At 34.7% G+C, this 72089-nt stretch overlaps 8 protein-coding genes and 1 pseudogene across 8 annotated transcripts; 8 read left to right on the plus strand and 1 right to left on the minus strand.

Moving 5' to 3' along the window:
* The first annotated feature begins 2900 nt into the window (after positions 1 to 2900).
* LOC130862895 (olfactory receptor 1052-like) lies at positions 2901 to 3947 on the plus strand. Its single transcript, XM_057752734.1, has one exon. It carries the CDS (start codon positions 2901 to 2903, stop codon positions 3945 to 3947), a length of 1047 nt encoding a protein of 348 aa, XP_057608717.1.
* Positions 3948 to 12646: 8699 nt separating this feature from the next.
* Positions 12647 to 13618, plus strand: LOC130870069 (olfactory receptor 1052-like). The gene has a single exon (XM_057762639.1). The coding sequence runs from the start codon at positions 12680 to 12682 to the stop codon at positions 13616 to 13618; it is 939 nt and encodes a 312-aa protein (XP_057618622.1). The 5' UTR covers positions 12647 to 12679.
* Positions 13619 to 18698: 5080 nt separating this feature from the next.
* LOC130862303 (olfactory receptor 1052-like) lies at positions 18699 to 19636 on the plus strand (annotated as a pseudogene).
* A 5871-nt stretch (positions 19637 to 25507) lies between these two features.
* On the plus strand, positions 25508 to 26440 carry LOC130870309 (olfactory receptor 8I2). The gene has a single exon (XM_057762977.1). It carries the CDS (start codon positions 25508 to 25510, stop codon positions 26438 to 26440), a length of 933 nt encoding a protein of 310 aa, XP_057618960.1.
* A 6330-nt stretch (positions 26441 to 32770) lies between these two features.
* LOC130870235 (olfactory receptor 8H1-like) lies at positions 32771 to 33718 on the plus strand. The gene has a single exon (XM_057762853.1). It carries the CDS (start codon positions 32771 to 32773, stop codon positions 33716 to 33718), a length of 948 nt encoding a protein of 315 aa, XP_057618836.1.
* Positions 33719 to 40523: 6805 nt separating this feature from the next.
* On the minus strand, positions 40524 to 41516 carry LOC130862905 (olfactory receptor 1102-like). Its single transcript, XM_057752746.1, has one exon. The coding sequence runs from the start codon at positions 41514 to 41516 to the stop codon at positions 40524 to 40526; it is 993 nt and encodes a 330-aa protein (XP_057608729.1).
* Positions 41517 to 52820: 11304 nt separating this feature from the next.
* LOC130862914 (olfactory receptor 141-like) lies at positions 52821 to 53753 on the plus strand. Its single transcript, XM_057752757.1, has one exon. It carries the CDS (start codon positions 52821 to 52823, stop codon positions 53751 to 53753), a length of 933 nt encoding a protein of 310 aa, XP_057608740.1.
* Positions 53754 to 64348: 10595 nt separating this feature from the next.
* Positions 64349 to 65299, plus strand: LOC130862922 (olfactory receptor 8H1-like). The gene has a single exon (XM_057752768.1). The coding sequence runs from the start codon at positions 64349 to 64351 to the stop codon at positions 65297 to 65299; it is 951 nt and encodes a 316-aa protein (XP_057608751.1).
* Positions 65300 to 70967: 5668 nt separating this feature from the next.
* Positions 70968 to 71912, plus strand: LOC130862929 (olfactory receptor 8H1-like). The gene has a single exon (XM_057752776.1). The coding sequence runs from the start codon at positions 70968 to 70970 to the stop codon at positions 71910 to 71912; it is 945 nt and encodes a 314-aa protein (XP_057608759.1).
* The last annotated feature ends 177 nt before the right edge of the window (positions 71913 to 72089 follow it).

Raw genomic sequence — 72089 nt, forward strand, 5'->3', positions numbered from 1 at the left:
TGGGTGTCTTTAGGAAGTTTTTGAGGGCAGAATACTAACAATAGTTAGGATTGTAACTCCATTCTTTATATACACCTGGAGGGCAATAGTAACTACAGAAAAAAAAAACTAAATTTAAACCCTAGATAAACTTATATTCCAGTTAAAACTCTAACATCATAGATGTGAATCATATACTGACAGAAGGTGATACTTTTTTACATTATCTCTTTTTCCTGTGTGCTTGGTGGATAAAGTCATTAATGTTACTGAAACTTACTTCTACCACACTTGCCTCCCTCCTTCCTTCTCATTCATGTGATGATCAGTGAAATCACTTTTTAAAGCACACTTTGAAAACTCAGAGGCAATCAAACTAGCCACAAATTTCATATATGTATAATGTATAATATATATATCCTTGGTTGGTATTAAATGAGAATATTATAAAAACTATGATATCTTAGATCTTTATTTTAAGGTAATATTTCAATGAAAATGTGTAGCTTTTCAAAAGAGGGAGTATACATTTATATAGATTGAATATATGCTTTTAGGAAAATATGTATTTGTGCACACTTATACCTGTGTAAATATAATGAAAACTAATGACAAAAGAGGCCATGGATTTGAAAGAATGCAAGCATGAAGCTATAGGAGGACTTGAAAGGATAAAAGTTAAGGGGAAACAATCAAATTACATTATAATATCAAAAATTAAACAAAGAAACATTTTTAAAAGTAATTGATCCTTTCAAATGACATGGTCTTTGAATGCTAAACAGACTATAAAATGAGATACAAATGTGACTCGTACAAACCAGGGGAATTTATATTACCATAAAGTTCAATAGAGGAGCTGATTCGAGCAGTGATACAAAAAACATCAAGATTCATTTTTTACAGAATTTCTTTTGTACAAGCAATGCAAACGTAAAAAGCTAAAATGAAAGTGTGAGGAAGGTAGGTTCTTTGGCAGACTGAAATATGAAACTCACACACTGTGATGTCTTACACAAATATTTTGCACAACTTACTGAGAGTTTTCAAGCACATTTCAGTGGCCACAGAAACAGTATTTTTTCTCCCTCAGAATTCATTCTTGCCTTTCTTTTCACTTGGGAACACTTAGAAGCCCTCCTAACAAGCACAAATCAATGTTAGGTTTTAAATATGCTGCGTTCTTTTCTTGGAACACTCTTTTTTATTGTTTTTACATACCCACATATCTCTTTGAATCACTTGATAATTTTATACTCAAGAATTTTTATATAGAGTCTTTCATAGAATACAACTGACTGAATCACAATCCTTGGTGTTATCTGAACTTAACTCTCTAGGATCCATACATACTACCTCATATGGGAAAGCAGATTGTTGAAATGTAAGTCTGAGAAATACCTTAAAAGAAAAATATTATCGTGGATTATGAAAATTGAAACTATATGTAATTCACTTGTTCTTTCAACAGAGAAAGGGGGAAGTCCATAGTGATGGAAGACAAAAGCACTCTATTGCTGTCCTAAGAAAAAAGGGTAAGGTACTAAGGAGAGAAGTTTTATAGATCCAACATGGGGCATTGGGTGACAAATTGCATCTTCTCTTAGAGCCTCTAGTGAGAGTGTGACCTCACATCTGTGTTAATTCCACCCAGAAATTCAAATAGTGTCATGCTTCTGATTTCCCAACTGTAAGTGAACGAATGCTATTTATTTTACACCACCAAGTTTTCAGTAAATTGCTGTAGTAATCGCAATAAAAACAAGAAATTAATGCCATTTATAGTATAATAATGATCATTCCTTCTATTATCTGTCCTACTTTAATTTTTAGATGCTAATTATTATAGCTGCTTATATCAAGATGCATTTGCTTTTCTAACAGGACATCATTTACTTGAAAACATCAGGCTGTAGATTAAATAATCTTTCATTTCAATAGAAACATACAGGCTCATGATAGTAATATTAATAATAGTAATATTTGACACCCATGAAAAAAACATATGTATAATTTAATGCTTTGATCTTTAAATTAACTATTTATTAAATTAAACATGTATCACTTCAAAAGAAATTGTGTGAAGTTGTACCTCATCTTTTTGTAAAGAAAGTATATAGACAATTGAAGGTTTTAGTGTTTCTTACGTTTTTTTTCCTGTTTTCAATGAATGTTGTAAATTACTTTATAATTTTTAATAATGAGAACAATGCTAAGAGAATGCAAAAAGAAAATGAACAAAAATGTGAAGGCAATAATTGTTATGTAAAATGACACACATGATACTTAATCATTCTTTAAAAAGAACAGATGAAAACAATTATCCATCTTTACGCACTTACTCAGATTCCCTGTATAAAATGGCATTGATTCCATGTATCGGAGATTCAGGCAAAGGTAAGAACATATCTGAAAAGAGGTATTTAGAAAGGAGGGTGGGGGTATGGTATTGAATGAAGTAGGTGTTTTTAGGGTCACTGGAAGTAAAGTACTTTCAAATGCCTGTCCATAGAATATTGAAGTTTTCCTTGTCACAAGATTTTAGCAAGCTTATATTTCCCCTGAGCAGAAGGATGATGGATATTAGAGAAGAAACCAGAGTTTTTGTACCACTCTCTAAATTCAAATCTCAGTTCTACCTTCTGAGAGATTTTTAACATCAGAGATATTTCTTATCCTTTCCTGATAGCAGGGAATACCCTAATGTAAGTTGCAGTTTTTAAGTCTCCGTGGATAGACTTTATTGAACACATATGGACTACCATTGATATCTCTTTCATTGCTTCATCTACCACAGGGTAACCTCTCAGTGTCTTAAACCATAATAGATATCAGATTCTCAGGAAATCCTACTATTTATCTATTATTCATTTAAGTCTCATATTATTATTTTGTAACAAGAAAATATAGACTACTGAACAATGGCAATTTGGAATCATACACATGTGAAGGAATTCATACTGGTCGGCTTAACAGAAAATTCTAATTGGGAGGTTTCCCTCTTCTTGTTTTTCAGCCTAGTTTATATCATCATTCTTGTGGGTAACTGGGGGATGATTATGTTGATCTGTTTCAATGTTAGACTTCACACTCCAATGTACTTCATTCTTTTTGGTAATTGGGGTATGATTATCTTGATCTGGCTGAATGCTCAACTTCATACACCGATGTACTTTTTCCTTAGTAACCTTTCTTTCTGTGACATCTGCTACCCTACTATCTTTGCTCCTAAGATGTTGGTCAATTTCTTATCAGAACACAAGTCTAGTACATTCTTTGCCTGTGTTCTGCAGAGCTTCTTTTTTGCAGTTTATGTAACCACAGAAGGCATCCTCCTGTCTATGATGGCTTATGATCGCTATGTGGTAATCACCAAGCCCTTAATGTATACAGTTATTATGACCCACCGCGTCTGCATGCAGATGGTTTTGGCATGTTACTTGGGTGGCCTCATTAATTCTCTGACTCACACAATAGGTCTACTCAGACTGGACTTCTGTGGTCCAAACATTGTGAATCACTTCTTCTGTGGTGTCCCTCCTTTTCTGAAGCTTTCTTGCTCTGATGCACACATCAATGAGATGCTGCTTTTGATCTTCTCTGGAGTGATTGCTATTTTCACCTTTATTTTTATCATTGTGTCCTATAGCCACATTCTCATTGCCATTCTGAGAATTCGCTCCATAGAGGGGAGGCGCAAAGCCTTCTCTACTTGTGCCTCACACCTAACAGCTGTTACATTACTTTATGGTTCTGTGGCTTTTAGTTATACTCAGCCAAGCTCTCAGCACTCCATGGAACAGGAAAAAGTGTCTGCTGTGTTTTACACCTTGATCATTCCCATGCTGAACCCTCTGATTTACAGCCTGAGGAACAAGGATGTGAAGAAAGCAACCAAGAGGTCCATTTGTAGGTGGAGGAGCAACTCTTCACTCAGTCTTTTCTCTAATTCTGCAAACTTGAAGTGAATCTTCAAACTGACTTCATGGAAAATTATTAGTCTTTTATAAGAGTCACATAAAATTTTACACCAAAATATTTTAGTGATTTCAATTGTGAATTATTATATTGCCTCAGAAAAATCTAAAATGTGCCTAATGACTAGACGTCCATGAATTTTTTATATGGGTCTTTATACTCTTCCCTAAAAGCAGAAATAATTATCTTCCAATTTTTATACAATTTTTATAGTACGCTAAATGGCTGAATAACAATGTTTTGAGTTACACCAAAACAGCTCTATGGTGAGAAATGTCAGCTCATCTTTTAACCAAGACCAAGGGCCTGTACCTGGTTTCTGCAAAAGATTTACTGACATTCCCACATCCACAGTGGAGATATATAGACTTCACTTGATGGTATTCAATCTTTGCTGAGTACCATAATCTGTGGCAAAGCCTGCAATTCATTGCATAAGAATTGTTCCAGGATGTTTTAATACTGAGATATATCTGTTTTTCATAAAAATTAAAAAGTCTAACTTTGTATATAAAGAATTGTTTTTAAGAGACAAAGGATCAGGATGTATCTCCGTGGAGAAAGTCTCTTCTAAAACAACAACAGTAGAAACTGCAGAGAAGATACAAAGTGGGGGTTTTTGGGAGACAGTAGGAAGGGGAATTCGAAATGAATATGGCCATGATTCATTGTAGAAAACTGAATTGCACCTAGTTAAAAGTTATACAATTAAAATAAATCTTTTAATAAAAATCAAGCCTGATTAACTTGTCCTTTTCAACAATTTTGAGAAAAATTTTCTCTGACATTTTGCTTTAAACACCTGTTACTTTACTTGTACTCTAAATATGTATTCACAGAATTTATGTCCACTCTAACAGTATTTCATTGAGTCATTTTGTTGGAGAGCTAGCACCAAATATATGGTCTATATACTACTGAAAGTGTTCTTCTTGTATTCAATAGCTTTTCTTAACTTTTTGGAATTAAAAGTTAATTATTCTGTAATATGAAGATTTTGTAAGTACTCATAAATGTTCTCATCTCTCAACTTAGTCTTTCATGATGTAAAATTGCCACAACCATTTCTGTTTATTATGCTGCATCATAATATATGCTCTATGCTCCAATGGTTCATGAGCTTATGCAATGGTAATGAAAGGCAGTGAGAGGCTTAGAAGGTGTGCCAGCAGAAGATGAGAAGATGATGACAATCCTTTTATGGTACCAGGACAAATGGAAGGAGATATGTCTGTGCACAGGATTTCATATCATCTGAAAGCAGGTTTTGCTAAAACAAGGCTCTTATCCCACCCTCCTTTTTCTTTCTCTCTCATATGACTCACTCCCCATCTTATGATATCGCTGAAGGTGAGCACCCAATAAAGAGGATGGATTCTTGTTAGCATATAGGTTTAGATGCCTAAGGAGACAGTGACCAGGCCATCCAAATCTAACTGTAAAATTATACATTTGAAAAGGGAAAATAGTGAGTTTTTACAGCTCAATTATGTCAGAATACAAGAAATGTTAATGTAGTAAATATAGTTAATCAGAGTTTAAAATTAAATGAATCCCTTTTCTCAAATTGTAAATAACTGAAGATTACTTGAATCATCCGTGTAAAAAATGAGTTTCAATGTATGTGAGAAGTTAATACCTATGTTTTATTCATGCAAAGATCTTGACTTTTCTGTATTTATAAATGGATTCATACAGTGAAGAAAGGAATTCCAAGGCAGAATCATACATCTATGTTATCTATTAGACTTTAGAAGAAATATGTATATTCACAAAAATTAAATAGAAGATCATAAATTACATTTGTTTACCTATTTATTTTTTCCTGAGTTATTTTATCCTAAAATCTCTATGGAGTAAGTCAATACTAAAATTTTTTCATTATGACAATAAACACCACTTATACTGGGTTCATAATGGATATATCAGGAAGGTATCATGTGCATGCTGGCTTTTTGGTAGGTGTTTTGGAGGGAGAGTTTCTCTGTGTCACAGCCCTAGAAATGTACAGGAACTAGTTATTATAGACCAGGCTGGCCTCAAACTCACAGAGATCCACCTGCCTCTGCCTCCTGAGTGCTGGAATTAAAGGTGTACACCACCACTGGCTGACTACATTTAGTTTTAAATTGTTAGAAAATTTGAACATATTCTGGGGTAGTGTAGAATTCTTCAGAAAGCATGACTGACAGTGTCTTATCAAGAAGAGGTAGGTACAGAGAGGGAGGAAGGATGTAGGAGGTAGAGGGGTCAAGGACATCTGGAGAGCACAGCTAGGAGAATCAGCAAAGCATGGCTCTTGGGGGATCACATAAACTCAAGTGACAATCACAGAGCCTGTATGGGTCTCTGCTTGTAGACCTCTGTAGATACATTATGGTTTTAGAGCTTGTTGATCTTGTGGAATTTCTGACAGTGGGAGTGGGAGTGTCTCTGACTCCTTTACCTTCCTGTGGGACCCCTTTCTTCCTACTGGATTACCTCATCCAGTGTTGAAATGAGTATATGTGCCTAGTATTCCTGTAACTCATTATGCCATGCTTGCTTAATATCACTGGGAGGCCTGCTCTCTTCTGAAGAGAAGCTAAGAAAAATTAATCTGGGGAAGAAGGGAGGTATGTGTTGGTGGATGAGTGAGAGAAGTGGAGGGAGAGGAAACTGCAATCAGGATGTGACACATGAAAGAATAACAATAACAATAAAAATAGTATATAATAAAGAATAGGTAAGTCAAACATTAAAGTTTAAAGACATGGATTTTCTAGTATGTTCTCTACCTGCTTTCCTGGAACTCACTTACTAAGAAGTTATTTAGGAACTGGCACTAAGGTTGACGTAAACTTATATTTCTCTTTTACATCTCACTGTTTTCTACTGTAGAATATCAGTATCATTTCCAAACAGAAAACAATGTTTTATTCTTTATAAAACTTATTGTTCAAGTGTCTTCTCATGCTGAAGAGTAGGTCAATATTTATATAATACCTATATATTTGCATAAACCAATTTAAAGCAATTTATTAGACAGTAGTGAGCATGTGTATGTTTATATTATTATATATTTAATCTTTATAATATCTAAAACATATTCAAATATTTCTGAAAATTACTTACAATGTAGTATCTTTATCTAAGTACCATTATTTATTACACCTAGTGTATAATGAAAATCTTTTTTACAATGTAATTCTAATTGTGGAGGAATTATTCAGAATTACATTTTTTATAATTAACATGAAATATTTTAGGAATTGATTTCTAATTTTTTAAGTTCCTTTTCTATGTCCTTTCTGTAACAAAATTGGAGCTTATTCTCAATTCTCTGGTTTTGAGTTTTAAAGAGCTCTAAGTACATGTTTTCATTCTGCCTCCCCCATCCTCCTAGTCTCTCCCCTTGCTGGTTTTCTCCTACCATTATTTTTACATGCTGGAGATGAAACCCAGGACCTGGCAACTATAACACAAATGTAACATTAGCTATATCCTCAGTTTAATGGTAAACATCACTCTATCTGCATATGCTTCTAATAAATTATTGTAGTAATATGCATAAGTATCAACCATGTTTCTGTATGTTAATTACAAACTATGATAATCTGAAGTTAAGAATATATATATATATATATATATACATACATATATATAGACAAATGTTTTAATTTAAAAAGAATTTATGGATGAGTAGGATAACGGTAGCCAAGTGTTTAAAGAGCTGACTATTATAAATTATGGCTGACTGATATTGGTGTTGCTTCCTAGTGGAGAAGTGTATGATGTTAGTAGGTTAGAGAACTCCCTTTCTAAATATTCCTTCAAAACAACTAGCTCCTTAATGCATTAAAACTTATGGTGGTTTTACTGTGAATTGTTGACTCTTGCAAAAATTTCAGATTGGTCACCGTGTGTAAAATTCATAAAGTAAATTATCTGTCAGTAGGAATAGAACAATTAGTTACTGACTTGTACAACTGTCAACAATGGATAACTCTAAACACAAGAATAGGATTGAAAGCATCCAGGTATAAAGGAATATAATGCTTTGTCCTCTATCTTTTGCCATGATGTGTATATTAAGAGGTTTGACCAAATATGGATTAAAATTATTTTTAAATATCCAGACTTTCTGTTATTACATCTTTAACATGGCAGTTCTGTAGTACTGTCACACATTTTCCATGTATTAGGCTTTCTTAATAATCCAGAAATGTCTGGCAAGAGGAGAGAATAAATGTACGTTAAGTACACTGTTTTGCATAACATCTGAGCCTCTGAGGATTGAGTTTTCCGTGTAAACTCTGTGAAGCAATTCTCAGGAGATGAGACAAGTTTATATTGCCACAAACAAAAGCAGTGACATCACACAAGGACTTGTAAACACATCATTGATTCTTTGAGATTGGAGACAGAAAATGATATTTCTTGAAAAAAAAAAGACAGAATTGAGTATCTATAGATTTTCTTTTATTTTGATAATGGTCATAATTCCTCTGAAGCAAAAATGCCAGTCTGTACAAAGCACTCCATATCTAATAGTAAATGGGACCTTGTTACGCTAAAAAGCTTTTTTTATTATTAAAATTATTTTTTAATAAAAATTTCTGCCTCCTCCCCGCCTCCCTTTTCCCTCCCCCTCCCCCCACACCTCACGCCCCACTGCCCTCCCCCTTCCTCTCCAGTCCAAAGAGCAGTCAGGGTTCCCTGCCCTGTGGGCAGTCCAAGGTCCCCCCCAACCTCCATCCAGGTCTAGTAAGGTGAGCACCCAAACAGACTAGGCTTCCACAAAGTCAGTACATGCAGTAGGATCAAAACTCAGTGCCATTGTCCTTGGCTTCTCAGCAGCCCTCATTGTCCACCATGTTCAGAGAATCCAAGGCCTGCTGGACTGGGACTGAAAATGCATGGGATAAAAAGCTTTTTCTAGTAGGAGACATGATCAACCAACTAAAGAGGCAGAAAATTCATGTGCAGCTATACATTTTACAAAGGAGTTCTATGTAGAAAGTACTGAGAGCTCAAAATAATAAGCACCAAGAAAATAAACAACTCAATTTAAAAATGGGCAATTGGATTAACAAAAGTCTTCACACGAAAATAAAGACCAATAATTAGGAAATACCTCCTTCCTCTTAACCCAGTTAGGAAGGGTAAGTTGTTAAAAGGCAACAAATGGAGGAAAGGGTATGGGAAAGTAAATCTGTCACATACTGTTTGTGGGAGTGCAACCTTGTGTAGCCATTATGGAGTCATTGTCAGTTTTATGGGGATGTTTGCTTTCTTTTATTTGTTATTTTCAAGATGTTACTCTGTTGAAACTAATTGAGTCCGGGCTTTCAGCTGTTCTACCCTGCTAGAACCTTCTAATTGAAGTTACTAGAAGCTGTGCCTAGCTTAGAGGATCAGAGGATGGGATTTTCACCTGTTTGCCATTGAATGCAGTGTATTTAAGCCTCCATGGTGCCATTAAAGAGGGGCTTTTGGAACCAGTGATTGAAGGTCTGCATGTCGGTCTGTCTCTGTGTTAGTGTTCTCAACCTCCAGCCTCCTTTCCCGAAGTTCTCTAACTGGGGTCTAGCGCTTAGAGCTCAGACCAAGGCCATGGTGTGCGTCAATACCCTACAGGTCAGGTGATCTTGAAACTAAGTAGTAGCCTAAAGTGTTCCAGAACAGTGGGGATCTCTCTGTCTCAACATCCCTACTGCCTGTTTTGGGGATTATAGGCATGAGAAACCTCACAGGACTAGTTTTTATTTTAGAAAATCAAGGCATACGCTTTAGAGGAAATTATCTGTAGCTTTGAAAATTGAGAATAATTCTTACTTAAACATATGTGTAGAGAGCAGAGCAGCTTAAAACACTACTACAAATTTCCATACAGACATGTTCTAAGGTAAAGTAAATGACTGGAAATTTCTGCACAAGCTGATATACAATAGATGAAGAAAGAATTGAGCAACTAAAGGTGTGGCATTGATTTTACTTGATGTGATTTCTGTTATCCGATGTCATTAAGACAAAAATGGATTTTGTTATTTCTCATTCTGTTCTTCACAACATAGGATCCACTGGTATTTCTCTTCATTTGTTTGCTTTCTGTTTGTGACTTAAATCAAAGTCACTTGTTCTGGAAAGCATGATAAAGTAGTAAGAAAAGATATGTGTTGTTTTTGTTGCTCTGTTTTTCTAAATTATATGGTCTACTTTTTGACTATACTTTTTTCATTAAAATATTCAGGAAATGGAATGCCTTTGGGGAGCTATTAAGTTCCTATGAGTCTCTTAAATCCCTGGAGAAACACAGAGAAACTGTTAGTTAAATGTGTATTACAGCCTTCAGAGTTTAACTCCAGGGAAGGTTTTATTTGAACCAAAGCATATATATATAACAGACCATCTTATCTCAACTTGTCTTCCGTCATGATTTTAACAATCTCACTCATATTCTCTTTTCAAGGTTTCTGTGAATTTGAGTCTCCTAAATGTAAGGATAGATTTCAGTTTCTCCAGTGCTACCTGCAACTTTTGTCATTTGCTGAATTTGCCCATCATTTTAAAAGTAAGAACTTTTAGGATTGTGTTTTAAATTCTGTTTGCAAGAATGTTAAAGAAAACATGGTACGAAGATGGTCACTAGGTTCTTAAAGGGGCTGTGATGTTGAATATTTTTTTTCTTTTACTTGTAAACTAAATTTATTTGTTTAATTATTAAATAAGCAATCATATAATTTAGCTACTGTCTTAATGATTAAACACAATGTTAAGATTTTATTCTGATTGAGTCGCCAAATTACAGAGGGATGACTAGTTGTAATTTACTTATTTACTTTTTTGTTTTGAGTACATTTCTTTTTCTACATGAACATCAAATAGTATTTACAACTCTTCAGTACTTATACACAGACAAACACACACTCAAAAATATATTAAGTCAAATATGTGTTAGGTCACTTTACATCATAAAACAAGAATTATAGTTTAAAATAGATACTTATGTACAAATAGATTATTTTGTCTATCCCTTAAATATAGATATTATTTTCTTCGTTAAATTATTTAATACCTATAAACTGCGGTTCTTTTTCTAAGTTTTAATTACAATATAAGTTAAAGGAATCTCAAATGAACACATGATGACATCAGTATTCAATATTACTCTTTAAACAATGCTGTCAGTTGTCTAGTTTTCAGAAAGACTAAGATTCAGGGAAGTTTACTGAGTCACTTATGAAACATGTCCTGTGCTCCAGAAGGTATTGATGACATCAGATGGATTGGCCTCCAGCTGTGATAATGATATCTTTGCACCCTTCACTTTTTTTAACCTTTTCATTTCCAAAATAAGCAAGAAAAGGAAGATATAAATAAATTGAACTGGTACTTTGTTTTGAAATAACTGGAATCAAGTGTTCTAAAAAGGGCACTTATGCCATGAATGCTGCAGAATAATTAATAATAAATAATTACAATAATAAGTTAAAATAATATGATAAAGCATAAATAATAATAAATAATAGTTAAAATCAGCATTGAGTAGAATTTTAAGACATTTAAAGAAGTTAGTTACACAATGTTCTTCTTAGGGATCAATAGTTTGAAATATGATTTAGAATAAGTCAAACAGGCATGTTCATTTAAACTCTAAATTGTACATGATTCTCCAGATAGGAAGCAGGACCACAACAGTATAAGTAAAACAAAACAAAAATATTTATCATAATAAGCAGTTAGTATGTGTTTTACACTTTTTTTATTTGTGACATTTATGTAAAGAAAAAATTGAGTTCAACTGAACTAACAGACATTGCCTACTTTAAAAATTGGGTTGCACCAAGAAAGTAAAATACAATTTACAAAGAGTTGTCTTAATGTTTTAAATATCTGTTATATTTTTAAGACACCTATTTTTATATAGACTATGGAAGCCAGTAAACCTCAGAGTCTTGAGTCACAGGGTAAGTGTAAGAGTTGAGTGCCTGGCCTCTGCTTATTGACACAGTTAAAAAGAAAACAGGCACAGACAATGTGCAGAAGACTTAAATATCAAGCACAAGTCCTTGCTTTCAATGCACATGCTAACACACAGACATACACACATACACAACTGCTAACATGTGCACACACATATACACACACTCACACAGACTTGGAGAGTAAGACTAAATTTGAAGGCACAAAGTAAATACAGTTATCAATATTACACTAGTGTATATGCAGATTCATAGTCACAGAAGGCAATGCTGTACCACTGAGGTTCATTCTGAATAAATTATCTCAGGTTTTTAACATGGAATATGTGTTGATATATTTTGGCATTGCTGCTATTAATGTTGATTAAAATGATAAAAGAGGAATATGAAAATGAAGACAAAGATTATATTTCCAGCATAAGTTCTTATGCTTTATAAATAAGATTTTTACTGTCGTTAACGAGACTTCTGTTTGGTTTTATGTGAAATGTAAGAATTGCAATTTAATATATATTTGCCTAAGAATCCAGCATTTTCTTTATCTAATCATGGGCAATAGTACGAAAAATCAACAAAACAGAGCAGCAAAAATGAACTTTTTATTAAACTTTTTCGTGTTTATAGAAGCAGGGGTACCAGAGGGGAGAATTCTGTATTACAGATAATGTGGCTAGTTTGAAATTCCTAAGATATTGATATTCTGCTATACGTCCATTTATCTGAGTCCATCATTAACAGGTACCAAGACACACAAGTTCATGGGTGATGTCAACTTTACTTTTGTCACTGAATTTATCCTTTTGGGATTGACAGATCGTGATGAACTCAAGGTGTTCCTCTTCATATTGTTCCTGTTGATCTATGCCATCTCTTTGTTAGGGAATGTAGGTATGTTCTTTCTGATCTACATAACGCCTAAACTCCACATGCCCATGTATTACTTTCTTAGCTGTTTGTCATTTGTGGATGCATGGTATTCTTCAGTATTTGCCCCAAAAATGCTGCTGAACTTCTTTGCTGAAAGAGAGACCATCTCATTCTCTGCATGCATCCTGCAATATTTTTTATTTGTATCACTGCTTACCACAGAGGGATTTTTGCTGGCTGCAATGGCTTATGACCGCTACGTAGCCATTGTGAACCCATTACTATATACCGTGTCCATGACTAAAATGGTTTGCGTTGGGCTGGTTTTGGGCTCATGCATAGGAGGTTTAATTAATTCAGTTACACATACAACTGGCTTAATGAAACTGTCTTTCTGTGGGCCAAATATCATCAGTCACTTCTTCTGTGACCTTCCTCCCCTGCTGAAGCTGTCTTGTTCCAACACCTCCATTAATGAATTCTTGCTTTTGATCTTCTCTGGAGTTATTGCAATGATAACCTTCTTAACTGTGATGATCTCCTACATCTTCATTGTTGCTGCTATCCTGAGGATCCGCTCCGCAGCAGGCAGACGAAAAGCCTTCTCCACTTGTGCTTCCCATCTGACGGCCGTGACTTTGTTCTATGGTTCCATCAGCTTCAGTTACATTCAGCCAAGCTCCCAGTACTCCTTAGAACAAGAGAAGGTGGTGTCTGTATTTTACACCCTGGTGATTCCCATGTTGAACCCACTGATTTACAGTTTAAGGAACAAGGAAGTGAAGGACGCTGTGAAAAGGGTAATGGAGATGAAACCTTTCTCTTGTTGATTTAAGACAAAGATACAGAAGATATTGATTTAAGTAATAGTGTTTATAAAAATTCAATAAAAGTTAAAATAACTGAATTATAGTATTGTTATAAGTTGAACATTGTTATACAGTGCTAAAAACTCATTAAATAATATACTGTAAATGCATAGGTCGTATTTTGTTTTTTAACATAAACCCTAGGCTCTGACCTAGGATATTTATATGATATAATTGACAATATTTTTATTCCTTCATATGAACTGAAATTCATATAAATATGTTATTTCTGAGATATAATATAATATAGATATTCAGAGATACCAGTAAGGGATACTGTAAAAGAAAAAAAAATAAAGTTTGCAAAATTTAAGATACATCTCAGCTTATTCATTTTTTGAGCAATATAAATAACAGTCCAAAATCAAAATGTTGTCTTACAAGAATTTAGACACTTTAAATTTTTAAATTTTTTTCATTGGTAATTTATAATAGTACTTTAAAGTAAATGTGCTTCCTTAAAAGTACCTTGAATATTCCTAATACTTGTAATTAATTAATCCATGCTGGCAAAGAGAAACTAATTATTCTCCAATAAATTGTTACTGAATATCTCAGCCACACTCCAGAGAAGGATACTTCTTCACAAATCACAAAATAATTATTTCATAAGACTTTCATTTGTGTTGGTATATTTTTGTCTCAATGGTTTTTAATGTTTTGTTTGTTTGTCTTTGTGTTTCTTTTATTTTTAATTTTTTAACTACTTTTTGGATTGGGGGATTATTTGATAGAGAGAACATGAGTTTAGGTATGTAGGGGAGATCTGCAAGAAATTGTAGAAAGGAAATATTTGAATCTTATAGAAAATTTCATTTAGAATTGTTTTGAAAAAGAACTTGTTTGCAGATCACATTTGCCTCTGTGGGAGGGATGTAAGTAGCTCCTATCCATGGGGTTGGGTCCCACTTCCAAATGTGAAATCCAACATAGAGGAAGAGCTCAGTGTTGAAGTTCCTCTGTGCTGAAGGATTTCTGAAAACAAGTGAATAAGTTAAAAATCTCCCAAACATTCAGGAAGTAGTTTATGATGAACGATGTAAGTCATTAGGAGGAAGTAAAAGTAGATTCTGTCAAAGTTTAAGGTTTGCTTTAGAAGCATTCTACATTCCAGGTCATCTTGGTTACAGCAGACATTGTTTCTCAAAATCAAATCAAAACAAATATGCCTTTGCCTGAATTAAACATTGACATCTTTAAATTTAATAATATATTTTTATGTTAGAACTTACACTAATTTTTGAAGTATAGTATAAATATATTCTTACTCTTCATTCCTATAAATTTTATGTGTTAAATCTGATACTTAATATTTTCTATATGAAAATTTAGACAATCTCTCTAATAATTTGGGGTTATCTGTTATGTAAATTATATGAAGTCAATTTTTTATGGGAGGAGGGTAAAGATGAAAGTCAAGATGCAATTGATCTAATAGGGAAAGAGAGAGGGGTAGAGATTCCTACATAGTTTAATAGAAATGGGTTAAATTAATGTGTAAGAGTCAGCCAATAAGAATCAAGAGTTAATGGGCCAAGCAGTGACTTAATTAATACAGTTTTGGTGTGGTATTTTGGAGCTGAGCAGCCAGGAACAAGTAAGCAACCTCCTTACAAAAAATTGGTGCACCAAAGTGTGCTAGGTACATCTACGTAAAACTTAAAGGCTTATTTCAGGGTTGAGTGGTGGGAAACGAAAAAGTGACCTCCAAAAACATACCATGACTGCTTAAACATGAACTGAACAAGGATAACAATGGACATGCCATACTGGCTGTAGAAATGCCATTGAGGTCTCAAATCCAAACAAAGTACAAACATTGAGAAAAGCTTGGAGAGGAAGATGTGCTCTCTTCCAAGACATGCTGTTTCCAAGGGAGGGGGCACATCAATCAGTTGTCCAGTGCTAAATGATCAGCCTTGAAGACATACAGGTAAGATTATATAGACTCATCAGATTATATTTGCAAATATGTATGTATGTAAAAAATTACATATACAAGCAATTATCACTGAGGAAAAAGAGGCCATGAATTTGAAGGAGTGCAGGTTAGGGTATATACAAAGTTTTTGAAGTAAGGAAAGAGAAGGAAGAAATATTGCAATTTAAATCCATCAATAAACAATATTATAAAATGATATTATGTTGATTAAAGACCCTATCAGGAGTGCCAAGAGCATAACAAGCATTTAGTAAATAGAAATATTTTTTGACCCCTTACCTGAAAGAAAAATAATCATTTTAGCAAAACTGTTTATATTATTCACCTTATATTAGTGTGTTTAAATTATTATAAATATTGAAGATATTATTCTAAGTTTACTCACACTTTGGAAAGCAGTTACTTTATTTATTTTGGTTTTGAAGGACTTATGCTAGTGACTTATTTATGCACATGATTTTAAATTAATAATATTTACAATATTATTTGATCCTGCAATGAGCTTTTAAAATATTTTTATTCTATTATTCAATTATACAGACTAATTAGTATTCCAATGTAAAACAAATGTTAAGTGTCCTAATTAGCTATATTACCAATATCACACAGTATTAAATATATGAAAATAGAGAGGAACATAACTACATAGACACACTTCAAATTAAAACATATTCAAGTCTTCTGTGCTTTCACATTGTATATATATATATATATATATGTAATATGTACAAATAAAATTGGTGAATATACTATAATTTCAAAACAGAAAATATTTTTCCTGCTTTTCTTTGTACTGTTACATTCTTTGGAAACATAGCAAAGTCCTTAACTTCCTCAGGGCTACCTAAAACATTTTTTTAATGAATCCCAGTGTTTGCAGTGCTCTGGGGATTCTATCCTCCAAAGAGAAAAAGCCAAATATAAACTCAATGGTAAAGAAATTTAGAAACAGCACTATTCTGTTTCTTCACACCAGGTATGTGTCCTGCTTGTTTATTACAGTGCTTCTTTTATTAGTATCTACACAGGTTTACAAAATGATCAATATCCCCAACACATGAAAATAACATTATGTAAGGTCACACAACTCTAGTCCCTCTGATTCAGGAAACAGAGTCAAGAAAATGCAACCGTCAATTGTCACTCCCCATCCAAACTGTAGGCATGTTCTACATTTCCTCAAATAGTTGTGTCTCATGCTGTATAGCTTTACTTTTTGCAAATTAAAAAGAGAACGTAGTTGAAGAAATCTTTGAATATCTAGAGGATTCTTATAAACTGTTAATGTTTGTTACGCTGAGTAAAGGAACAATAAACTAAACTTTTCCTTCATTAGCCGAAATAAGTTTTAGACTCAGATAAAAATTTACTGAAATATAACTTATTTTAAGCAAAAGAGAAAAGAGTCTAGACAAAAATCACAACTAGATAAATTAAAATATCAGCTGACAATCACCGAATTTAATAAGACAAAGGAAATATCATAAATTCAGTTTTCTTAAAGTAAAACTCATTAAGGGAAAATGCTGAGGACTATTATTAAACTCATAACTATTTTAAAAATAGATTAATCCAAAATGTCATTGTGAAGTTTCTCAGAAAAAAAAACTTACTTTGTCTTTATTTTCCTTTATTTTCTGTGTTTATTAGCCATATATCTGCAAGAAGTATTTTGGCACCTTATGTTAGGTGTGACAATTTTTCCAGATGTTTCTAGATTAGATGAACAACTTCCAATTGAGACAAGTTTGTAGGTAGATCTACTTCATTACAAAAATCTGAGTCCTCTAATAGAAAACAAACCATCATTTAATTTGGAGCATCAATGAAGCATAGAAAGTCAATGCTAATTTGCAATATTTGCCTTGTTTTAAATAGCTGGAGAGAATTTGAGCCCCTACATTTAACTTATCAGAAATGTCTCTCAGGTATTAAGTTACAACAATTGTGAAAAATCATATTTATGAATTTTCAGTTAAAATGACATTTTCCATCATATTTATGTGATATAAATTTTCTTACTGAAAACTCTTGTGCCCCAGAATATTATATATTCTGAACACTTGTACATTAAAACCCTCCTATAAGCATCAATTTCTCATTTACTAAATATGTTACAAATCAACAAATGACATTATTTATTTGATTTTATTGTTTGATGTCAAATTAATGCACTTTTGTAACTCTTGTGAATTAAAAGTGAGATCTATAGGTCATCAAATGGGTAAGAGGAATATAAATTCTTTCTAAAATAGATCTGTCTCCATGAGACTTCAGGGATGAAAAGACAAAAGAAAATAGTCAAAACATTGTGAGAAATGTCTGACTTTGGCTAATCCATACCGAAGAATGAACACTGCAAAAAGTCTGAGAAGGGCTATTTACTGTCTCAAACTCTAATATTGTATAAGATGGAACAAAGTTAATTGAAGGAAATTCATCTCATTATGATAGTATCTATTTTCATAATAAATGAAAAGGCTCCAGTCTCATTTTCCTCTATTATTCACTTTATATTAATTAGATGTTATTGTATATGCTTACTTATATTTATGAAATATGTATGTATGCACATTATATTTAATACACCCATATTGTATTTTACTTTTTAACTTATATGATAGAGAACAATTTTTAGATCTCCTAACCTACATGGTTAATGTTGATAAAACTTTTGTTTGTTTGCTTTTTTATTCATCCACAGTAGTTATTAACCCTTGAATCTAATCTTTCTCATTCTGGAAATTTAGAATATTCTGTTACCCATAACCCATCGACTGAACTCTCTACCAGGAAAAAAAGTTAAAGACCTGATGCCGACTGTGTCTTCCAAAGAGTATTGCACTTTCTCTATGTCTTCCTTCATATGAAACATAATGCTAATTTCAATTCCTTGATGAGAATCAAGTTAATGTTTTTAAAAGCTAGTTTCACATTCAGCTAATTTTAATTTAATTTGGATTATTATAGCTGATGATGAATATTTTGACATTCTTAAAAGATGTGAATAGGATTATTTCATGATTATGAACTGTGCCCTCTGGTCATCTATTTTCTTTCTCTGGTTCTTTGCAGATTTCCCATAAGAGAATCATATCAATGGCTGACAGAAATTTGAGTGTGACGACCGAATTTATCCTCCTAGGACTGACGGACGATCCTGCACTGAATACTGTACTCTCTGTGCTGTTCTTCTTACTCTGTGTCACTACTGTTGCAGGCAACTTGTGTATTATCTTAATAATTTTAGCGACTGCCCAGCTTCATTCCCCCAAGTATTTTTTCCTTAGCCATTTGGCTTTCTTGGATTTCTGCTATTCATCAGTCTTTCTTCCCAAAATGCTGATAAACTACTTGTTAGGTCAAAAAACGATTTCGTACCATGGCTGCCTCCTACAGTATTCCTTTGTCAACCTGTGTCTGACTTCAGAATGCTTCCTCCTGGCTGCAATGGCCTATGATAGGTATCTTGCTATCTGCAGTCCGCTTCACTACAGAGGTCTCATGACCCCCACATTTTCATCTATCTGGTGTCTGCCTCTTACCTGCTAGGCTGTGCCAACTCACTCACCCAGTTGAGGAGCCTTCTCAAGCTAACTTTCTGTGGGCCCAATGCCATTGATCACTATTTCTGTGATATTCCATTGCTCTTTCAGCTCTCCTGCTCTGATACCCGCCACAGTGAGATTTTATTCATTGTTCTTTCTGGGTCTACATCTGTAATTACATTTTTGATAGTAATTAGCTCCTATCTAGGGATTCTTATTACTGTCCTGAAAATAAATTCTGCCAGGGGAAGTTATAAGGCTTTATCTACATGTGCCTCCCACCTAACTGTAGTAATGCTCTTCTATGGAACAGTAATATCTACTTACATGGGAACCAGCTCAAGCTTCCCACGGGATATAGAAAAGATCATATCTCTGTTTTATACACTTTTGCTGCCAGTACTAAATCTCTTGATATATAGCATGAGAAACAGAGAGGCCAAAGAAGCTATGAGAAGAATGATTAAAAGAAAAGTGTTTTCTCAGTGATGTGGATTTCCAGACAGATGTTTAAGACACACTTCTTGATTCTATAGACTAAGATGTCGTTAAGTTCCCACAGGGTTTCAAGTAGAGGCAAGTCAGTAATTTTGAAAGCAGTTTTTTTTTTTCAAATACGCGTTCATGGTAGTTCTTTAATATTTAATAATTTAATATTAAATGCTTTTATTAGCATTAACTACTCATGTTTTTCTTATTACATATGTACATGGCACACATGCCATATGTATGATTATTATATACATTACCCTATTGTATATAATATAACAAGATTGCAGATTGCCTTTACCTAATAACACAGGAACCCTTTCTTCCTCAGCTTTTCCCAGCCCCTGGTGATTGTAAGTTCCTTGGAGACATATGTGAGTAGCTCCAAGAACTGCACTACGGTTCCTGATGGGACATAGACGAAGATGTATTTCTGCATTAATTTCAAACACATAAAAGATCCACTTTGTCCACAGCTATAGACAAATCTGTACACCTAGTTTAATGGTGGAAGGGAAGACAGAAGAGGGAATTTGTATGTGAAAAAAAATGACATTTAGTACATCACTAGAAGCCGATTGGATGATTCTAATGTGTTTGTTTTATTCAAGACTTGAGCTTGTCTTTCTTGTTCTCTAACAACAATAAAGCCCCACATGGAAAGGTCTCATGGTAGTTTCTCTCCTTCATTAAGTGAAGATGCCACAAAGAATGGATTAGCACCATTCCTGTTCTCACAAACTCGGCCTTTATTACAGCTAAGAACAGTCAAACAGGTTGTTTTCCCCTTGAAGGATCTCAGAAATCCTCTCTTCAGTAATTTCCTGTCACTGGTATCTACATTTCATTCTCAAATGATGTTCTGAAAAATCTAATATTCTCTATAATTGATGGACTCCATTTTCCAGCACTGGCTATTTTAAAATAGGATTGTCACTTTTCTTCAAGAACAGAGTTGAAGAGGAGAATAAAAATCATTTAAAAATTCATAATTGAGAAGAACTGATTGCAGAAGTAACCTGTATTTATATTCTTTATTAGAGCTCCTCATGGCTAGAGAATCTTACAGATGAAACAACTCCAGTCAGAGGATGTGAGCACAGAACACAGGTCAAACATCACAAAGTCTGACAGATGAAAATCAGAGGCTCAGTGTTTTATGCTTATAAATAAGCCTTCTTCCAGTTAACATTAATAAATAGCACTTATTTTATATTTTTATGCCATCAATCATTTAGAACAATCGAAATTTCAATATTTAGTAAACAATAGATTCCCCCCCTTTTACCTTTAACAGTTCAATGTAGGCATAGACTTCATTGTAATCTTATGCATTTTCTAATTACTTTCACTTATTGGCTACCACTATTACTAACTCTATTGCAAAAAATCCTACAACTGTTCTCAACTTCTCCCAAATTTCTTCTTGTCTAACTATTTTGTGCTATTTTTGCACAGACTGACGCTTCTTCTCTGTGTGCATGATTGCAGCACTATGTCATATCCGGTAGAAAGTAATCTGTAATACTCTTCCCTGTCTTCCTACTCTTGTTGTCTTTTTATTCTATTTTATCTGATGTTCCTTGAACATTAGAGGAGGTGCAAGGTTTTCCACCTCTATCTTCATTTCTGGATACTTATTATTGTGATAAAAATTACTTCATCTTGTTCAACTCTATTATCCCTGTATTTATAAGAAAATCTCCATCATATAAAAGGTATTTAGTATTTCTTTATTGAAGAAATTGGCGATATAGAATAACTTTTCATCTTCTTTTAAATTGTTTCTTTTGTTGTTTAAATCATAACATAATTACTTTATCCCCCTTCCATTTATGTGGTGAGCCCACAAGTATTATGCAGTAAATTAACAATTGACAGATCTATTGAACTAATCCACGAGAGTTTGGACACTTCACATGGAGGAACAGTACTCACTGATAAGGAAGAAGCCCCAAACAGGAGGGAGTATATTTGCTCTAATAGCAAACTCAGGAAGGTGTAATCTACTGCTTTTCTGTTCTAACTTAACAAATTACTAATATTCTGTATTTACACTTCATCTTGGTTTCAGTTAACATAAGATCATAACCCAGGACATTAACTGTTTATACAGGAAAAAAGCCTGAGTCACTAAAACTAGCATCAGAGAAAAAAAATTGTCACTTGGGCACCCTGCTGGAGTCAAAAGGAAAATCCCCAAAAGAGATTCCCTTTGGCTCAACCAGCCAGACACTAATACATCAAGCCCATAGGTAACCATGGATACCAAGGCTGTGCTCCCAGCCATTGGGAAGCTTCATAGCCACACCCTCTCTGGGATATAAGGTGCCTCCTTGTCAGATCCACTGGTTTTCTGTGTCTTTGTGCAAATGCATTCTTGAGAAAAATGTTACCTTCTGTGGAAATGCTAACTTGTCTGTATGCCTTTATAAACTGAGAGTTTTGTGGAGAAAGGCCCCTATTTCTTCACTTCTTCCTTTCTTCCTCTCCTTCTCCAAAGAAATACAGAAACACCTACGAGGAATGTGCTGGAATCAGTCAGTTCTTTCTACCCCTCAGATCCCATTCCTCAGCCAGTTTTCACCTGGCATAGTAAATCTTTCTGAATCCTAAGAGGCTTAATGGGCTTATCTCTAAAATAAACCTTGATACATCCCCTCCCTCAAAACTCTCCCTTATACTCCACCTTGCTCTGCTTCAAATTCATAATTTTTAAAATTTTGTTATATGTGTGTATATATTCCTAAATGCATTAGTATATATAGTTCCCAAAACATTATAGGTTATAGGAATGGAAGAAGAAGAAACTATGGTTGGGATGTATTATAGGAGAGAATAATAATTTTAAAAAAATGTTTAAGTAGCCATTTATGAAAGGAATACTTGTAACAGTTTTTAAATATTGGGATATTAATACTATGCAAAGATATGAGGATATATTGTTTAGTAAGAAAATTAAGAATTAAGTTTTGAACTCTGTGCAATGTGGCATTCTGTATGTGATAATACATTTGTGGTTTTAAGGAAACTACTTGGAGCAATACCAGTAAGATCAAAAACTTCTCCACTTACTCATAGTCATATGCAGAAGAAAGTCATAACTTCGAGTCTTAGAATACTATGCTTGGTTATATAGCTGAAAAGTAAATTATTATTAAATCTTTGCATTGCTCTTTTATAATTGACGGAAACTGTGATTTTCCTGATCATAAATATCACACTTGGAGAAAACTGTATAATAAATATTTATACATATGTGTGTGTGTAAAATATTTCACAAACAAATCAGATAAAGGGTTGAAGTGGATAGTCATTAAATATCTGTGTTAGTCACAACATTGTGCTAAATCTTCATCTATAATATATCATCAAGTGTTATTTTCATAAAAAAGCAAGGTATTTGTCTATGTTGTCATAGGACAATCATGCACAACATGGATCAGAGAGGATAAGTCATACTCCCAAAGTTAATGCATACCTATCGAAACAAGTCTATATTCATGTTTTCTAAATAATTAAATAATCTTTATCAGCCTAGTTTCCATATAAAAATCCTTAAGTTAACAAAAAGGTTAATTTCTGAGTATAATTAACATATTGTTAAAAAAAAGTGCAGAGTTGTGACATTTCAGTGTCGTTCAGCCCTGACTTTTAAATGCCACAAATGAGTGACACCAAAATCTAGTGTTGTAATAATGTCTCCACTGAACATATTTTCTTCAATTTAGGTTCAGACCTTAGAGTACAATTAAAACATAAGCCTCAAGAGATCAAATGTGGCAAATTGAAAGCTCCTTTATTATGTATGTGAGCTTAAGCATCTGAAAAGGTCCATATATAAGAAGTCTCCATAGCACAGATTGCTGCAGGCCATACTTCGTTGTACAGCCTTTTTTAGAAATATGCTTCCAATAAAACATTTTGAATATGAATAAAGGTTTAAGGAAAACTAAAAACTTTTAATTTGCTGGAAGACATATAAAGTAAATGACAGTTAATTTAGCTTTAATTTCTACTTCATCAGGGAAAGGTAAATAAATATAACAATTAGAAATATTATATTATCAAAGGCACTAGCAGTTATAAATATCATGGCATGTGTAAGGGCTCACAATTGATGAAAATAACTTCATGTGAAATAATCACATGAAGACCAGTAATCACAGATCCAAAGAACTGCATTGATGAGTCCTCGAACGGAGACAGCCAAAGAGGTAAAAGTAATGGATCTAAAAGTAAATGAACGGGTGCAGAAATAGAAATAGATTTCTTGGGCAAGTGTATGTAAGCTTCATAATCTTTCCATGAGATTCTTGGGCAAGTATATCTGTAGATATAGCTATATTATGCCTATTCTTTTCACACTTAGATTGCTTTTTCCTTTTACAAATTTGCATGTTTCAGTAGGTATAAGAAAGTTATTTTAGTGACAGACAAGAAACATGCTGCCATTGTAAAACTTCACACTAAATAAGCAAATAAATACATAGGAACACTTGTGATAAGGAGGCGCATTATTAAATGATTAGGTAGGCATAATAGGAATCAAGACCCTTTGGCATGGTGTGTTAAATATAAAAACAAATCGGCGTTAACTGGGTAAACGACTTTCACTTTTACTTATTTATTTGTCAGTGAATTGAAAAAGAAGCTTCTCCTGTTTGCGTGAGATCATCTTACAATGTTTTGGTTTAATTTTTTTTTTCAGATTTTTCATCATTGTTTTGGGAACTACTCACGAACAAAGAACTTGTTACTTCATGATGTCATGTGTAAATGTAAACTGGATACAGTCATGCTCTCAACATTCTCAGGTGAAAGAATTGGAACTATGTTATACATTCTAGTCTGCCACTTCTGAAATCATCAACAGGAAAAATAAGTGACAGAAAATACAGAAGCATGAACAAATTTTTTACGAAAATGAAATGTGGGCTGGATGTTTATAGTTTTCCATAATGAAAGCTATCTGAAATGTACTGAGTCTGAGACAATATTAGGTGTGCTCATTTTGTCCATAAGTTGTAAGCTAAATGTTAAAAATTTATTAACCAAAAGTTAAATTATAATTAAGTACATGAATTACAGTTTCTTTTTAAAAGTAGGCTAAGACTGTAATAAATAAATCTATTGAATGATTGATTCCAATAAATAAATCGCTAGTGGTAAAATTTTGTCCCGGTGATAGAGTTTTATAGAAAACAGTAAATTTAGCAGGAGTATTTTATAACTATTATGTGTATGAGGCATTAAAACATTCAAACCTCTACATAAACCTTCATTTGGATATCCATTAACATTTTCCGTTTGCTTTAAAATAAGTCAAAGGCTAGAGATGGAGCTCAGAGGGTAAGAGCACCTTCTTTTTTTTTTTGTTTTTGTTTTTGTTTTTGTTTTTGTTTTTCGAGACAGGGTTTCTCTGTGGCTTTGGAGCCTGTCCTGGAACTAGCTCTTGTAGACCAGGCTGGTCTCGAACTCACAGAGATCCGCCTGCCTCTGCCTCACAAGTGCTGGGATTAAAGGCATGCGCCACCACGCCCGGCTAAGAGCACCTTCTGTTCCTTCAGAGGAGCCTGGTGAATGTCACCCATATTAGACAGCTCTTCAACTCACACATTTCCAACATTTCCTTCTGGACTTTACAGATATCTGCATTTAGGTACACGCACATACACACACAAATAATGAATTAAAATACATTAAAAATAACAAAAACCATAACATCTTTCAACATTTACTACCTATTCATTTTGATCTCAATGCTGGAGGCGAAGATAACACTGATTCTAGGACCTTCTGTCTTGAATGTTTCTTTAAATTTTCATTTAAATGTTCATTCAAGGTAAATCAATAGTTGAGTTATCAAAAATGGCAGAGAATAATTTCACAGAAGTGACACTCTTCATATTCAGTGGATTTTCAGATCATCCAGAATTGCAAGTCAGTTTGTTCTTAATTTTCCTCTTCATCTATCTCTTCACCGTCTTGGGCAATATTGGGCTAATCCTGTTAATAAGGATTGACTCTCAGCTTCACACGCCTATGTACTTTTTCCTCAGCAATTTAGCATTCATTGACATATTTTATTCTTCTACGGTAACACCAAAGTCACTAGTCGATTTCCAGTCCGCACAGAAATCAATTTCCTTTGTAGGCTGCTTTGTTCAAATGTACTTCTTTGTTGGTTTGGTGTGCAGTGAGTGTTTCCTTCTGGGTTCCATGGCCTATGATCGCTATGTAGCAATCTGCAATCCCTTGCTATATTCTGTGATCATGTCCCAGAAGGTGTGTAACTGGCTGGGGCTGATACCATATGTGATTGGATTCACAAATTCCCTGATCTCCATCTGTGTGATAAGCAGTTTGCCGTTCTGTGATTCCTACATCAATCATTTCTTCTGTGACACCACAGCTCTTTTAGCCCTGTCCTGTGTAGATGCCTTCAGCACAGAAATGGTGATCTTTGTTTTAGCTGGTTTCACACTCCTCAGTTCTCTCCTCATAATCGCTTCCACTTACCTCATCATCATCTTAGCCATACTGAGGATCCAGTCAGCCGCTGGCAGGTGGAAGGCCTTTTCTACCTGTGCCTCCCACCTCACAGGAGTCACTGTCTTCTACGGTTCCTTGATTTTCACCTATTTGCAACCTGATAACACATCATCACTCACCCAGGCACAGGTGGCTTCTGTGTTCTACACTATTGTCATTCCAATGCTAAATCCACTGATCTACAGTTTGAGGAACAAAGATGTGAAAAATGCTCTCTTGAGAGTCATCCACAGGAAACTTTTTCTATGACAAAACATGCGCATTGCAAATAATAAAAGATCTGGGCCATTTGAAATAGTTACTTCAATGGAAATTGTAGAGTGACTTCAAAAGATAACATTAGTTTACTGAGGGATTAGTCTTATAATTTGTGATATGGGTCATTATTTTATTTGTTCATGGGATATACCAAATACATCAGAAGGTCATTTAACTCATAATTATTCATGTAATAAAAATATATGAGGCGATTAAAAGACATATTTCAGTAAACACACTATCACACTAAGGCATAAACCTTCTTTTGTATAGATTATTTTATATGTGAGTGTTTTGCCTATTTGAGTATAAGTGCACCACCATGTATGTTCCTGGTGCACATGGAGGCCAGAGGAGTACATCCCATCTCCCGGCAATGGAGATACAGATGATTGTGAGCTACCATATGGATGCTGTGTCCTTGAGGAACAGAATTTTGAGTCATTTGAACATTACAGTTATAGTTTTTCTTCATTTATCTGTAAAACATTCTTGTGCCTCAGTCACAGACTTATGCTCAGTTGAATTGCAACCTTTCGACTTTGTTATTGTGCAGAGTGATGTACATTTAGTAAAATTCTACCTATATTTATTTTTATATTTATTTGGCATTATTATAGAGCTCTATAACATTGTTTAATTGTGTTAAAATTGCATTTCTAGGATAGTCTTAAAATACTTTACTGATGCACTGCATCTAGCAAAACTCTATATAAATATATTCCTTCTGCCATTGTAGCTTCAATTTGTTCTTCCTTTGTGAAGGAATATAATGAGGGATTGTGTGACCAAAAAATTATATGCTATGCTTATGATCTAAATTATAGATATCTCTTTTGTAGTTATTGCAATATTATATTTCAAATAAGTATCTCATAAAGAGAATTAATGTTCATTCTTATAAAAATACGTGTTGGTATTCATGTGTATTATTGCATTATTATGCAAGTAATTTCAATATTAATATTAATTCATATTAATAAATGTTTATGTCTATTACTCTGCTTCTTGTGATTGACATTATACCACCTGTCTGTACCCAGGAGTGAAAGACATAGTTGTTTTATTTCTCTTCATGAGAGTAACATGTTTTAGCTGCCAAAATTATATTTAAATATCCTTATATGGTCTTTTAAGATATTTAGCTACTTTAGGCACTTTCCACCCATTTGTATTCCATTTTTCTTTTACTTCTATACCCTGCAGTGCTGACTTTCACAAGTTTGTCTATTTCTATTATTCAGTCACGTCTTTTGCTTTACTACTCCAGATCTCTTACCCTTTCCCATACTAGATGATGAAGATTACAATATTTACACTGTGTGCCACACCACTAGGATATTATATTTTTTCTAGTTGTTGAACAGTGAGAAAAGACACTCAGTTGAAAATATGTTGTATCAAACTTTAAAACAATACTACTTTTCCACTCAGTGTGTTAGATGTGGAATATCTTAGTGATGTTGCTGTTAGGCATAGCTATTCTTGAAGCTTGCATTTTTCACCATCTTTAAAGTATATTTTTATATATAATATAGAAAGTAATAACTTTTAATTTACTTTAATTCAAGAAAATATTTCAGGCCTTACAGAGGAAACAAATCTGTCAATGAAAAGAAATTGAGTAAAATTCTTCTGATCATGTATATTTAGAGTCATTGCTGTATTTTACCTTTCTTTTTTTCCTTTCTTTCGTTTTTATTATTACTTAAAAAATACCAATCCAAATTCCCACTACTCCCCTTCTCCCAGTCCCCTCCCTTTCCCTCCACATACCCTCCCCCCAAACCCTCCAACCCTAAGAAAGTGCCATGCACCCTGCCTTGTGGAAAGTCCAAAGCCCTCCATACTACATCTAGGTTGAGCAAAGTTTACACCCAAAAAAAAATAGGATCCCATGAAGCCGGTTCATGCAATAGAGACACATCCTAGTGTCACTATCAGTGGCCCCTCAGTCTGCCCCAGCTGTCAACCCCCTTCAGAGGGGCTTGATTGTTCCCATGCTCATTCACTCCCAATCCAGTTGGAGTTGGTGAGCTTTCATTGGCTCAAGCAAACTCTCTCAGTGGATGACCCCCTCATGGTTTTGAATTCCTTGCTCATAATCTCACTCCGTCCACTCTTCAGTTGGATCTTGGGAGCTCAGTCCAGTGCTCCGATATAGGTCATTGCCTCTGTTCCCATCTGTTGTTGGACGAAGGTTCTATGGTGATATTTAAGATAATCATCAGTCTGACTACAGGGTAAGGTCAGTTCAGACACCCTCTCCTCTATTGCTTAGGGTCTTAGCTGGGGTCATCCCTGTAGGTTCTTGGGCATTTTTCTAGTGCCAGGTTTCTTGCTAACTCCATAATGGTTCCCTCAATCAAAATATCTCTTTCCTTGCTCTCATATCTGTCCTTCCTCCATCTCAACTATCCCACTCCCTCAAGTTCTCCTCAACCACCCTTCTCCCCTTCCTTCTAGCCCCTGTCCCCCTGCTCCCAAATTATTGCCTAATTCTTATTTCCACGTTGGTCTATATATGTTTTTCTTTGGGTTCACCTTATTACTTAGTTTCTCTAGGATCGTGAACTATAGGCTCGTTGCCCTTTGTTTATGACTAGTATCCAATTACAAGTGAGTACATACCATATTTGTTTTTTTGGTGGGTCTGGTTAACTCACTCAGGTTGATGTTTTCTAATTCCGTCCATTTGCATGCAAAATTCAAGATGTCATTATTTTTTACTGCTGAGTAGTACTCTAATGTGTAGATGTGCCACACTTTCTTTATCCATTCTTCAGTTGAGGGGCAACTAGGTTGTTTCCCGGTTACTGAATTAAACAGAATTCTCAATAGAAGAATTTCAAATGGCCAAAAAATACTTAAGAACATGTTTTTCTTTCTAAGCTATCAGGGAAATGCAAATCACAACAACTTTGAGATACCATCTTACACCTGTCAGAGTGGCTAAGATCAATAACACTAATGATAGCTTATGCTGGAGAGGTTGTGGAGCAAGGGTAACAATCATCCATTGCTGGGAGGAATGCAAACTTGTGTAACTTCTTTGGAAATCAGTGTGGCAGTTTCTCAGAAAACTGGGAATCAACCTACCTCATGATCCAGCAATTCCACTTTTGGGAATATATTCAAAATATTTTTAATCATACTACAAAAGCATTTGTTCAATTATGTTCAGAGCACCATTATTTGTACTTTACATTTCTATCAAAAAACTTACCAAATTGCAAAAATTTAAATGCAATTTGTGGACATATTGAAATGATGAAAGTATAAGACAATGCTAGTTGACCTGAGTTGCTTCCTCCTTACTATATTGATGGTTATATAAATATTACTAAGCACAAATAAATTACTAAATAAATATTACTCTATAAATACTATAAAACTGCTCCCTACTATATAAATAAATGTATATATCACATACCTTGTATACACAAATGCTGTGTACTATTCAAAAACTCTTTACAACATTTACTAACTTTCTTTTTGTAATTTTAAATATAAACTGAGGTTATAATATTGATTCTAGTATAATAAAATTAAGTAAATAGCCAGGCAGTGGTGGTATACATCTTTAATCCCAGCACTTGGTAAACAGAGGCTGGTAGATTTTTGTGAGTTCTAACCCAGCATGATCAACAAAGTAGATGCCAGGACAGCCAGGAGGACTGCTAAACAGAGAGACTCTGTTTCAAAAAACAAAACAAAAAAAAAATTGAGTAAATATATAAATGTGTGCTCCATTAGTATTATGTACCCACAAAGAGAAAATAATTGAGACAAATTAAAATTATGTTAGAAAAATATCAAGAATAAATTTGACTTTGAATTACTTACTTTTGAGAAATATGTTGTACTTTAGTTTTTTCTGATTAATGTGTCTACTCTTATGAGAAAAAAATATGCTTTTAAATCCTCACAATAAAGAATTATATTTATTTTTACATGAAGTTTAAAATAATTATTTCTAGAACATTTCTTCTCACCCTAAAAAAGGACCTTATTTAATTATTATGCAATGTAAAAACTCTATTATGTCAGTTAACTTTTTGATGAGGACAGAAGACCAAGTGAGAGTGAAGTTCATAATAGAGATTCTGAGAGAACAAACCATTGCTCATTTGCCCTTGAACTTTTGACATGGAAAGTGTGCCAAGCACATTCCCCTGGAAATTGTTCCCTAAGGACAGTCTCCTGTTGAATGATCTTCCGTGTTGGTTATATGAGGTGCTTTGTCACAACAGGTTGATTGTGAGTTTAAGTAATTGACATATCTTGGAGACCAGTTTCTAATTAAAAATTTCATTTGCCCAGAATAAAACAAAATTTCATGTAGGTTGTTTTCATTGAAAATTTTTAATAAAAATAAATACACAAAAATCTAAAAATAACCACTCCAAGAAAAACAAGCATTATGTTATGGAAAAGTACAAGGCATTTAAAAGCTTTTATAATTTATACACTAGAAAATTTTAATGTTGAAACATTTCTCAACTATAGTTGAGGAAGACATATCCTGACAATCCTTCACTCACAGTAAGTATCCTCAAGTTTAGATGTTTCTAGAACATTTTATTTAGATCTTATAATGAACAGTGTTGGTATTTGCAAAATAAAAATGTAGTGTTGTCAAAGTTAGGGTTTGCACTCAATGTAAATGTATTGAAGTATAGTTTATTAGGTTTAGATTGATTGATCAAGTATTATAATATCTATAATTCTAATTTACCACAATAATGTAAATGAAAATTAAAATTTATATATAATATGTTCAATGGTTTTGTGAATAAAAGGGAGCTAAATTATATGCTATAAATGTTACCCACTATTATTGATTAGTTATAAAGCCTGATTATGATTTCTTTAAAATTATATAAAGTACTTGGTTAAGAACCTGGGAAGAATCACAGTGCTTTAATTGTTCTTCCTTGAAGCAACTTTTCTAAGCTCCATTTTTAAAAAATGAAACATGTAGGTAACTATAATATTTATGGTGTCACATACACATGAATATTAAAACTGATCAGCAAGGATAGCACTGTGAACAAAAACTTTCCTCTAATTTTGGGATATATCATATTTATACTTCAAAATGCTTAATTCAAACTATTAGTTTTAGCTCCACAAAAGTAATTATTAAGATTTTAATTAAAGAAGTAAAGTGATAGATTGGTTGTTAAGAACACTGGTTGTTCTTCTCGAGAACTTGAGTTTAATTCAGAGTACCCACCTAGCAGATCATAACTAAGAGTAACTACAGTTCCAGAGGTTCTGACATCCTTCTCTCCCTTCCCCACACACTGTACTAACACGGTGCATAAACCTACATTCAGGCAAAACACTCATAAGCATAAAGTAACATTGGAAACTTTAATTAATATACCACATTGACAAACAAATAATATGTCCTACCTTAAATGTCTAGAGAATGAAATAATCCTTTGTGATTGATTTTCTTTTAAGACCTCATATTTTTCGACTTTATAATGTGAAAACTGTTTCCCCTCATAGTTATGAGGTAACTGAAAAGAAAGAGCATAAAAAAGAGAAAAAATGTATAAATTCACTAGGTGAACAGTTATATGTTGTACCATTTCAATTGTATCTCAACTTTAATTTCAAATTTTAAGTAAAAGGAAGTAGAACAGAGATGATGAAGTGAAATGCCATCTTCTATCATTTCAAGCTCAAAATAAATATTAAATGTTGGTGTTTTCTATCATACACTGAAAAACTTGTGTTTGTGACAAGGAATGATTTCTTTTATCTTCTTCACCTTGTAAAAGTATAATGCTAATGTTCTACCCCTACTTCAACACACACACTTTACAACTTGTGTATAAACAAAGGTCCTGTTATATTCTAGGAACTTTTTTTTGTTTGTTTGTTTTTGTTTTTCCAGACAGGGTTTCTCTGTAGCTTTGGAGCCTGTCCTGGAACTCCCTTTGTAGACCAGGCTGGCCTCGAACTCACAGATATCCGCCTGCCTCTGCCTCCAGAGTGCTGGGATTAAAGGCGTGCACCACCAACGCCCGGCTTATTCTAGGAACTTTTAAGTAGACACACCATCCTTGTTTTCCTTCATTTTTATTGGCAAGAATTCTTTAAACCTAAGTAATCTTGAAAGACTGTGATTTCAGGCCCCTACAAATGGTGAAAATATCAGAGGCCACCTGTTTTAGATCAAGTTCACCTTCTGCCTTGGGCTGCTTTGTCTTTTCAAGCACAGATTCTTGATTAAGAGGATATTAATCCAAACACAGCTATTACTAACATCACTTTTGATTTCTCATCAGTTTAGGATCGTTCACCATGAACACCTGGAATCACACAGATGAACCTGACTTCGTCCTCACAGGATTGACGAGTTCCAAGGAGACCCAACTGGCACTCTTTGTGCTGTTTCTCCTAATATACTTGGTCACTGTCCTGGGGAACACAGGCATGATATGTATCATTCATCTAGATGCCCAGCTTCACACTCCAATGTATTTCTTCCTCTCCCATCTATCATTTCTTGATCTCAGTTACTCAACTGTCATCACACCTAAAACATTAGAGAACTTACTGACTTCCGTAAAGAACATTTCCTTTATGGGTTGTTTTATTCAGTTGTACTTTTTCGTCATGTTTGCTGGTGCTGAGTGTTTTCTTCTTTCCTCCATGGCTTATGACCGGTATATAGCTATATGCAACCCTCTACACTACCCAGTTATTATGTCTAAAAAACGTTGCCATGCCCTCCTTACTTGTTCCTACATGATTGGAGTTTTTGATTCATCTGTCAACATGCTCTGTCTAAGCAGGTTGAGTTTCTGTGGCTCTCATGCCATCAATCACTTTTTCTGTAACACACCTGCAATACTAGCCCTGTCCTGCAATGACACCCATGCCATTGAAATGATAATAATCATTGTCTCTAGCTCAACTCTAATGGTGTCTCTTCTCACCATATCAATGTCTTATACATCCATTCTCTCTGCCATATTGAAAATCAGTTCTACTTCAGGAAAGCGAAAAGCCTTCTCCACTTGTGCCTCTCATCTTCTGGCAGTCACCATATTTTATAGCACCACCATCTTTACTTATTTAAAACCAAAGAAGTCCTACTCCTTGGGAAAGGATCAAGTGGCTTCTGTTTTCTACACCATTGTGATCCCCATGCTGAATCCACTCATCTATAGTCTCAGAAACAAAGAAGTGAAAAGTTCTGTCAGTAGAGTTATCAAGAAGAAGGAGGACCCCAGGGAGATAAGATAACAGTTGATACTTATATTTAGACTCTTCTCTTTCTATTTTTCCTGTTATATCTTTCCTTGGTCTTTGTGGAAAAACTTATTGAATGTTTTATTTAAATTTTTGTGGTGTTTTTCTTATGTAATACAACTTTATGCTATATATTGTTAAGGAATTGTTTTTGAAATCTACATTATAGTAAAGTGAAATATACGGTAAATCTGTGGTATAAATATGTGTGTTTTAAAGACAACTGATTAAAAAATTAGGAACAATGTTATTCATTTTTAAAAATTATATTATGTGATATTTTGTATATCCTGTGATTTTTACATAATTATGAAGCTATAACTTTTGTGTAATGAAAATAAAGCATTTGATTTTTAATCTGAAGAAGGAATTCACAGAATGGCTAAGTACTCCTGTTTTGGATCAAGGATTGTGTGTTTTGCACTCTAGATTCAGCATGTTTTAGTTTTGAATATTAGGGTGCTAATAGTTTAAGACTTATTTCCTTTCAGACAAGAGGCTCAGTCTTTAGGAACATGTGTTGCTATGATAAAAAGCATCTACATCTGGTGGCTTACAATCCAACCTGTTATAATTCCAATGCCCTTTTATGATCTCCTGATCTCAAGTGCCCTCAGCTACAAACACACACACAGACACACACACAGATGCACAGACAATTAAGAATAAATATAAAATTTAAGAGACTATTTCTTTTATTGTACAAAATCAAGAATAACTTTAATTTCATCTGATTAGGTGATAGGCTTAGGAGATTTAAGATAATAATCATGAAACATCACATTGTCATTACAGAACTTACAATCATGTAATATTTTCAATGTTCATTGCATTTGTTGAGGAATATTGTCTTGTGTCTCCCAAATTTATTACAATTATTTTAATATAAAAATGCATAAATAGGCAAAATGAAAAGAAAAGACATTTTTAGTTCTCATTTTGAATTGAAAAAATATTGATAAGCATAATTAAACTGCAAGAAATTGTTTATGTTAATTTTGCAAACAATGTGGAAAATATTAAAAATCAATAAAAAAGGAAAAATGGTTTTGTAATTCTTAGCAATTTTGTGCATGTTCTACTTTGTTACTTACAAATATATGTCTATATATATACAACAGTTACAAATTTCTTTCTTTTTTTTCTAGGCTGTTATAGAACGTCTTTCTTCATTGAAAGGTTTAATATTTGAGAATATTTTGTCACTGAAACTTCATATCTATGAGTAATAGTGAACGGATAACAATCAAGATTCTTATAACCCCTTTGACCTAAATTGTTGAAAATTTATGGTTAGGGGATGGAATCCTTGCATCATAAGCATGATGTCTACTTCAGGCCTTCATGTGGCCATGTATATGTTTATATGCATACACACAAACACACATACACACATATACAAACACAGTCCATACACCGACTTAAATAAAATAAACCTTCTTGCAAGATGACTCTAATATGTGTGCATAGGAAACATTTGAAAGATGTGCTCTGCTGTAACATACTAAGTCATAGCAAACTGCCTTATTCTCTTTTTTTTTAAGACTTGAGTTCTATTTTACTAAAAAGCTTTTATAATAGAGGTATGCCAGCTCCAGACAGCTCCTCTGTTTCCTCCAGAGAAGACAGATGGGCACAGAAGAAGATCTACTCAAAACTTGCACAAAAGTGGCATCCCTAGCCACTGAGAAAACCCACCTTTCACTTCATCTACTGCAAAGACTCTCTTCAGATGGTGGAGAAAACAGGACACTGGGAAATTGACTGCCTTGAGTTGCCCAAGGCAAATGGTAGGCTTGTCCTCCCACTGGTCCTTACTCCACAGAAGCCTATGGGATCTTCTGGGACCTCTGCCAGCCAGAAGCCAGAAGTTGTCCTATCACCTGCTGTCAATGACCATGAAGGACCCTGGAGTCGCTGTCTAGGCAGCCAGCAAGTAAATCTCTGTCAATTTTTAAATCAATAACTCAGATAAAATTTATTCCTCTCAGAACTAAGAGATGACTAATAGCTTTGTCAGCTTAAAAGCAGCCAAAAAGGCTTCAGCTGTCTTCTCAGCTCCCTGTAAGATTTAGGTCACAGGTCTCACTCTCTTAGAGCCAATAAAAAGTCTAGACACAGTTCAGCTTGTTATCAGACTCAGAGAGAGAGAGAGAGAGAGAGAGAGAGAGAGAGAGAGAGAGAGAGAGAGAAATTCACAAAACAGATTTCAGTATAACATCTTACCACTCCTTTAAAGAAAATTACAGTGATAGTGATTGCTCTCAGTAGTCAGCCACCTGTATTTACTGCTAAAATAAATAAAAAATGTTTTATGATGCAAAATTTAAGATGTAGGTTAGTTTTGCTGTTTTTGTTGTTTGTTTATTGTTTTTCACAACAGGATTTCTCTGTCGGTTTTGAGCCTGCCATAGAATTAGCTCTTATAGAGTAGACTCTACTCGGACTCACAGAGATCCATCTGTGTCTGCCAAGGATCTAATAGAATTTGAGGGTCTAAGAAAATGCACAAAGAAAGTGACTTAAGGTACATAAATAAAAATGCTTCCAGGAACAAGAAGGTGACTTGAGATGTGTAAGTGCAAGTTATGAAGGTCTGAGGACAAAAAGCTTAAATGTTGATTTTAAAAAAAGTGATTTGAGATGTTTAAAAGAAAAAATCATGTTTAAGATTTCTCTCATTATGCTGCTGTTATAATTAAGACACGAAAATTTCATAGTCTTAACGTTAATTGGCAGAATTCTGATAAGCTATTAACCGAGCTCTGGCAGAGTACCACCACTATCATCATAGCCACAAGCTCAAGATTTCAAATTCCCTTTGGCTGTTTCCTAACTATAGACCTCAAAGATGCTTTTCAATGTGCAGAAAACATCTGTCACAGTTTTCTGGACAAAGAAAAAAATGTTAATATTTTTAACCAGAATAAAAAAAAAAATATTTTTAACCAGATTCATTTCTGGCAAGAGTATATACTGCCATTTCTACAATGTAAATATCAGTACAGATTATAAACAGGGGGGATGTTAATAAGACTAAAATATATTTTCACAATGTTAAAAAATTTATATAAACTTCATAGAAAAAGTCTTGAGACTTAAATCCACTTCTCACAGATCAAAAAGACTCCAGAAAGTACAACCTAAAGTTCCCTACCTGCCTATTCCTAAGGATGTTTCTCTCCCTTTCCTCTCTTGAGACTTTGTCCCTTCCCTGAGAGTTTCCATTGTAATTTTTATTTCAATTCCTAAATTTTAATGTTTGTCTCTTGTCTATATCTGTTTTATCTGGGTTTCACTTGGCTGAGAGGCATGTCCAGTCATCAGCTTCTGACTGTACAAGCCAGCCATGATAAGCTGAATAGAAACAGACCTCCAAAAGGATGTTCTTTACTTCCAACCATCATCACCTGCTAGTGCAGGACTCAGCCATGATAAATTTGAGAGGCCTGAGTTTCAGTAGTTTACTCTGAAAAATACCTGGTTTTTGGAAGGATCACAGATTACCTGAGCATCACCCAAGAACAGACCATCTAAAGGAAATGCTTAACATTCCAACAGTTGTACATAGGATCACCCTCCAGCAAACATTCACAAGGACAGCCCTAGACAAATGTCAGCCAATCAGGGATCTTGAACCACAGAAATCCCTCACCCCCAGCTTAACTACTATAAAAAACCCAACTCTAACTGAGTTCAGGTTTCTTCGATTATTCCAATACAGGACACACGGAGATATCGAGTTTGCAAACTTGTATTAAATAGACTCTTGTTTTTGTTAAGTTTTTTTTTTTTTTTCCTTTGGCCTGGTAAGCCTCTCTACCACTGGAATAATCCAAATCAGACCAAACCAAACCAAATTAAATGAAGCCCAGTTTAATGGATGCCATCACTCCTGGCTGGCCCTCTGAGAAAACACGATGAGGGGGACTGAGAATTGGGGAGACTACCAGAGGGGGAAAAGGAAGACCACGTGTTTGTTTTCTGGGGCACAGTTTAAATAGCCTGTGGGAGTGGTCTTGACCCTCCCTGGGGAAGAGTCATTGTTTGGCAGGCTTTCTTGGAGGTGGAATCTGGACTGTAGCCACTAGAGGAGAGGGGGCTTGAACCCCCAGACAAGCATTCCAGACTCTTTGTATATATAGATGCCAGGAGACAGGGGTGATACTTTCAACCAAACATTTCAGACTCTTTTTGGATAAAGTAACAATGGCTCAAGTCTGGCTACTTCCTGCAGGTATAGGACAACATGGGAGAAGAGAGATCTGGGACTTGGTGGATTCACTCTCAGCAAGAGGTGTTTCTGGAGAAGCATATGGTTTACTTCCATCCTGGAGACCTTAGGCAGCTGTTCCTAGAAAGAGATAAGAAGGCAGGTGGCTAGGAAAATGTATATATATAGTTAGTAATGGCCCTATGAATGGGAAGGGTCATTAACTGCCAGAAAGAATGGGACAGAGAAGTGTCCTGGTTGTACAGTAGAGGCTCGGGTATATAAGTGAGAACAAGAACAGATATGCCCTTTTAAAACCAAATTTTAGTAGGTAGGTGTCCTTTTGAGCCAGGAGAGGTGATACCAATGGGGAAGTCCTAGGAGCTGGTACACTATTGTCATTGTCTGAAGGGCCCTTTGTATGTTGGTCTTGGCCTAGACAGCAGGGGTGACCTGTAAAATATGCTTGAAAATGGGTGGAGTTAAAATAGGCTTTGGAGACTGCTAGTTTTTTTTTTTTTTTTTCAGATCTGATTTTTTGATAAAGCAGTAGAACATGTTTTAGAAACCTGCAGGTATCTGTGAGACAACTGGAACAGGAACATTTTAGACAGCAATAAAGGGAATTGAGAACTCTGAATTTAAAGATACACCTGAAACCTATTAATCCTGGACCATGAAGCCTGTAAAAGAGGCACACCTGTCTGTATTTTAGTAGGAAATTTAACAAATGAAGTAATGAGTTACCAGTACCTTAAGTTATCAAATGCCATTCGGAGGTTTTTCATTTTATTTATTTTTTAATTTTTTTTCCTGGGATCTGGTTTCCAGAGTAAAGTTTGCTTCTGGTTTATTAGACTTTGGTGGTCAGTCCCCATCTTTGTGTGATCCCGGTGGATCCAACAAAGATTATTCTAGAATTTGTTAAAACTCTGATGGTTTCACTTCCATATATTAGCATGCGGTAGCTGGAAATGAGGACTAAATGTAGATTTTACTTAAAACTTGTTCTGAAACTCTATTAGACCATTTCATTTTGGAAAATTATTGGTGACGTATACTAGTTTGTTTTCTACAACTTAATTTCAGATGCGAATTTCTACTTCTTAGGAGGATATTATTAAATGCTAAGTTTTATTTTCTTTTACAGCCTCATTAAAACATTTGTTGCAGGAAATGAAAAAGAGAAAACCAATCAAAGTATTTCCTGGTATATAGTGAAATGGTATCCAGTCCTTTCAAATGATAACTCATGCCATTTCCCAAATCTTTCATTTCCTTTGCCATGCTCACTTCATTCTAACCTACTCTTTCTTATGGATATATCTAGGCAACACCTGGGGAGCTCCATAGGACCAAACTAGAACCTCTGCAGGCAGGCACAGTTTTGTAGCTTAGTCTGTTTGTGGGACTCCTATAGTGGGACCATGATCTATATCTGGTGCATGAACAGACTTTTTATAAACCTATTCCATATGGTGGAATGCCTTGCTCAGCCTTGATGCTGCAGGTAAAGCTTGGTCCTTCTTCAATTGAATATGCCAGATCTTGACTTCCCATGTGAGACTGTAACCTTTATGAGAAGTGGATGGTGGTGGTATGGGGGAGGAATGGTAGAAGCAGGAGGAAGGGAGGAGGGGAAACGGTGATTGGTATGTAAAATCAATAAGAAAGTAAATTTAAAAAATAATTCATTATGTAAACCAATTTGGAATAAAAATAAATAAAGCAAAATAAATATGGCAGGTGTATTCTTGAGTTTAAGTGAATATTTTCTCCATATCATGGGGCTTTTTATTGAGTATGAATCGGCTTTGTGGAATTGTAACAAAAGCACAATTATTTCTTATGCATACAGTAAAAGATAGAATTGGGAACTGAGCAAGAACTTTGAGCATAAGAGGAAATATTGTTCATTAATGTACTACAACTGTACAGATAAACAAATGCCAATTCGTTCTACAGAAACCAATTAAAAAACCCTGTCTTAAAAAACAAAAAATAAAAGAAGTCATTTTAAGGTTATTATTTTCATTTATTCTTTATTTGTATACTATATAAAGAGAAATCTCAATAACATCCCTAAATAGTATCAGTTATGTTTTAGAGTATCTATTCTATCTCTATGATTGAAGAGTTAAAGGAAAAGACTTTATAGGAACAAACCTACAATTTAAAATCAATAGCACAATACAATGTACACATGGTGAGTTTGAGGAATACAAGAAAAAATCATGCCAGTGCAGCAAACATTTCTTAGGAAGAAAAAAGCAAAAGAAATTAAGCTAATGTTGTGTTTCAATAATCAATATGAGAAATTGCAAACCAAATATCCCTAATGTAAATAATTTCTGACATATTCAGCAAAGGTGGAGTTATTTGAAGACTATCAGTAGGATCTTAAGTATATCAATAATTAATTGACATTTCAATTTAAACATAGATATAGAAATCATATGCTAGCATTCCTATATGTTATATTCAAATTTAATTAATGCTTTTTTGGGATAATGTTAGGTATAAAAGGCACAGGACATTCATATATTATGTAAATATAAGTCAATGTGAGCTTTAGGTTTGCTCAGCTCAGTTTTTAAAATATATTTTTTTCATGAAGCAATTTCTCTTGAGCAACTTTCTCATTGCCTCTTTTACATCTTTGTTTCTCAAGCTGTAGATAATAGGATTTAGCATGGGAATGACAATGGTATATATGGTTGACACTACCATGTCATGCTTGAGGGTGTAATTGGAACTTGGTCTCACATACATAAAGAGGATTGTCCCATGGAAAATGGACACTCCTGTTAGGTGAGCCCCACATGTAGAAAAAACTTTCCTCCTCCCTTCAGCTGAATTAATCTTCAGAATGGCAAACAGAATAAAACCATAGGAAACTAGGACAATAAAGATGGTGACTAGTTCAATGGAGCCTGCACAGTAGAAGAGAAGAAGTTGATTTAAGTGAGTGTCAGAACAAGAAATTGTGAGCAATGGAGGAATATCACAGAAGACATGCCTAATCTCATTGGATCCACAGAAAGAAAGGCTAAAAGTAGCCACTGTGTGTATAGCAGCATGTAAAATTCCACCAGCATACGAAGCAATAATGAGTGGCACATAGACCCTGGGTGACATCCTTACTGTATACAGAAGTGGGTTGTAGATTGCCAAGTAGCGGTCATAAGCCATTGCTGCCAAAAGGAAACATTCTGTGGTTCCGAAGGTAACAAAAAGAAGCATCTGCGTTGCACATCCGACAAGTGAAATGGATTTATTTTTTGAAAAAAAATTTACCAACATTTTGGGAGTCAGTACTGTAGAAAAGCAAGCGTCCAAAAATGACAAAACAGTTAGAAAATAGTACATGGGGGTATGGAGCCGTGAATCCTCAATGACCAATGTAACCAATCCCAGATTTCCAATCAAAGTTACAAGGTATATTGCGAGAAATAATATAAATAAAAATATTTTCATGTCAAAATCATCTGTGAATCCCAGGAGTATAAACACTGTGATTTCAGTCATATTGTTCATCTGAATTTTTTCTGCATTCTTATCTGATGGAGTCCTTGTCATTTCTGGTTTTATTTGCAGATTCTAAAAACAACACCCTGTAAATTTTAAGTGAAAAAAAAATCATGCACTCATGGTCATATTTTGAAATGTCATTTGTCTTAATTGAGACAGTTATTAAATACAATGAGTCTGAGTAGATGCATTCCTTTGCTTAAATAAATTGAAGGAAGGTGATTTTTCTCTTATTGAATAAATTTATCAGGTTAAAAAATAGCCAGTGCAATTTTGTGAATTCCAATTGCCTCCAGCATACAAACACCTTCATCATTGTATTTTATTAAAATTCAGAGAGCCTCGGTATAACCATATATGATCAATAGAGGGAATTTTCATAATATTCTCATTTTTGAAAGGTAATCACCTTTATATCATAAAAATGAGTTGATTATAAAATGAGAATCATTTAGTAACTATTCTCAGTTAACTAGAAGTGAAGTAGTATGTATTCTCATTTCTGTAGTTTGTGCCACTTTTCTCACTGAAGCATCTGCACTTTTGTTTTCTTACACTTATTCCTCCCCGTTAGCACAGGAGGCTCAGTGACAGACAGAGAATGAATGTTCTTTGAAAGTTCCTTGCTTTAAATTGTTGTTGTTGTTATCACAATTTATCCTGGCTTTCAAATTAATACTAACGTCAGATTTATTGGTTCATATGCTAATTATTATTAGTGAAAAGTCCTTGAAATACTTGTGTTAAAAATTAATTCACAGCCACATCGCGAAAAAAAAATATGACTTTGATGGGTTTCTGAAAAACTATGAATAATCATTTACTCAATAAATACCAAGAGAATTTATTCACACATAGTAATTTGTTCTTGAGGTAAGAAAACCAAAATATATGGCACAAACTTGTTGCTAGTAAAATGTTAATCACTCTTCTCTGAAGAGAATATATCTGATGTTGGAATGAAGATATTCAATCCCACATCATTTCCAACAAGATTTTCAAATGAAGAATGACAATGCAGATCAGTGGTAGAATGTTTAGCCAACAATCAGGAGCCCAGATTCAGTTCCTAGTACGATTTTCCTGGTAGAAAGAAGTTATTCTAAAGAGATGTTTGTGTTTCTCAATCTATCAATCTAGTAAAACAAGAGACTTCAAAGAACTGGTTCTTGGAAAAGGAAAATGTAACAGCTAAAGAGAGAACCTGTTACCATGAAATCAATCTCTTACATCGCCAACAACCTGTCACAGTAGGATGAGCCTACAGTTCTAACAGTGATATAACCATAGCTTATGGGGACCACTTAGACATGACTGTACTTCTGGCTCTCTGTTCAAGTTATGCAGGACTCTGAGGAAGGTTGGAAGGAGGGGTCACAGCATCCCTTTGTTCTTCTTCCCAGTGTGGCCACAATGAATGCATTTCCTTTTCCAGCTTTCTTTTGTTATTAGTTTGGCTCTCTAGAATGGGTAGCTGAACTTGACTACTTTAGCCACATTCTGTGATACCAAATTTGGTAACACCAATTCTGAAAAAGGAAAGTCAAAAAGAACAATGATGAAATGTTCAGAATTTTTCTTTTAGCAAGACATACTCACCTACATTTATTTACCAGAAAAACTATCTACTATTCATTCCAAATATATACTATTTAATTTAATACTACACATACTGTATTTTGTCACACAGAGGCTTCAAAAGGAAAAGAAGAGAGTTAAAAAAGCAATTGAAATTTATTCCTGGCTTCTAAAAGAACTTCTTTTGTAGAATATTTTTCTAATAACTTTTCTAATGCATGTAATCAATAGATTTATAAGTGTAGAGTTATGAATGAAGAAATAAAGCACTAATTATTTCTCATAGATTGTCAGAGCTCTTAACTTTAAAATGTAAACAAAATTCTAATTTCATGGAAAATTAAGACAACTCATGCATTATACATAGTCATATATAAATAATTTTTAAATAAATATGCACATGTATACACACACACACATCTTTGAGCGGATGTGATCTGGCAACCAGGGTCCCAGAGTTGGATCTGTTGGAGCTGGTTGTGAGTTAACTTGTGTTAGCATTATGAATTGAACTCTGTAATATCAGTAAGCAATCTTAAAAATGAACACATCTCTCCAATCCCTGAATGTTTATATTAATAAAAGAACTTACATGATATCAATTAAATATATGTATTGGTGTGTGTGTTTGTGCATGCATTTGTGTATGTATATGCATGTGTGTGTTTTGAAAGAACATTCTAAAGAAGATTGCATTTATTCTTAATAATTTATACTTCTTAACACTATAGTTTAAAAAAATGTGAATTTTATATTTTTGTGAATACAGAACAGTATGCGTTAGGTGAATAAAAATACATGAAAATATAAACTATACGTGTGTTTTCTTTAAAGTGTCCTTAGTTAAAAGGTGACTAATTGGTGGGACTCTCTATAAAGTACTCTCGGACATGTTGATTGATATAAAGAGGAGAAATTATTAATGTATCAGTCGTCTTTAAATTTTATTTTTCAGAGAAGTAACTGAAGAAATCTGCCTCATTGTAGCAAATATGTAATCCATTGTAAGGCAACAGAGGGAGTCATGACTGTAATAATTGAGGAGTTCAGGTACTTCTCCAATGAACTCCAAACACAAACACAAAAGTTTCTACCAAATATTTTAAAAAGCTAGAACGTGTGTGTGTGACATTTTGAGAAATGGTTTGATGATGAAGATTTTAGAGAATTTTTTTTTTTACAAAATATGATGAATTAGAAAACACGAAACACTGGGCATAAGAAAAGACAGTATTCCTATGGTATTATGTAAGAGTGAGATAAGTCATGACAGCAGCTACTGTCACTAGGAAAAGACATGCAATATTCATTTTTTTTTTTGAGACAGGGTTTCTCCGTAGCTTTTGGTTCCTTTCCCGGAACTAGCTCTTCTAGACCAGGCTGCCCTCGAATTCACAGAGATCCGCCTGCCTCTGTCTCCTGAGTGCTGGGATTAAAGGCATGCGCCACCACCGCCTGGAGCAATATTCATTTATATATATATATATATATATATATATATATATATATATATATATGTAAAATCATACTAGGGAAATGATTCATTAGGGTTTAATAGTTGAGAAAAGCTTGACTGGCTTAGTTACAGAACCTGAGAAGGCCACACATTTTATAGCAAAGTCAGGAATCATATCCATTTTTTCTATGACTACACTTAAACCTCTCATAACATAGGAATATTATTTCACTAGAAACAGCATAAAATAAAACTTCCACATATTTTAATTATTTGCAACTGGACAAAAACTTCAAACTTGTTTTAAGTCCTCAATTAATAGAAATAATATTAAAAATCTCACTGGCTAGAAACCAAAGATTGGTTTGTTGTTTCTCTAAATTATGCATATATCCTTTAATATCTTTCTCTTGTTCTGCAATGCTTTCTCAAGTGTATCAAAGGAAATCCCTAACTTATATCTGTGCTAGCAATGTATATGGGACATCTTGCCTTCTGCTTGGCTACAGTTCCTTACTGTAGCCCTCTATCTATACTTCAAAGATAGCACACATACTTCAATTTTATTTGAAGGTCATGTCTTCAAAATGTTTAACATGCAATAGGGAATTTTTCTTCTTACCTTCAGATAGTAATTTCTCAGTCAAGGGAGGCAAGGTATAAACATTACATTATCCCTCCTTATACCAGGGCTTTGAGCTCCTCCAAAGTCCTCAGGGACTTCTCTAGGAAGAACACATTGAAGGCATTAGGGACAGAACAGTACCCAAGTGTCATGATTGTTTCCCCCACAGTAAGCAAGTGAATAACATTCAAAAATAAAATTTCATTATAGAGGGATACAAATACCTCTAAGACTGCAAATTAGACATTGATACCAATTAACCCTCAATACAAAGAGCATATGTTAAGAACAGAAAAATAAATTTAATGATTTAAAACATAATTATAGCTCTAGTTCTGCATCATGCATGGTCTCAATAACTTCAGAAATCCAACTTCCTTTCTGGAAAAGAATATTTATCTCTCAATATCCTGTAAACATCTACAAAGATCTTATATAAATATAGTTTTATTTTATTTTATTTTATTTTTACTTAAAAATAAAATTTCCACCTCCTCCACTCCTCCCATTTCCCTCCCATTTCCCTCAGAGAGTCCGGTTTGATCATATGCTCCATCAGTCCCAGCTTGCTTTGGTGAGCTCTTATTGGATCAACCCCACCGTCTCTGTGGGTGGCCGCATCCCTTGCGGTCCTGACTTTCTTGCTCATGTTCTTCTGAGAGAATATATAACCTTTCAATAAAGATTATTAACTAAACATGTAAATTTAAAAATATACCTCTAAGTCATATGAGAAAGATTTTTTTTTGTTTTCCTTTTACCTTGAATTTTTTTAAGACTTGGCATCATTTTCTTCTTACTCTTGGCTTCTCAGGATCTGCCCTTCACCCATCCGCCACACAACTGCTTGCAAATGTGAATCTTTCCATCTGTGTATTTTACTTATAGAAGGGATATTATTTTAATATTACTGAAGAAATATGAGCTACCTATTTTGGGTTAGTCATGAGAACAAAGGAACAGACATGTAAAGGGCCTCAAGACAAAGTTATTAAATCTGCAGAGAGATTCAGTACAGCAGACAATTACAAATTCTGGCAATTATCTATAGGTGAAAATGAAGAGAGGAAGTAGCCAGGCTTAGCAAAGTTAAATGATGGTGGCACAATAAACAGCTGCCCTGAAGGAAAGGTTTCTGGAAAGACAAGCATGTTACCCCTTTAACAGGATGATCATTCTTCCTATCTCCTTACCACAGTTTTAGTGAAATCAGTCATCCTGATGGTATCCCTTGGCCAGAGGATTGATGCTCCAAGCTGGATTAACTCTTAGAGGGTAAAATGTTAGGTATTGTTCTAATCTTAGAGCCAGTTCAAACTGTCAAGTTTCTACCTAGGGTCATATATGGATTCTATTCTCTGATGAGGAGGATATAGCATTTCCTCAGAGGGTGTCGATGTAGAGCTGATATCCATTCCGAATAGCCTCTAAAACTAGTGTTACAAAATAGTTTTTAAATTTACCAACTAAAAAACAAGACTCAAACAGCAGAAAATAACTATTAGCAAAATACATAGTAGTTAAGGGACTGAATTCCAAAACATAGAACAACATTTAAAACTTAACAAGAGCAAATAAACTTCATAAGTAAAATACAAACTTATGGAAACTTATAACCTGGAAGACCTTAAGAGAAAAGATGTACAGAAGAGTCGAAGGCACATGAAATCAAACATAAAACCCTGAACTATAACTACAACATTTGAGCAATTAAGAGAAGAAAACACACAGTTCAGGATTATAATAGGCTTCACGGATAGACCATGACACAAAAAACACAACAAGACATAAACATACAGAAGTGCATACAAATATGTTTCAGATATCAGAGGGTAATAAAATACTAATTAAAATAGCAGAAATATCACTGCACAATAGTCAGAACTAACAAGTCCATGCTACCTGTAATGTGCCGATGCTGACATTGTAAAACAGTATGGACTTTCATGTATAGCTTGTGAGAATGCAAAATCGTGAAAGGATTTGAACAAGATGAGTTTCTAACCAAGTTGACCAGTTTTACTTGTGGTCCAGTAATAACAGAACTTTACATAAAGGACTGTGAATTTCTTGTACCAGCTGTTTCTATTGCTGTAGTAGAACACCACAACCAAAAGCAACTTGCAGAGGAAAAGGTTTATTTAGCTTCTGTATCCTGAAACTGGGCAGGAAGATGGTAGGAGGTGCTGCTGCAGAAGTCTAGGAGAAGTATTATTACTTATTTGCTCATCATCCCTTATTCAGCCTCCTTTCTTCCAGAACCCAGAGCCCAAGTGTGGCACCATGTACAATGGGCTGGGATCTCCATCATCAATGATGAATTAAGAAAAGTCCTTGCAGGCTTGCCTTCTTAGAGCCCAAGCTTCTGGAGGCAAATCCTCATTTTAAGTTTCATCCTTTCAGATGACTACAGCACACATGTTACCAGGATGGTGACATGTGCTTGTAAACCCAGCGACTGGGAAGCGGATTCTGTCAGATCTTGAGGCTTGTTGGGCAGTTGAGTGAGTCCTAAGCCACTGAGAGACCGTGACTCTTAAAAGCAAGAGGACAGCTGAGTCTGTCTTCTCACTTATGCAGCCCCATGAAACACATGTAGATGTGTACTACCTATGTCTACTTCCCAAACACGAAGATTCTAGATGTGTACCTCCATGCCTCACTTTGGAAAAAAAATATTATATTTTCCTAATTTACAAATGTCAAATTCTTCTATTACAGCTCTAAGAGCATGGTGTTCACTTTCTACATCCATGTGCTAGTGTGTCAATTACAGATGGTATTTGTTCAAGGGAGCATATACATATATATGTGTATGAGGAATTCTGCAAGCATATTTCAAATGAGTAATCTATAAGTTATAGTGATGATCCATAACATACCAAGCTTTACAAAATCTTAAAAAGAGTTAGATTGATTTTGTCTCATCAATATTGTGAGCATTTCTCTGGGTTTGCTCTTTGTTTTTTAGATAGAGACACTCTGTGTAGCCCTAGATGTTTGGATACTCACTCTATAGACCAAGGTGACTTCTAGCTCATACGAAATCTGTCTGACTCTGCCTCCCAAGTGCTGGGATTAAAGGTGTGCACCACCACTACCCTGCAACTAGAATTTATTTGTATTTTATTTGTAAATAATAATCCCCTGATACTCTCAAATTTTGTTCTTTGTTCATTTCAAAATAAGAGCTTAAATGCACAAGAATAGTGTGTAAAGGGCCAGAATGATTTCGGTCATCTCTTCTGTCCTTTGGAAGATATTTTGTGATTATATATTATTGTAGTGTATCATAAGCATTGACTTATCACAATATAAACAGCCTTGCCCTTGCACCATAAAGCTTCTAATATAACTCCATATCAAAGATGTGCTGTAAGATTTTAGTCTGGTATTTTAAGATATCTTATCTCATATTAAAATACTTGTTTTTCTAGTTCATCATTTCTGATCAAAAATGTTTTCTCCTCATGGCATATATACCTATCAGCATGTGGTACATTGTTTTCCAGCCACTTAGGTTCTATTGACAAGTTATCACTTTGCTTTCTGAAGCAGAAGATAATTAGAACCATTCCACCTAGGAGAATTTCCTGTGGGCTTCACAGCAAAGTCAGCATATATATATAATTTCAGTGAACCATTTGTGTCATGCAATTAAACCTCTATTTGATCTTCCACAGGTAAGGTTGATTTTCAGGATTAGGCATAAAACATTTTAAGAAACCTAAACATAAAATATGCTGTTTTACACTAGACAGCTTCATTATTAAACATGGAGGACAATTATTAATTACTGCCTATTAAAAAGGTGACTAAAATATATTTACTGAAATCTTGTTTATACAGAACTCTGCAGAAGTCAGTGTAACCACATGTGGGACACAACAAAGAAAATATCTTAAATCTATAATTTATTCTTGTAGTAGTAAACAGGATGTGTGCCTCATTTTCACAATGAAGAGGGAAGGCCACTTTGAAGTATAAGGGATGAAGAATTTGTGAAGGGTAGAGATAACACATTTAGCTTAAAAGGTTATAGGAAACTGTATTTGGATATAAGAGAAGAACGCAATGTTTTTCCAGACGGACACATAATTTTGAAGTTGCTCATATAATGCTTATTTTATGCTTTGTTTCCTTTCACTGTGGTGGATGGTATTGGAAGAATTTCAGTCATAAATGGGACCTTTTCGTCAATCCCCTTACCTTAGAGCTCAGGGAACCATGCAGAAGAGTACACAGAAATATTTTAAGAGAGAGATCACTGGGGGACAAACTGAAACAGTGTCTTACAGACACAATAGAACTGGGGTCCATATGATCTCATAGAGACTGTGAAAGCATTCACTGGACTTGTACAGGTTCAAACTAGATGTGTTTTCAACACTTAGAGGGACAATCTTGCATCCTTAACCAAGAAGCTATCTCCAGTTAACAAACACTTGCAAAGGCAATATTAGTTTTCTCCAATCTCAGAGTCTCAATGGATGCATATATGTATATATGTGTGTGTGTGTGTGTGTGTTATGTACATGTGTATGTATAAACTACACCAAGTGCAGGCCATATGCCCAGCATTAGATAGCCAACACATTACAAATTCAATGGCGTTTTTGTACTATTTTGTCTTATACTGGCTTTGGAGGACATTATTTTAATCCCCCTCTCTCTTTCCCTTCTTGTGGTTCCTTCCCCCAATGTCCCCCAGATCCATCACTTCCTCTTTCCTCTTCCCAGTGAAGTTCTTTCTTGTACAATACCCGGTCGTGGCACACCAGGCCTCAGCAGGAGTAGGTCCCCCCACAACTGCCCACATAAATACCAGAGGTGGAGAAAACAGCACACTAGGAGGAAAGGATTCTAAAAGCAGATAAAAGAGTCAGAGACAGTCTCTTCTTCCTCTGTTAGGACTTCCACAAGAAGAACAAACTGAAGAAATATAGCATGTACAGAGGGCCAAGATCGGTCCCATGGAAGTGCTCTGGTAGGTTGATCAATGAGATTAAGCCTAGCCTCTGACCCTTAGCCTTTAGAATCTCTACAGAGCAGTGTTACTCCAGAGATCATCCTGTCCACAGTGCTTAAAGATCACAGTTATGTCACCTCTCCTTCGCCAGCTCAGTGAATCAGCATCAAAGACTGCCTAACAGGTGGATTCTGGAGGGACCTGCTTGGACTGTGACAACAGAAACTAAAATCATACAAAAGAAAATACTTGGAAACATGTCTTCATTGAAATTATGGTTATATAGGAATTTATGTCTATTTAAAATGTTTACTCTATATTGGTTTTTTTGTAGTAGTATTTTTAGAAATAATATAATTCTCTACATGGAAATCATAATCAAAAAGTAGATTTATTACATTTTACTCAACACTTGTTTCTTTTTATTCTGTTTTCACAAAGAATATTACACAGAAATGTTTCCTTGTTTCCATTATTTTACATTTACTCAATGTTTGCCACACAAATTTATATTTTATGGAATTGAAACTAGAATAATTCTCGTTCTTCTTGTTGAAAATGGACCTGACCCTATCAATTTCTAGTTTTAAAAAGAAGTAATCCTGTGTCCAAGTCACTACTGACATACAATGTGTCATTTAATTACATATGTGTGTAGCCATTAAACTTGTCCATCATAATTATTCAAATGTTTTAAATGGACTACTGCCACATATGCTGCACTTTTCACTTAGCTTATTTTGGACTCATTCATGGTAATTCATTGGGTGATAGTTTGTCGCATGAATCTATAGGTTTTTAAGTACTAACACATTATTTTTCAGGGTCTGTAAATTAATACAACTCAGCACCAGGATAGGAATTTTGGCTTCACCCGTTCATAATTTGTGAATTGCTTATTTTAAGATTCTGTTACTTTTTGAACATTTGTGATAATTTTATATCATTTTTAATTTACAAATTTCAGATCACTACTAAAGTTATAGGTAATGTATATGAACTGAAAAGAAGGCTTCTTTTATTGCCAATTTTCTGTACTTAAATATTCTGTTTTTTGCGCAGTTTTAGTATATTATTTTCTCAACTTATTTATGTATCTAATCCTCAGTCTCTTGGTCATCCTCTCATCTCTTCAATGATTTTGGCTTTAATTCAATGAACTTTTCTATGAGAAACAATCCCCACATTTTCATTCGAATGAAAGAATTTCAAAAATTGAAAATATATGTTCTCATGACAGTTTTGTCACTTGAAGAAAGCAACTGTACAAATACCAAACTGAAAAGCAACATGCATTACCAAATAAACATCCACATCAAAATTCTGAGGGTGGGATATGTTGTGTTAAGAAATGATACAATAAAGGATGAAAGGAATGAGTAATGAAAAGAGAACTGGGTGGGAAGGGGAAGAAAAGAATTAAGAGAGGGAATAAAGGAGAGAGAAAAGAGAGAGGACAATGGAAATGAGGGAAAGAGGTGAATAGTATTTTATAATTAATTTGATTATATTATTTCTAAAAATGCTACCACAATATTTTTTATGATACTGATAGTTTATACAACTGGAATTTTGTCCCAGAGATTGTTGATATGTGACTCCACTCTCCATTTCTCACTAGTTCAAGTCCAAAGCCTCTTCTAGAATGGATGACACCAGTATTTGGAAATATGCCTTTCACAAATCTAACTAATTTACTGATTATCACTAGTAAAAGATAATGCACCAAAAATTTGAGAGCTCTGTCATATTGTTATGTGATCATGATCATTATGTTTAATCTTCACTTTCAATCATTTTTTAGTTTTATTAATCAATTCATTCATATATAATACATGCATATTTTGCTTATTTAGGGAAATACATCACACATGTGGCAAGGTATCCATGTGGAGACCAGAGGACAGCTTGAAGCGTTTTTTTATCTCCTTCCTGAATGTGAGTTTCCAGTGATTAAACTCAAGTTGTCAGCTTGGCTGCAACAACTTTACTTCATTAGCCACCTCACCAGTCACAATTTTATTACAACATTTAATAAGATCTAAGAGAGTTAGAATTGCTTAAAAGGTCATGTAATATTATAACACATGAAGGTTTTACTCTGTACCATTAACTTACTTCAGCATGTTATATAACCAAAATATCTTTGTAGAACAATACTCTTATCATGTTTTTCTTCAAAATATACTTTTGCTGTGAAATCAAGTTTAACTCTACAAGTGAAAGGTTATAATAAATGATGTTGCCCATTTGCTGAAAGACCTAAATATCTGTATTTGTATCCTGTTTGTTGCCACTAATAGAAAGTTTGTTTGTCTGAAGTACCAGAGAAAATTTTACTTCTTCATTTTTTTGCTTGTTTCTTTTAACAGTCTCATGTGCTTCAAGCTAGCTTCACTCTTGTGAGGATGATTTCCAGCTTTTGACAGTCCTACCTTCAATTCTCAAGCCAAAACTACCACTCTTGATTCTCAATGTGAAATTTAATACAATTTAAAATGAAAATAAGTGATTGAATGCAGGGATAAATTGGCTAGCAGAGCTGGTGGTTTTATATGCAACATAAGGTCATGAACATGTTCCATCCACTGTATTATTTATGCGTGCTTGGGCATTTTACACTATCGGCATGTCTTATTCTTGACTCGATAAGTCTATTATTTTCTTAGTACTACAAATGCTTATTTTCTGAGTGAATTTAGGATGGCTGTCGTTGATTTCAGAATGGAGAATGTCACTGAAGTGACTTTGTTCATCCTGAGGGGTCTAACGGACAATGCTGAACTGCAGATTATCCTGTTCTTCCTGTTTCTAGTTATTTACCTTTTCACACTAATGGGAAACTTGGGACTGATTATAATAGTCATTGGGGACTCCCAGCTGCATGTCCCAATGTACTATTTTCTGAGTGTTTTATCATTCGTAGATGCCTCCTTTTCTACCATTATCACCCCTAAAATGTTAATAGATTTGATGTCAGAGAAGAAAGTCATATCTTTCCTTGGATGTACAACCCAGATGTTTCTTGCTGTCAGTTGTGGAACCACAGAATGCTTTCTCTTGGCTGCAATGGCTTATGACCGCTATGTAGCTATCTATAACCCACTTCTTTATGCAGTGAGCATGTCACCTAGAGTCTACATGTCCCTCATCATTGCCTCCTACATTGGTGGAATTCTGCATGCTTCTATCCACACAGGAGCCACTTCTAGCCTATCTTTTTGTGGATCCAATGAAATTAAGCATTTTTTCTGTGATATCCCTCCTTTACTGGTTATTTCTTGCTCTGACACAAAGGTGAATGAGCTTCTACTCTTCATCTTTGTGAGCTCCATTGAGGTATTCACTATCTTAATTATTATAATCTCCTATAGTTTCATCCTTTCTGCCATTCTGAAGATGCATTCTGCTGAAGGAAGGCAAAAAGTATTCTCTACGTGTGGCTCTCACCTCACTGGAGTGTCCATCTATTATGGAACAATTTTCTTCATGTATATGCGGCCAAGTTCCAATTATGCCTTGGAACATGACATGATAGTGTCCACGTTTTATGCCATTGTGATTCCCATGCTGAATCCCATCATCTACAGTCTCAGGAACAAAGATGTAAAAGAAGCAGTGAGAAGATATTTAGGGAAAAAATTTATGTCTACATAATGAATTTTTCACTTTAAACCCCCAATAAAACACAGATTAATTTCCAGTGCCTTCTTCAATTTCTATTAGTAATTTATTATTTAATTTTAATTGAGCTTTTCTATCCTCAGTTAACATTTTAAGGTAAAGATGAACATTCAAGTCCAAGTGGATCAAAGCCCTAATAAAACCAAACACAATGAACCTGACAGAGGAGAAAGGAGACAGCAGCCATGAACACATTGGAACAGGAGACAACTTTCCAAACAGAACACCAATAGAACAGAAACTAAGATCAAAAATTAATAATTGGGACATCACGAAACTGAAAGATTTCAGAAAGGCAAAAACACTGTGAATTGAACAAAGCAATAGCCTACAAAATGTGGAAGGATTTCTACCAACTTGACATCTGAGAGAGGACTAAGGTCCAAAATATATAGAGAACTCTAGAAATTAGGTATCAAAAATCAAATAGCCCAATTGAAAATAGGGTACAGATATAAACAGATAAACATTAGAAGAAACTCAAATGGCTGAGAAACACTAAACATTCAGCATCCTTGGTTATCAGGAAAATGCCAATCAAATGTACTTTGATAATCCATTTACACCTTTCAAAATTATGAAAATCAATGATACAAGTGATTTCTCTTATTGGTGAGGTAACCAAAACCCCCAAAGACAAATATTGCATGTATTCACTTATGAGTGGATATTAATTGTTAAGTAAATTATTATTTTGTTATAATCCACTGACCCAGAGAAATTATAGCTCTAAGGAGGATGCATGAATCTCTCTAGGAATAGGAAAGAGAAAAGATTTTACAGGTCAACTGGAGGCTTGTGGGGAAAGGAGCAAGAGGGCTCGGGTTGATGTGAAGAAAGAGTATAGGGAGAGACACCTGGAACTGAGGAGTATTTGAAGGGTGGTGTGGAAGTCTAGTCCAATGGAAATTTCCTGGAATCTATGAGTGTTACTAGTAAAAGAGGATAAGTAGTTTGAAACAGACATCTTCTGTTGCCCGTGAAAATAGTTTCCAATAGCCAGAATGTGTTGCTTTCAGGTGAGTTGTTGTCAAACAGGGTTCCATGGAGATGCCAAAGCAACCTAGGTTGATACCAGAACAGAGGATTGCTCTCCAAAAATGAATAATCAGAGCCCATTTGCAAGGATAAAATGCACACAGCTTATTGAATGTTGAGAGGTTGAGCTGGTGCCTGCAGAGAGCTTTTACTCCTAGCTTCTTGTCTCTTTCATGGGGAATACAGTTTGCAGGATATGTAAAAAGAAAATGGACTCAAGCCAAGCTACAAAATCCTCAAGCAACAAATATTTCTGCCTGGGACAATGTTGGCACAGAACTTTGTGGGAGTGGTCATCCAATGTGTGATTTAACCTGAGGCCCACCGCAATGGTGGGTGATCATGACCTACCTTGCCTGGAGAGCCATAAAATGGGGACTAGATAGCCCAGAGACCTAGGGTCTTAGGGTGAAACTAAATATGACTGTACAAATAACAAAGCAAAAAAAAAAAAAAAGAAAAAAGAAAAAACAAAAACAAAACAAAACAAAAAGAAACAACCAAACAAAAGAAGGAGAACACTGATTCCTAATGATATTTTACTTTACTTATAGGTCGTTGTCAATAATCAAGGCATCAGATGGATGTGTGTGCAGAGATTCACAGACAGACATGTAAAGAGAATCTGAACTGAAAGTCTTCATCATTCCGCATTAGAGACTGGAGAATCTGGCAGAAGAAGTAAATGAAAGACTGTAGGAGTCAGAGGCAATGGAAGAAATTACAGGAACATGGCTCATTGAATCAACTAAGCAGGGTTCATATGGGCTCGTAGAGACTTGCGAAGCAAGCACAGGGCTTGTACGGATCTGTACCAGGTCTTCTGTGTATGTTATGGCTGTGAGTTGGTGGTTTTGAGGGACACTTAACAGTGGGAACTCATCCATCTCTTTTTGCCACTTTTCTTCTTATCGGGTTCCAGTCTCTAAAGAAGGGTCTTTGTCTTGCCTTGTAGTATCTTGTTTTTACCACATTTTGTTATACCTTGGAAGCCTGTTCTCTTTCCTAATAGAAAATGGAGGGAAAGTGGATCTGGGGGAGAGGGGTGGTGTGGAGGACTGGGAGGTATTGAGGAAGGGAAAGCTGTGCTTGATATGTGTTCCACAAGAAAAGAATTTATTTAAAATACAAAAATGAAGATCACATCACATTTCCCCTTAGCCCCATGCCACCTCACCCGCAAGTTCCCAGCTTTTGCCCAGCAATCTTGTCTACTTCCCCTATCCAGGCGGATGACTATACGCTTTTCTTTGGGTTCATCTTCTTATTTAGCTTCTCTAGGATCACAAATTATATGGTCAATGTCCTTTATTTATGGCTAGAAACCAATTATGACTGAGCACATACCATGTTCATCTTTTTGGGTCTGGGATACCCCACTCAGGATAGTGTTTTCTATTTCATCCATTTGCATGAAAAATTCACGATGTCATTGTTTTTTACCGCTGAGTAGTACTCTAATATGTATATATTCCACACTTTCTTCATCCATTCTTCCATTGAAGGGCATCTAGGTTGTTTCCAGAGGATGGGGGGAACTTGGGGAAATAGGATGGTTGGGATATAGGAAGGGTGGATACGGGAGCAGAGAAATATATATCCTAATTAAGGGAGCCATCTTAGGGTTGGCAAGAGACTTGACTCTAGAGGGGCACGCAGGTGTCCAGGGAGATGTCCCCAGCTAGTACCTTGGGCAGCTGAGGAAAGGGAACCTGAAATGACCCTATCCTATAGCCATACTGATGAATATCTTACATATCACCTTAGAACCTTCATCTGCATTTAATTTGATGTTAGCTGACGGCTTGCTATAAATAGCTTTTATTATAGTTAGGAACGACCCTTGTATTCCTAATCTCTCTAAGACCTTTATCATAAAGGGATGTTGAATTTTGTAAAATGCTTTTTCAGCATCTAATGAAATGATCATATGGTTTTTTACTTTCAGTTTATTTATTTGATGGATTACATTGATAGATTTTCGTATGTTGAACCAGCCCTGCATCTCTGGGATGAAGCCTACTTGATCATAATGGATAATTTTTCTAATGTGTTCTTGGATTCGGTTTGCCAGTATTTTATTGAGTATTTTTGCGTCGATGTTCATGAGTGAGATTGGCCTGTAGTTCTCTTTCTTGGTTGTGTCTTTGTGTGGTTTTGGTATCAGAGTAACTTCAGCTTCATAAAAGGAATTTGGCAATGACTTCTCTGTTTCAATATTGTGAAATACATTAAGGAGTATAGGTATTAGGTCTTCTTGGAAGTTCTGATAGAACTCTGCATTGAAGCCGTCTGGACCTGGGCTTTTTTTGGTGGGGAGGTTTTTTATAACAACTTCTAATTCTTCGCGACTAACAGGTCTATTTAGATTGTTCACCTGGTCCTGGTTTAACTTTGGTATATGGTACTTATCTAAAAAAGTGTCCATTTCTATAACATTTTCCAATTTTGTGGCATACAGGTTTTTGTAGTAATATCTAATGATTCTCTGAATTTCCTCTGAGTCTGTGGTTATGTCTCCCTATTCCACTAAAATCAGGAACACGACAAGGTTGTCCACTCTCTCCATACCTCTTTAATATAGTGCTTGAAATTCTAGCAATAGCAATAAGACAACATAAGGGGATCAAAGGGATTCAAATCGGAAAGGAAGAAGTTAAACTTTCATTATTTGCAGACGATATGATAGTGTACATAAGCGACCCCAAAAACTCCAGCAAAGAACTCCTTCAGCTGATAAACACCTTTAGTAGCGTTGCAGGATACAAGATCAATTCCAAAAAATCAGTTGCCCTCCTATACACAAAGGATAAGGAAGCAGAGATGGAAATCAGAGAAGCATCACCATTCACGATAGCCACAAATAGCATAAAATATCTTGGGGTAACCCTAACCAAGGAAGTAAAGGATCTATTTGACAAGAACTTTAAGTCAATGAAGAAAGAAATTGAGGAGGATACCAGAAAATGGAAGGATCTCCCTTGCTCTTGGATAGGGAGGATCAACATAGTAAAAATGGCAATTCTACCAAGGGCAATTTATAGATTCAATGCAATCCCCATTAAAATCCCATCAAAATTCTTCACAGATCTTGAGAGGACAATAATCAACTTTATATGGAGAAACAAAAAACCCAGGATAGCCAAAACAATCTTATATAATAAAGGATCGTCTGGAGGCATTACCATCCCTGACCTCAAACTCTATTACAGAGCCTCAGTATTGAAAACAGCTTGGTATTGGCATAAAAACAGAGAAGTCGATCAATGGAACCGAGTAGAAGACCCTGATTTTAACCCACAAACTTATGAACACCTAATTTTTGATAAAGGAGCTAAAAGTATTCAATGGAAAAAAGAGAGCATCTTCAACAAATGGTGCTGGCAGAACTGGTTGTCAACGTGTAGAAGAATGAAAATAGATCCATATCTATCACCATGCACAAAACTCAAGTCCAAATGGATTAAAGACCTCAATATTAGTCTGAACACACTGAACCTGATAGAAGAAAAAGTTGGAAGTACTCTACAACATATGGGTACAGGAGATCACTTCCTACGTTTATCCCCAGCAGCACAGACATTAAGGACAACATTGAATAAATGGGACCTCCTGAAACTGAGTAGCTTCTGTAAAGCAAAGGACACTGTCACTAAGACAAAAAGGCAACCCACTGACTGGGAGAAGATCTTCACCAACCCTGCAACAGACAAAGGTCTGATCACCAAAATATATAAAGAACTCAAGAAACTAAACTTTAAAATGCTAATGAACCCAATAAAAAAATGGGGCACTGATCTGAACAGAGAATTCTCAACAGAAGAAATTCAAATGGCCAAAAGACACTTAAGGTCATGCTCAACCTCCTTAGCGATAAGGGAAATGCAAATTAAAACAACTTTGAGATACCATCTTACACCTGTCAGAATGGCTAAAATCAAAAACACCAATGATAGCCTTTGCTGGCGAGGTTGTGGAGAAAGAGGCACACTCATTCATTGCTGGTGGGAATGCAAACTTGTGCAACCACTCTGGAAATCAGTGTGGCGATTTCTCAGGAAATTTGGGATCAACCTACCCCAAGATCCAGTAATACCACTATTGGGAATATACCCAAGAGATGCCCCATCAAATGATAAAAGTATCTGTTCAACTATGTTCATAGCAGCATTGTTTGTAATAGCCAAAACCTGGAAACAACCTAGATGCCCTTCAATGGAGGAATGGATGAAGAAAGTGTGGAATATATACATATTAGAGTACTACTCAGCAGTAAAAAACAATGACTTCTCGAATTTTGCGTGCAAATGGATGGAAATAGAAAACACTATCCTGAGTGAGGTATCCCAGACCCAAAAAGAGGAACATGGGATGTACTCACTCATAATCGGTTTCTAGCCATAAATAAAAGACATTAAGCATATAATTTGTGATCCTATAGAAGTTAAATAAGAAAGTGAACCCAAAGAAAATCATATAGTCATCCGCATGGAGAGGGGGAAGTAGACAAGATTGCAGGGCAAAAACTGGGAACTTGCAGGTGAGGTGGCATGGGGCAAAGGGGAAATGGGATGAGAAACATGAGAAGGGGAGGATGGGAGGAGCTCGGGGGATTGGGATGGTTGGGATATAGGAAGGATTGATACGGGAGCAGCGAAGTATATACCCTATCTAAGGGAGCCATCTTAGGGTTGGCAAGAGACTTGACTCTTGAGGGGTTCGCAGGTGTCCAGGAATATGTCCCCAGCTGGTACCTTGGGCAACTAAGGAGAGGGAACCTGAAATGACCCTATCCTATACTGATGAATATCTTGCATATCTCCTTAGAACCTTCATCTGGCGATGGATCGAGGTAGAGACAGAGTCTCAATTTGGAGCAACGGTCTGAGCTCTTAAGGTCCAAATGAGGAGCAGAAGGAGGGAGAACATGAGCAAAAAATCAGGACCACGAGGGATGCACCCACCCACTGTGACAGTGGAACTGATTTATTGGGAGCCCACCAAGGCCAGCTGGTCTGGGACTGAATAAGCATGGGTTGATTCCGGACTCTCTGAGCATGGCGGACAATGAAGGCAGATGAGAAGCCAAGGACAATGGCACTAGGTTTCGATCCTAATACATGAACCGGCTTTGTGGGAGCTTAGCCTGTTTAGATGCTCACCTTCCTGGAAGTAGACAGAAGACCTTCGTCTTCCCGCAGGGCAGAGAATTTGGACTGCTCTTCAGTATCAAGAGGGAGGGGGAATGGTGTGGGGGGAGGAGAAGAGGAGTGGGGATAGGGGGAGGGAAGTGGGGGGAGGGGGCAATATTTGGGAGGAGGGGAGGGATATGGGAAACGGGGAGCAGGTGGAAATTTTAATTAAAAAAGAATAAAAAAAAAAAAAACCTAAAAAAAAAAAAGAACCTTCATCTGGCGAGGGATCGAGATAGAGACAGAGACCCAATTTGGAGCAACGGACTGAGCTCTTAAGGTCCAAATGAGGAGCAGAAGGAGGGAGAACATGAGCAAGGAAGTCAGGACCACAAGGGGTGCACCCACCCACTGTGACAGTGGAACTGATCTATTGGGAGCCCACCCAGGCCAGCTGTTCTGGGACTGAATAAGCATGGGATGAAACCGGACTCTCTGAACATGGCAGACAATGAAGGCTGATGAGAAGCCAAAGACAATGGCACCAGGTTTCGATCCTAATACATGAGCTGGCTTTGTGGGAGCCTAGCTTGTTTGGATGCTCACCTTCCTGGACCTAGATAGAAGTGGGAGGACCTTGGACTTCCCACAGGGCGGGGAATTTGGACTGCTCTTCAGTACCTAGAGGGAGGGGGAATGGAGTGGGGGGAGGGGGAGAGGAGTGGGGATGGGGGAAGGGGAGTGGGGGGAGAGGGCAATGTGTGGGAGGAGGGGGAAATGGGAAACGGGGAGGAGGTGGAAATTTTAATTAAAAAAGAATAAAATAAAGAAAAAAAATGAAGATCACAGATATCACTGAACTTGTTTCATTTTACAAATGGCAAAAAGCTTTCCCTATTTTTATCTTATTTAGTTCATGCGCTCATCTACATCCATACATATATATATATGCACATATTGATATTAATGTTATTCATTTGCTGTGTTTGAAGTAAGCGAATGACATCTAACAAACTACTTAAACAATAGAAATAAACTTACCACACTTCCAAATGATAGACATGCCAAACTGTGGTTTGTAAGCTGATTTCTTCTGAGGCTGTTCTCTGTCATTTACAATACCAGACAATTTCCACTGTCTCCATATAGTCTTCTCTCTATAAATGCCTACATATTAATCTACCTTGTGCAGATACTAAACAATTAAATAAAGACTTCTATAGATATACTCATTTTATCCCATTGATACTTTAATAACCCTATATAACCATAAAACCCAAATTTTATGAAGCACATAGTTATATGTTTATAGTACCATATTTATATCTTACCAGACTTATAAAATAACATCTTATCAAACTAATGGTAAAATATATAAGCTACCAGAGTAGTTTATATTTTTATTTACTCAATGGTGTTCAGCTGAAAACTATTTCCTGTTTCATTTTATCTATGAATTTGCAGCAGTTTAAGCATAAATAGAGATCTTGACACCTCATATTAAATGCTCATTTCCCTGAATTTTATTATCACTGTGCTAATTTGGGAAGATGTATGTCTTCCTGACTTGTTAATCGTCCATTGCACTGACAATATATACATTGCTGAGCCAGGCAGAGGTTTATGCCTGTGTTCTCTTCACCTCTGAGGCTGATGCAAGAAAATGTTTAGTCTGGAGGAGAACAGTGTGTTCTCCATGGTAAGATCTTGTAATGACAGTAAGAAATGCTTGAATTTCTGCACAAAGTAGTGGTAATTACAAATGTTTATTTAAATGACACACACACACACAAATCCATAGAGTACCATTCTAAAAGTAAGATACAGCTGGCTTTAAGTTACAGTCCTTCTTAGGCTAAGGCTTCTTCCATTTTTATGATCGTATCCAAAGTACGAATCTCAGTTACCACCCAAGATTAAGTTCTATTTCTTTTCAACATCTCACACTCTAAAGTGTTACTATATATGCCAGCACCCTTGTGATCCAACCAAAGGAGTCATTTTTAATTACTCAGGAATAATGATTTCGTTATGAATTAAGACAGAACTCATAAGAATCTTTCACTTTGATTCTCACTTTAATACTTCCTTTACCAGCAAAAAAACTTAAATAATAAAATATTTAGCTATTTTAAAATCATGCATACATCATTTCATTTTTATTAAAGAGCCCGTTTGAATTGATTAGGAATATATGAAATGAGTTTCATTTCTCTCAATTCTTTGTAGAATTTTATTAGCTACAGAACAAACTGTGTCTATATATTTCCATAGTATGGTGTTATAAAATAAATCTAACATCAAAATTCACTGAGAAAATTGTTCAAGTATAGTATGCTGCTAAAGCAGGTCAAATCCCCAAATCAACTTGAGGATGTTCAGGTCACTTAGCGAAGACTGATGCCCATCCAATATAAAACTAATGAAATTAAGGGTTTTGTAAAATATAAGCACGAGACAGGCCATGGTGCATGAATCTCTAATGGTAAAATAGCAAAAAGTGAATATACAATAATTATGAAAATATGCAATTGAGACAAAAACTGTACAGAAGAAAAAAGGATTGTAAAACAATAAAAGATTGTAAAACTGGTCATTATATCTCGGTGAATTTTCATAAACACAAAAAATTTATAAAACTACACTATGTATATATATATACATCAATGTTGTATGTTAACAAGAAGCAGGGATTGCCTGAATTGACTCATATCAAATTTGTCATAATCTATTGCTTTTACTGAAAACAGTTTATTCAGGAAAGGATCACACTTTTAAATGTAAATTTTATTTCATGTAAAAATTCACCACTTCATCCTTGATATTGTCACTAATACAGTCATTTAGAAAGTGCATATGAATAATACGTTGTTCCATAGTAGTGAGAAATTATCTGATACTTAATATATTTCAAAAATCTATACATTCTTGTAATTATTAACTATTAATTTCAAATGTGTGTTCTAAATTTAGTTCATAAAAAATAAAACCAGACACACTTCTGTTCTGAAGCTAATAAAATTCTACAATGAATTGAGAGAAATGAAACTCATTTCATATATTCATAATCAAGTCAAACGGGCTCTTTAATCAAAATGAATTGATGTATGCATAATTTTAAAATAGCTAAATATTTTATTTAAGATTTATTTTTTCTTCAATCTCCTTGGGAGAAAACAAAACATTGAACTTTGGTCTTTGAAAGCAGGGCAGGTAATCTTGCTAGAAAATTGATCCCTGAGGAAGACCAGGTGGTGGATGACGCTCAGGGCCCTGATGCTGGCACAGAAAAAAGTCCTGTACTACTCTGCTTTCGTTCACAGTCGTTCCCTGCAATGCTCTTAAATCAAATCTGCCTGAGAAAATTTCTCTTTTGTAGAGATCCAAGAATAATTTCCAGGGTGACTTAACTCTATAAGAATGTTTGGGGAAATAGATGAAAGCATTTATCACATGCTAAATAAATTCTACAGTACAGAAATGTTCATGTTGTTAACTGGATTTCATATATTCTTCGTGAGAAATATTGACAATTAGCATAATTTTACATGCATGATATTAATAGGTTTATTCATTTACTTTGGTTGGTGTTGTTTTCCATTCACAAACTTCGGCTCACAGTAAGTATTCTTAAAATTGGCAAAGTTTAGATATGTTAGGATGAAATAAGGGATCTACGAAAGAACCAAGTAAGCTCCTAGCATTTATGCCTTATCCAAGTAAATATCAAGTTATGTGCAGAACAACAGAGTTGATAGAAGTCTCTGAATGATGAATGCAATTTTAGAAGATACTTGTCGATGCATTGACAGGAAGAGAAAGCATGCCATCTCCATTCATGTTTAAACATTTTCAAGTGTCCTATATACATCTATAAAGAGTAAAATCTAAAAAATAAACAAAAGATAATATATAAATTGTTTTCTCCTTTCATTATATCTAGTAAGTAAGTAATCAGAGTTTAATGACTAGCCTTGTACCAGACACACTATCAATATTCATGCTCCTCTGAGCAAAACTTTACAGAAAACAAAACAGTCAACATCAATAATTTGAGTTCTGACAAGTAACTTGATTTTTGCTAGATTCCTCATTTAAAATGAATGCATACCAATACAACATTTATAATATTCTAAAATAACCAAGGTACTATTAAATGAAATACTACCATGATAATTGAACAAAACAGTATGCCTTTTATCATATTCTAGCCAAATATGAGTTGTTACCTATGTCTATCTGTCAATTTTACTTTATCCTTATGCTGTAAAAGAAATATCAACATTAAGCCAACTGAAGTTATAACAATAGCATCATGTACATTTAAACAAAACTCTTTTTAAAGTTGTACAAGCTGAGACCACCTTTTATTTATTATCTGTTTTAGGATCGTTCAGTATGTATGCTTGGAATTACCCAAACGAGACTGACTTCATCCTCATGGGACTGTCAGATTCCAAGGAGATGGAGCTACCCCTTGCTGTGCTGTTTCTCCTGATATACCTGGTCACTGTGCTGGGGAACATAGGCATGATGCTGATCATTCGCCTCGATGCCCAGCTTCACACCCCAATGTATTTCTTCCTAAGTCACCTGTCATTCCTTGACCTCAGTTATTCAACTGCCATCACACCTAAAACCTTAGAGAACCTGCTGACTTCTACCAAGATTATTTCCTTTGCTGGCTGCCTTACTCAGATGTATGTTTTTGTCCTCTTAGCTGCTGCTGAGTGTTTCCTTCTTGCTTCAATGGCCTATGATAGGTATGTAGCTATCTGCAACCCTCTACACTACCCAATTATCATGTCCGCAAGAGTCTGCAGTGCCCTTCTCACTGGCTCCTATATGATTGGAACTATGGACTCCACTGTTAATATGCTTTGTATGAACACCATACACTTCTGCAGTTCCAAAGAAATTCGTCACTTTTTTTGTGACACATCTCCAATTTTAGCACTGTCTTGCAATGACACACATAACATACAAATTATCATAGTCATCTTCTCTGGCTTCACCTTAATGGTGTCTCTTATTACAATATCTGCATCTTATGTGTCCGTTCTCTGTACTATTTTGAAGATCAATTCCACTTCAGGAAAGCATAAAGCCTTCTCCACCTGTGCCTCTCATCTCCTGGGAGTCACTATCTTTTATGGGGCATTAATCTTTACTTATATGAAACCAAGTAAGTCCTACTCCTTGGGAAAGGACCAAGTGGCTTCTGTTTTCTATACAATTGTGATCCCTATGCTGAACCCACTCATTTATAGTCTCAGAAACAAAGAAGTGAAAAATGCTGTCGTTAGAGTTATCAAGAAGAGGGAGAACTCAAGGCAGATAAGTGATTAAACTATTTTTTTCTCTTTAATATTAAGATCTCCCTTGCTTCGTCCCTCTAAGCACACTTGACATTGGTGTGTATATTTAGCTTTCTTTACACAAGCACTGTATTGGCCATTCACAGGAGTGTGATTTCCAAATTTTATCGTACTTGGGAGTCAGAAAACACATTAGTCATGGTTAAAATAAGTATGTGTTTTTGAATGCATGTAGGGTAGAAATTAATGGAATAAATATGTAATTCTTTAACATAAACTCAATGTACTAAATTTTATTTATACCATGGAAAAGATATCTATCATCTATCTACCTACTACTTTTCTAGCATCTGTCTACCTACCTACAATCTGTGTAACATTTTCATCTATCATTGATCTGGCTACCTATCTTCTATTTGTTGGTTTACTGAGTCTTTCTATATACTAAATAAATTCACTTATTCCAAACAAAACTTGTCTATCAAAGTGAATTCTCTGAAATGTAGAGCACAAATTTAGGGTAAGCTATTAAAGGAAATTAAGTTAACAAAACTCTAGTTTCTGTGAGAATTTGGAAAATAATGTTTTTAAGGAATAGAAACACTGTAACAATTGCAGACAGCCAAGTGTAAGCTCATTTAAATCAATAATGGTAAACACATATCTGCATATGACACACAGGAAAAAATCATGTCGTTTTCTTTATATTCTGTCAATACATTCTGCATTCACATAACAGAACTATCTTGCCATTGCCCTTTTTGGGATGAACAGATTCTAGATGTGTGAGGAAAAAAAATCAGGTCTCTAATTTTGTAATATTTTGACATTGATACATTTCAAATTTATCCCTTATATAAGAATATAACATATATTTGGAAACCATGTAATTCTGAGACATATCAAATACCTCTGGCATACTATTTCACTGTCTTTTATATTGTTACGTTAGGAATCTTAGTTGAAAATTAATATCTTAATTAAAATATAGATATGCTTTTTATTTTTACATTTACAAAAGACACAAATAAAAGCAAATAATTGAAAATAGGTGGTTTGTTATGTATTTTCTGGAATATACAGCACAAATATAGAGTAAGTTGTTAAAAAGAATTAAGTTAAAAAACTGGAATAATCATATTCTAATTGTATTTAAGACATAGTCCATTTGGAAAAAATAATGACCACTCCTATTAATAGCTTTAGGCTCTAAAATGAACTGACCTTGTAGCGATCTATTGCTTTTGTTTCATAAAATGTACATTTCTCTGTCTTTTAAATATTTATGCTATAAACATATATTAGTTCTTCTGCCATCTATACTCAGAAAAATTTGCTATTTCAGTGACCATAGGTTAATACCGATATTCATAAATGACAAAAGTATTCAGAATAAAAGTCTATAATTCTTTAGTCCTAAATGAGACATCTGTATTTCCTATTTCAAGGCTGAAGAAATACCCTACCAAAGGTTGAATAAAAAGAGACAGAGAATAGAGAATTGATAAGAACTGCCTTTCTCTGAATATAAAAAAATTTGTAATTATGGACTCACAGCAGCTCTGGCTAGCTGCTTAAGAAATTCATAAGACTGAGAATATCAGTACTCAATCCTTTGTGGAGAAAGACTTTCATATTTTATCCCATGCATTGAACTTAGAATACTTTCAAATATTGGCCTGTTATTTGAAGTTCAAAACAGCATTTGACATAGATTTCTGCCTAGCAACTAAACACTCAGATAATAAAATGTATATAGTTAATTACCAAACTTTTGTTTATTCTAAACAAGACATATAAATAATGTTTTACATTTTATATAGACACACATCTCCTTATATATTCTTTCTAAAACCTTAATAATATTTAATTTTTCTCATCAACATAATAAATGAAGTGTTCTTTCCATGTTTTCCAATGAACAGTGACAAAATATAAACAAAAGAGTAAAATTAAGCTACAAAACAAAAAAATTGACTGTCCGTAGTATATTCATTTCATCTAACAGTTAATAAAAATGTTTTTTCTAAGCATTTAATGAAACTTTCTCCAAATTTTATCATATGATATGATATGAAGCCATTCTTAAAAGACAGATGACAGAAAATAACAATTTTTTAAACATACCAAACTAGATAAAATCATAAGCCAACAACAAAATACACCAAAGGAAGAATATAAAGATATGATAATTTAATAAAACACTTTCACACTATGAATGAACCATGAAATAAATCAGTGTGATTTTCCAGATCTTTGGGGATATAGTCAATACAGCTCTAAGAACAAACGTTATAGATGTGAGTGTTTGTTTATACAAATAGATCAGTCCTACCTTCAGCTTCCTGAAAAAACTTTGTGTTGAAAGTGGAACATTATTAAACCAGCAACTCATAGCACATAAAATACTTAGAATATGTGAGTTTTAAGTCCTGACACCTAAATGATATTTCTATGTTATCTCCTTTAAGGTTCAAGGTTTTTTAGGAAGAAGGTATAGAATATAAGAGCCAGGGAATGAGGATGTGTCTGATGAAAACCTGAACATGATATGACTTTTGTACTTATAAACTCACTGCAGCCAAGACTGTATACACACTACTGGACCTATTATCTCATCGAGAAGGTTGGAAAGAGCTTATAAGACCCTACCCCTTAATGAGGAGGTACAGAAAGTTTATATTTGTTGTAACTCAGGAAATCATATTCCAGAGTAGTAGTCATCAGTAAATTGCCTTTGCTCAAGAAAATAAGCCCTGCAGACATTCATAAATTTAATCCTAATTAAACTAAATCCTAATTAAGTGTATCACAACAAAAAAGGCATGTAAATGGGACGACATGCTAATCAGGACAAATGCTCTGAGAATGAGAAGAAAGACTATAATAGAGGATAATATAATCAAAGTACATTATGTGTGTGCAATAAAATGGTAAAATAATTGATAAAGAAAGTTAAAATGTGTATGATCATAGAAACAATAGCAAAAGAAAATTACCCTAATATTCAGAAATACCATCCTAAATATACGCTGGCAGAACCACAGGCACTCTCTGTCAGAAAGAGCTACATACTTATTCTACAACACCTTCAGGATAGTGAACCATGCAACAAACTGGTGTCAAATCACAGATGAATGGAAGATAAAGTCTGTCACCTATGTACAGTTCAGTATTCTACAGACGTTAGAAGGACCCAGAACTCTTGCTTACTGATGACATAAAATGCACATTAAAAGAGGTATCATGTCAAGTGAAATAAGTGAGAGAAAGCCAAGTATTGTATTTCTCGTATGTGGAATTAAGAGAGAAACAAACATGAAATTAAAAGGACACTCTTGGGGCAGATGATGGTAACCACTGGCAAGAATAGTGGAGATGGACACAAGGAATGGAGGAAGAGAAAGTTAAGATGATCACATTATATACATGTGTGAAATTTCATAGTGCAAACTGCTGTTGATATAATGTATACTAATACAATTAAAAGGTAAAATTTGAAAAAGAAGGTTATCCTCGATGATTGAGATATAAAATAAATATAATTTATTAGTAATAATAATTCAAGAAAGAAGGAAATTTTAGGTATGGAGCTTTGAAAATGGCATTATTGTGTAGTTTGACATGTTGGGTTCTACAGTGACTACATGTTGGTAAAATATTGACTTTGCTATCATGATGTGGACTTCATGCAATCAACACTGACAAAAAAATATCAATGAACATATCCAAGTAGAACATTTTGAAGTTATCTGGCAATTAGAATGTATACTAAGATTCATGTGGAAAGTCAACCTTAGCTTCTCAGTTACTTGAAATCATCAAGTTGACCTGTTTGCCCAACAGTTAAATGCTGGTTTCTACAAACTACATTGTTTAGTCAGTAAAGATAAGATCCATTTAACAAATAGCATTGGTCATACAAAGTTCATTCAAAATATAATACATGCAAAAATGTCTCTATCCATAATATTAAAACATTGCCTGACTCTGGGGTATGTGTATATGTGTACCGCCTTCTAAAGGACTCAATGATACATATAAAGAATTTTATTTCACCAACACTTGATGCCAGATTAGCAGGTGTCTTTTACCCCAGTTATCTCTGAGAAAAATGCCTTATTTTCATTTTTATTCTTCACTCTTGGAAAATATTCTTCAAAAACTATTTAGCTTTATTTAAATTATAGTTGATATCAGTTTATTCTGATTTAAGGCATGATATAACCTGATCCCATACAAATTAAGTATGTGTTTTTTTAATGGTTAGTAATTTTTAATTTTGTATCTCATCTGTTATATTAATGAAATGAAAATATATCATAAGCAGGCTGTAGAAATGAGGCATGCTGAAATAGTATTGTAGCTTATAGGTTTTAATGAATACAGTTTATTTTTATAGAATCATTCCAATAAATACTTATAACAGTAAAATTCTTTTTTCTTCTGAATTAATAAAAGATGACTGCATACAAACACTAAACATTGCATATATATCATTAGAAGAGAAGAATCCTCATTTTATTCACTGCGGGGTTTCTAAAAAATGGAAACTTTGGCTCAATTACTCGATGAGCTTTCTTTCTCGAAGGCATGCCAAACTTGCTTAAAAATTGGACTGGCCCCCGAGGACGACCATGGGCTACATGATGCTCGGCACCCTTCTATAAATTTCTGCATGATTATTGGGTAGAAAGGAAGGGCATAGACTGCTCTACTGGGGCTAATCAGAGATTTTAGCACTCATTTTGTTCATAGTCACTGTGAGTTTTCTAGTTCAACAAGACAGAATAAGACTGTTTGACAGACTTTCCTTACCCTTTAAAGAAAATGGATATACAGATATCTGGAAATATCAAGGAAAATTTTGAAAGTTGTCAAAATTTTATGCATATGATATTGAAATCTCTGTCTGTAGTTGTTTCTCAACAACTTGACTCACAGTAAGTACTCTGATATTTATAAGAACTTAGAACTGTTAAAAAAAAATCAAGGTGCTTATTGTATAACTGTTTGCACACCCTGAGATTAGAACTTTCACAAGGACTGTCAGGATTTCTGACAAAATAACTAATGACATGATATTCTAAACATAATATTTTGAAACTCTATTTTCCGTGTAACTTTGATTTTGAATTTCTTGGGCAGATAAACTTTTCATGGATAGTCACAAGTCTTATTGCTGTCAAAAGACTTCTGGAAAAGGGATAAAATAGAGATTTATTAGTAAAGAGAGATGATTCATATCTTAAGAAAATGAAGAGCAAATAGCACTTTGAAATGTTTTTCTACCTTTATTTATTGAATAGTCAAGAGTCTTGTCTAGATTTCAATCACTAAGTGTAAAGAACAGAACAGAATGACAAGCATGTCATATAGTCAGAATATATACAGATAATCAACAGGCATTTGAACCAAATACTCAGTAGTTATTTAATATTCTGCACTTTGTTCCTTGTTGCAAATGGGATGAGTTTTGTTGAAAACATAAAGAAGTCCATTATCTTTATTACATAATTAACAAATATTATGCTTATCTTTTTGACATTTCTTTTAAAAAGGAATACCATAAAAAGCTATATCATATTTGAAGCAACATAAATCAGTTATTGATTTTAAAACATACATAAAATATTTTATTGACAGTCATTCAACGTAAATATCACTTTTAATTCCTGAACAGTTTACGATAGCTCACAATGAATACTTGGAATTACACGCTTAAGCCTGATTTCATCCTCATGGGGCTGACAGATTCCAAGGAGATCCAGCTGGTCATCTCTGTGACTTTTCTCCTGATATACCTGCTCACTGTGCTGGGGAACATAGGCATGATACTGATCATTCGTCTAGATGTCCAGCTACACACTCCGATGTATTTTTTTCTCACCCACCTGTCATTCCTTGACCTCAGTTACTCAACTGCCATCACACCTAAAACCTTAGAGAACTTGCTGACTTCTACTAAGAATATTTCCTACGTGGGCTGCTTCACTCAAATGTACTTTTTCGTCCTTTTGGCTGCGACTGAGTGTTTCCTTCTGTCTTCCATGGCCTATGATCGGTACGTAGCTATCTGTAACCCTCTGCACTATTCAGTCGTTATGTCCAGCAGATTCTGCAGTACCCTTCTTGGTGGGTCATATGTGCTTGGAACTCTGGATGCCACTGTCAATATGTTATGTATGGCTACATTGAATTTCTGCAACTCTAATGTCATTCAGGACTTTTTTTGTGACACATCCCCACTTATAGCCTTGTCTTGCAGTAACACACATGATATTGAATTCATTATATTTATTTTTGCTGGTTCTACTCTATTGATGTCCCTTATCACAATATCTGCATCTTACATGTCCATTCTTTCTACTATTTTGAAGATCAATTCCACTTCAGGGAAACAAAAAGCCTTCTCAACTTGTACTTCTCATATCTTGGCAGTCACCGTATTTTATGGAACCATGATCTTCACGCATTTAAAGTCAAATCAGTCTTTCTCCTTGGGAAAGGATCAAGTGGCTTCTGTGTTTTACACCATTGTAATACCCATGCTGAATCCACTCATCTATAGTCTTCGGAACAAAGAAGTAAAATGTGCTGTCAGTAGAGTTATAAAGAAGAGAGAGAGAACTCTGGGCACGTAAGAAAACAATTGCACTAAGAATATAATTTTCCTTTATTTGAATTATCGCCCTGGTCTCTCCATCTAAAAATTAAAAAAAGTTTAACTTCATTATTTTTGTGGAGTTTTAGTTATACAGACATTTCTTGGCAATTTCTAGATATGTGTTTCGAAAAGTACATTTTATAGTGGCAAATGA

The sequence above is a fragment of the Chionomys nivalis genome, chromosome 2, assembly GCF_950005125.1.
Source record: "Chionomys nivalis chromosome 2, mChiNiv1.1, whole genome shotgun sequence".
Classification (NCBI taxonomy): Eukaryota; Metazoa; Chordata; class Mammalia; order Rodentia; family Cricetidae; genus Chionomys; species Chionomys nivalis.

What these genes read in the sequence shown, in the direction of transcription:
- LOC130870069 (XM_057762639.1), top strand. Translation starts at nt 12,680, where the DNA reads ATGGGTGATGTCAACTTTACTTTTGTCACTGAATTTATCCTTTTGGGA.
- LOC130862895 (XM_057752734.1), top strand. Translation starts at nt 2,901, where the DNA reads ATGGCAATTTGGAATCATACACATGTGAAGGAATTCATACTGGTCGGC.
- LOC130870309 (XM_057762977.1), top strand. Translation starts at nt 25,508, where the DNA reads ATGGCAGAGAATAATTTCACAGAAGTGACACTCTTCATATTCAGTGGA.
- LOC130862922 (XM_057752768.1), top strand. Translation starts at nt 64,349, where the DNA reads ATGTATGCTTGGAATTACCCAAACGAGACTGACTTCATCCTCATGGGA.
- LOC130862929 (XM_057752776.1), top strand. Translation starts at nt 70,968, where the DNA reads ATGAATACTTGGAATTACACGCTTAAGCCTGATTTCATCCTCATGGGG.
- LOC130862905 (XM_057752746.1), bottom strand. Translation starts at nt 41,516, where the DNA reads ATGACAAGGACTCCATCAGATAAGAATGCAGAAAAAATTCAGATGAAC.
- LOC130870235 (XM_057762853.1), top strand. Translation starts at nt 32,771, where the DNA reads ATGAACACCTGGAATCACACAGATGAACCTGACTTCGTCCTCACAGGA.
- LOC130862914 (XM_057752757.1), top strand. Translation starts at nt 52,821, where the DNA reads ATGGAGAATGTCACTGAAGTGACTTTGTTCATCCTGAGGGGTCTAACG.